This window comes from Dreissena polymorpha, chromosome 15 (genome assembly GCF_020536995.1).
Source record: "Dreissena polymorpha isolate Duluth1 chromosome 15, UMN_Dpol_1.0, whole genome shotgun sequence".
NCBI classification, from domain to species: domain Eukaryota; kingdom Metazoa; phylum Mollusca; class Bivalvia; order Myida; family Dreissenidae; genus Dreissena; species Dreissena polymorpha.
The window spans coordinates 9,491,459-9,563,547 of record NC_068369.1 but is presented as its reverse complement, the minus strand read 5'-3'; the positions used below and the strand labels follow the sequence as shown (position 1 = coordinate 9,563,547).

At 34.6% G+C, this 72,089-nt stretch overlaps 1 protein-coding gene and 1 long non-coding RNA gene across 4 annotated transcripts; both read left to right on the top strand.

Annotated features, from left to right (window-relative positions):
• Nucleotides 1–20,853: 20,853 nt before the first annotated feature.
• On the top strand, nt 20,854–33,684 carry LOC127860680 (uncharacterized). 3 transcript variants are annotated; one of them, XR_008039888.1, is made up of 7 exons: nt 20,854–20,922; nt 23,460–23,635; nt 24,386–24,508; nt 25,004–25,126; nt 25,472–25,738; nt 28,424–28,545; nt 31,904–33,684. It is a non-coding gene; the product is annotated as an uncharacterized LOC127860680 (long non-coding RNA). The 3 variants fall into 3 exon arrangements; XR_008039887.1 differs by having other exon boundaries at nt 20,854–20,969; XR_008039889.1 differs by lacking the exon at nt 23,460–23,635 and having other exon boundaries at nt 20,855–20,969.
• A 27,747-nt stretch (nt 33,685–61,431) lies between these two features.
• Nucleotides 61,432–68,452, top strand: LOC127860547 (homeobox protein XHOX-3-like). Its single transcript, XM_052398657.1, has 3 exons — nt 61,432–61,899; nt 66,783–66,943; nt 67,456–68,452. Exons 1-3 carry the CDS (start codon nt 61,632–61,634, stop codon nt 68,056–68,058), a joined length of 1,032 nt encoding a protein of 343 aa, XP_052254617.1. The 5' UTR covers nt 61,432–61,631; the 3' UTR covers nt 68,059–68,452.
• The last annotated feature ends 3,637 nt before the right edge of the window (nt 68,453–72,089 follow it).

Below are 72,089 nucleotides of genomic sequence, written 5' to 3'. Positions count from 1 at the left end.
TGTTCGTGTTCGCGAACAATTGTGTACTTTTACAACTAGGCATGGGTTAGAAAAAAAAGTGTCTATGACTGCTGGTACAAGATCACATAAGCTTTTACCATGGCATCAAAACAAATTTAAATTTCAATATATACATGAATACATTTCAGTTAAATTTCATCTCCATTGGTGGTTCAATCTATAAAAAAAACAGGCTAGATGGATGTAACATGCACGTGTTTGAATATGTTCGCTTTATGGAGCACATACAGTTTATATTACATTTTTGTGATAATAACATAATCAACTTTATTTTCATGCGTGTTAGCTACGTAGTTTTCTTCATTGACGCTGTGTTATAAATTAACATTGGCACTATACTAAAAATAAATTACAACTACACTAGAAATGAAACTTGTGTTATATGTGAGAGATTATAAATCGAAATTCAAATATTAGAGAACACAAAACACGAATATAATTTAGCATGATCAACGGAATTTAAAGTAATGTTCAACCCATGGATTTTGAATTGCTTGGGTTGGAACCTGCTTTATAACGAAAAGTCTGCAGTTGTCGAATAAAACGTTTGTTTAAAACCGAACACAAGAGAAGACTTAGGCCTTGCAAACCGTTAAATGCAACGTGGATGAACCAAAACCAGTCAGCCCTGATTAGAGTTCCAAGAGGACCAAGGGCCCATGGTAAACCAAGGATAAAACACATTTTAAGGTATACGACAATGTACAGTCTCTCACCAGACTTTGTAACACGCATAGATGATCCTTTTTGACGTTGTATGTGCCATATGGACAAAAATGCAGTGATTAAACTTACGGATAAAGCTGATAATACTGGAACTTTCACAAACAATATAAAACTTAACTGGGTCGTAAACCAACAGATGCCATGATGGCCATAAGTAGGCTTGACAGTGGCTGGAACAGGGGTGTACTCGAAACATACAGGAACAACAACAAATAATATTGTAACAAGCGCATAAATACACACACGTTTAACAAAACTTCTCAATGGATTTCGTCCTTGAGAAACTTTGATTGTCATAAAAGTGCGGTACATATCAATGCCAATGATATTCATCCACATGAGTATAGAAAGCATTAAGAAGTGAACAATAACAGCTAGACATTTGCAACGGATATTAGTATAGAATAGATTTTGCAAAGCCATTATAAGGTGAAAAAGAAATACAAAAATAGATAACATCGTCATGGACATCATTTGTCTGCTACTGACGCCCCGAACGAAAATGTTTATTACTATGACACCCATTGCAGAGACACTCGATACAGATGAAGTCACGTACGTCACAATCATAAACGAATTGTTTGTCTCTGTGTTTTTCGAATTTGATTCGTTGAGAACTAGATAAGCGCAAACAAAAACGCTTCCCGAATATAAAGTATATTCATCTCGACTGAAAACACTACCTGACTTCTTAACGACCAAAGACGAGTCATTACGGACAAAAAAATCAGACCTGGCATAAATAACTAAAGAACAATTCATTTGTGGGGGGAGTTTTCGTCGATAACATGTATACAGTTTTGCTTTTATTGTTGTTCCGAAGAGAGTCCATATTATCTTTGTGGCATTTAAATGGACGATGTCTTGAACATCGTCAAAATACACCGCTTCCACATTTGATGTTGAGTTCCATAGGTAGTTTTGTACTTTTAGAAATGGATATTGTTTAGGACAGTCCAATAGTAATTCACTTTCAAAAGTTTGGAATGTAAGTTGCAAAAGGTCTATGGGACCATTTATTTTACATGAGTTTTTCGCGTTGTTAACTCCGTCCGCAGTGCTGATTCTGTCATAGATCACTGAAGACAGTGCAATGGTATATAAGACGGGTTTGTTAGTTCGAAAAATAACGGTCGTATCATTTAACATATTGACATTAAAATCCAGGTCAGTCAAGATTGAATATACAGACGATCTGGTTGGCATGCACAATGTACTATTACTAATATTATAATGCAATACAAAATATTGCTCTTTCTTTCCTAACCATGACCTGTCAGATGGCAAAGTGATCGTGGTATTCCATTTAGATGTTTCTGCACCTTGGAGATTTTCAGCAATACATAGGTTGTCTTGATAAACACGATCATATTCGCAAAACGGTTTGCACAAACTTGAGACAGAGTCATACAGTTCATTTTGGCGGCACGTCGCATTTATTTCACTTGTTTTTTGAAGATCTTTCTTACCCGAATATGGGTACATAATGAACATATGCTTCATATCCAGTCCATAATAGTCTTCGCAGTCGGAATCACTATGCTTTGTACAATTTGATGTTTCGTTTTTGGCACTGGTCATATTGCCGTGGTCGACGTCCGCCATTGAAGGTAAGGATAATGAATCCTGTTTTGAAGAAGACATTCCAATAAACGAAGAAATTCCAATAATGCCATTACTGGATGAAAGGTCAGTGTCGTTCGTTATGCGCCAGTCGACCGTAGAAGTAGTGTTATGATCATCAATTATCAGACCAAATAATCTACTAGTCGCTTTTGTGTATTGGAATACAACAACGGTCCACAAGACGATGCCTGAAATTCATAACGATTTATATGTTACTTGTTTTTCCTTCTATAAATGGACTTAATGACAATAATTTTATTTTTTATTTTTGGTTAATTATAGTAGATTAGTACATCATTATTTCGTATACGTCTATATGGATAATTATAAGTTAGTTATTCAACTATATATCGTGCATTTGGAAAAGAAACTTAAAGAGAAACTTAAAGATAGGAAGAGATTAAAATTGTCATATACACAGTATTTCAATTCGTGCAGTATTTTCTATGATATAACAACAAAATTAATTCTTATTTAGATACATGATCAATCCTGTTTCTATTTAAGAAATAGAAAACCTCACTTAGGGCCCTTTGGCAGAATAGTGACCACCAGCCAGACAGCCCCAAATAGTAAAAAATATACTATTTGGGGCTGCCTGGCTGGTCACTATTCTGCCATTAGGCCTGAAGTGAGGTTTTCTATTTCTTATATTATACCGAACATTTTTGTGCAGATAAATGTCCATAGAAATAAAAATACATAACACAATATAAATTCCATCAATATTTATCAGTTACTATTAATAATATGTACCGGTGTAAAACAAGAATACATTTTTGTAAACAAAGGAAACAGTACTCGAAAAATCTTTGCGTTGTAAAACTTCCAAAATGTTTCAAATAACTAACATTCTAGTGGGCACTATTAGATGCGCGCGCATCTTTACCGGGCACTATTCAAAATAACGGACCTGTGTAGTTTATATACGCAAAGAAGAAACACATTTATGTGAGGTATTGTCAACGGGTTTTGTGCATAACTTTTCTTCCGTATACACGTTTTTCATGAACTTTGAGTAGAAAGTAATTATTAGCATGTTAGTTTTTATATTGTTACGATCAAGTGGGAATTAAACTCGATATTATATTGAGATAATAATTAGATGATTATTAGGGATTTTTTAGATAATTAAATTTAAAAGAATGTATTTCTCGGCTATTTTGACAATACATGTGGTTCCGTTCGTTACCAAACTGTAAAGGTAGATAGCACTGGTTGGGAAAACATGTTTAGAAACAAGCGGATATGCATAAGAGGCACTTTCTAAACAGTCACTCGTATTATTTTAGTAAACGTAAGCTTACAATCAGGTTTTCAGAAAAATAATAATGCTAAAGTATTCACAATTACACGGCAAACCCAGAGTTTGCACAGAATAAATGTATGAATAGTTATTTTTTTACAATTTAGTTTACATTTGAAATAAATAATATTACAACATTTGTTAAATAAGTAATAAGTGCCCGTATGTATTATATTGTGCATTAATTGTTTAATATCTTCAAACATTTCGGCGGGATGATATGTGTAGGTATCTTCATTACATACTATAAATATCTTCCTTTTTACAACCATTACCGAATATAGGTCACTTATTTAAGACATGTCTTAAAATTGCATTTGACATATATTCGTATACGAGGTCATGCAAATGGTCAACTTTTAGGAAATTTGGTTTTGGTAAATGCAAACCATATTTATTTAACTGGCCCAAACGATTCGTAAGTAGAGCGATGGGACATACTAACAGTGACTTTGCAAGTCTTTTGAAAAATACAAAAAAACAACACATGCAACATTCTTCAACTAAAAATTATAAGTTCAAGAATTAAGATTGCGTTTATAAACGTTTTTTGTTACTTACAAGACAACTTTCCCAATGATTTCTTCAAATTTAGCATTTAAAAGTGTATTGGAAATTTGTTTAAACTGGAAATCTTTAATCTATACATAACACATTTGAAATGATGATTTTTGTTTACAATAATTTTCCTTTTGTTTTGAACTTTGAATAAAAGTGTACCGCATCCAATAGCACATTAGCTCACAGGGGGTCATTTTCGATTGCTTACCTTGTGGTATGTTAAAAGATAAGATGTAAAATATATATACACTCTACTGTATATCGTATAGCCAAACTGGTATTTTAGAAATGATTAACTTACCTCCAACGCGTAAACCCATTTTCAGGAGCAGTCGTTTATTGAAAGCCTAGTAATAACAATGTAAAAATGTGTATGTTTAAACTTGATTTATTTGCGAATGTATTCACAAAGGTCATGACCGTGTTTCAATGACACATACGGACGTATAATTTATTTCAGCCACACAAATAATCTTACTATACGGTTCATAATAATTATGCATGTACTTAAAAAAACGTTTCAAATATTGCAATGCAGCAATTATGTAGATTATAATTAAGTTATCTGCAGTTTTTAACTAATGAAAACTCTTTAAAATGAATCACATCTAGAATATTACGTCGTTTGTTAAACAGTTTCCAGTTTGTATTAGTTTATAACAATGATAACAGTAATGATTTTGTTTCAAAACAATTATTATGTGTTGTTCTATATTATTTTGATTACTAGTTAAAATGACTACAGTTTACTAAGTAATAAATACAAACATCGCTACTTACCTTATATTTTGGTGTGTACCCTATAAAGATAATTGATAATTAAATCCAGTCAAAAGTTTGCATACTGGCCTCCGATGATTGAAAACTAGTTTTAAAATTAAATTCACAAATATTTTTTATAAATATAAGACAAAAATACTGTGATGGAAGCGCTGTATTTGAATTGTTAAAATTAGTTAATAGTGAACCGCTGTGTTTTGTTTTAACATGATAAGTAAGCGTACTTTGTTGTTGTAATTGCTTTCCATTAAATTTTGCTTATATAAAATTGTATTTAACCCCATGCGAGTTAATTGTTAATTATGTTATATAAAGTGGAGCTCAACATGAGTGCTTCTAGGCTGCTAGCAGTTTGCCATCAAACCTAAGCGTTCATTAATATATTAATTGGACATAAAGCAATATGACGCCATTATCATTATAGAAATATGATCTCCCATCATTTTTGGCCTCCTAATCGTTTAGATAATATAATGTTAATAATTAAGTGATCACGATTACTTGCGTATAATACGATACATTATACATTAAGCTCCCTGTTTTACTGGGAGGATACTTTTTTATGGACAATATTATTTTGTTATCAGAAAGAGGTTTTTGCGAGGCGATTAAAAAAAATGGTTGACAGACGATAAGTGATGAGAAGTGTGATAAAAAGAAGTAAAAATAAACGTTCGATCCATAATGATATTTTAAGTGAATATATAAATGTTACATAAGGAAATTAAAACAGTTACATAGTTGATAAATAAATATAAGTAATATAAACATAAATATTCCAACAAAATTGAAAACGTATACATGTGTTCATTTCGATTACTTCATGTTCTTAACTTTTCGTCCAGTTTTTTATTCATCAACGTTTAAAAAATAATCAAATCGTTTATACTCGTTCAACCATGACGTGTGTCGTTCAAAAATGAACTTGAACTTATCTATTAACAACTGCTGTTGTGCATTTCAATGACAGGGCATTGTAGTAAACGTATTTGTAAGAAAATATGTGTCTTGATTTATTGATATAAAGAAGTGAAACTCCAGATGCTCGAGCAATATTGCATTCTCATTATATACAATTTGTTGGTCCTTTATTTAAGACAAATGACCAATTGCCAACACAGTAAGAAACAGCATAATACGAAACAACATAACCACATAGAATAAATCTGGGAACAACGCCTTGGAACGGTCAATGCAAAGCATTGGTGGTTTAAATCTGTTTTAGAGCGCTCAACCTCACGCTTTGCCCCATCAATATACATGATACATATAAGTGTCACTCAGTCGTCCGCACAACAATAAATTATGTAAGGTTTTGATTTAACTTATTTTTGATCAGCGTATTATTGAGTAGAATCTCTCCCTCGCACTGTTAGCTTAGTCTTATTACCAATACGTTTGCCGTTCATAGAATATCCATTGAGTCAAAACATATTCAGCTCAATTGCCAATTTCTCCTATTTATTTTCTAAATGACATTTACCAATTGTTTATTTCAATTTGATAGTTGCTTATTCGTATTATAAATCCGGCCGCAAGTGTTATATGAAGTCTTATCCCATATGTTTATTTTATTTCGTGTAAATAAATTAAATTCACAGACAGGTATACACAAACAGAGTGACTCTATTGTTCTTATGTCTAATCCTGATAACCAAATTTATACATGAAAATGTATGACTTCCTACATGTTGCTAATGATTGTTCTTAACAGGGCGAAAAAAACACTAACATAAATTTTAGAGATTAGATACTAGCAAGCCAAGAGGTAATGTCTTTATATGTAATTGCAGCATTTATGCAAATTGACAGCTGACTGTATATGAGCAAAGCATATTAATGTATATAAAGTTTGATCAATAGATGTCACGTACAGTTTGATCAAGAGATGCCACGTACAGTTTGAACAAGAGATGTCACGTACTGTTTGATCAAGAGATGTCACGTACAACACTCACCAGATTATAGATTATATAGAACTGAAACACTCACCAGATGTTATTCACTTTGAGCAGACCTGGAACAATTTGTTAAGTATGTGTCTTGACCTTCTCCTGATAGCTATATGCCAGTCTTGGATCTAAGGTTCGATTAACACTACACTGAACGTACTGAGTCTACCCAGAAAAATCATATAGCTACTAAATTAACTAAATCTATGGTAGTGTCTTAAGTAACTCATTCAAATCTATATCTTCTACTTAAGTCATCTACATTCCTTCAAATGCATCAATCTAAATTATTTAATGGTAATATAAAAGTAATGCATTATTACACTACATCGAACAACATCGTTTTGGATTTTAATTTGTATCAGAAATTTATTATGAATAGATAACGGTATAAATGATTAGAATCAAATATAACAATTAAAAACGAAACATTGCAAACATCAAAGGTGCTAACCTGCAATAATCATTTTAAACGATAACAGTTTGTTTTTATAATACAAACTCTCCGGTAAACTCCTTTACAAGATCTCCACGTTTCAACAAAAAGAAATGTAATTGTTTTTTCAAATACGCTAGATCAATTTACCTGTGAATGTATTATAACTATAATTGGTTAAACATGCTTTTTTTTTTTTATTTTTTTTTTATTCAATATCATACATACAATGTAAACATGTATATGAGCATACAACACAGTGATTGTACAAAGCAATAAAGTTCAGACATGTTATACAAGATATGCTAATATATATATATTTTTTAGAGAGAAAAGAAAAGAACAACAGAGACATAGTTATGAACAATGATGAGTTGTATAAAGTCGGAAGAAAGCATACTGGACTTGTGTGTTTTGTTGTATATTCACAATGATCTTGTCCGATTGAGAAAAAAAATAAACAAAACTATTTTAGAGGGATATTCTAACATTAGAGTGAAATGTATATTAGTGGACAAAACATTATGAGAATTTAATCCGATTCCATTTTTGTTCAAAGATTTGTAATGTGTCATTACTGAGGGCTATTTCTTTCTCAATCTGGATTTTTAGTTTAAGACTATGGACAAAACAATTAAAATTTGGTACTTGTTTTTTGTACTTCATGTTTAAGATAAAATATTTCATCAATATAACCATAAAATTCACAATATTATTACAGTCTATTGATTTCAATGAGTTAATTCCGAAACTTACATCTAAGAAAGATAGTTTAATGTTTAGTTGATGTTGTTCAAGAAAAGATATTAATTGATTCCAAATAGGCTGGATGTGTTTGCACTCCCAAAAAAGATGTTCTATAGTTTCAATGTTTTCACTGCAGAAGTCACACAGATTTGAGTTAGATAATTTGCATTTATAGAGATATTTATTTGTAGCTATAATTCTATGGATGTATTTATATTGAAAATTTCTCAGTGTGCTTTCAATTGTTGCTTTATATGGCATGGTAAATATGTGTTTCCAATTTAGTTCATTTTCTCCAAAAAGGACTTGCCATTTATTTTTGATTTTGGAGTTTTCTGTAGGGTTTTTAATTTGTAGTGTGTAAAATATTTTATTTGTTTTGTTTTTTCTTCCAAGTATGTTTTCTACAAATGTTGTTTGAGTACATGGTGTATTATTTGTATTGATTTCAGATTTAATATGTATGGGTATGCTTTTGATTAGTGTGTAGTACTTCAGAAAATTATTTGAAGGTATTCCGTATATGTAGCATATATTATCAAAAGAGTAGAAATCCTTAATTCTGTAGTCATATAATTGGTCGACATATTTAATGCTTCGTTCAAACCAGTCTTTATAGAAAAACGTCTTATTGTTTGACGTTATGTCTTTATTATTCCATATTATTGTTTTACTGCTGGTTTGGGTTTCTAAATTATGAGTGACATCACTCCACGCTGATAGAACATCAGACAGAAATATGTTTTCGTTTGCAATTTCATGTAAGATAGTTTTGCTGATGTTACATTCAAAGAGTAAGGAGTCACCATATTTTTTTAGGATTTTCTGGTAGAATAATTTCCATTTACTCGTATTGGTACTATCTAGGTATCTTTTAACCCAGCTGCATTTGATTGCATTCAAGAATGAGTCAATGTTCGTTAATTCGATACCTCCATTTTCTACAGATTGATTTAGCTGAGTTCTTTTTATTTTATCAGGCTTACCGTCCCATATGAAATTAAATATTGCTGATTTTATATCGTTAATAACATCAATTGGTGGATTGGGGAGAACTGTAAATACATATATTAACTTAGGAAGTGCAAACGTTTTCAATACTGTGTTTTTTCCAATAAGTGTAAGTTTACGATGATGCCATGATTTTAAGCAGTTTTTAAAATTCTGTAGTTTAGGTAGTATGTTTTTTAGAACTGTATCCTTTTCATTATTTGTGAAAGTAATTCCTAACGTTGTGGCTTCATCGGATGTCCAATTAAATTTCATTTCTTTATTATATTGAACATTACTTTGTTTTAATTTACCTACTCGTAGCACAGTACATTTACTTTTGTTTAGTTTAAGACCCGATGTCATTCCGTAAAGGGTTAGCGACTCTATAAGGTTATGGAAAGAATCGTAATTGTCATTTAAAAAATAAGTTGCATCGTCAGCAAATAGGGATTGTTTGATTTCTTCGTCAGGTTCTAGTGATATGCCTTTTATGTGTTTATTTGATTGGATGTGATGTGATAGATACTCGATGCAAATAATAAATAGGGATGATGAGAGTGGACATCCTTGTCGAACCCCTCGTTCGATGTTAAAACTGTTTGAAAAGAAGCCATTGTTAATGATTATACTGTTAATATCGGTATAGAATAGTTTGACCCATTGAATGAGACTTTCACCAAAGTTCATATTTTCTAAGCAAGAGAACATAAATGAATGATCAAGCGAATCGAATGCCTTTTCAAAGTCTGCAAAGAATATTAGACCAGGATTATTTGAATTGTTGAAATAGTTTATGCATTCTTGGATAAGACGACGTTTTCACCAATGTAACGTCCTTTTATGAAACCAGATTGAGATTTTGAAATGATTGATGGTAATATTTTTTTTATTCTGTTTGCTATACTTTTAGTTGCAATTTTATAATCATTGTTAAGTAAACTTATCGGGCGCCAGTTTGATAATGATTCTAAGTTTTTTCCAGGTTTTGGAATAAGTGATATAATACCTTGTTTTTGTAGCGTAGTTAAGTTGTCGTTGCTAAATGAATAGTTAAGTGAATTAAACTATTTTGGTTAAACATGCTTGGTAAAAAGTGTGAAACATGGTTTAAACTTGGTTGTTTATGTATCTGAGCACCTTTATTATATACAAAAAGTTTAAAAAGATATAAATAATTTCTATCAGTGGTATATCAACAAATGTCACACTTGTTCAACTTTTGAGATGTTGTAGCCACTTTTACTGATGCATACTGATGCAAACGATACTTTTACTGATTAAGTACACGCTCCCTCAGATTCAACGGACACTTCTAATTAAAAAGATTCCTCTAATAATTCAATTCCCTCCGTTACAAAGTATCGTGTTGCGTAAAATTGCATATAGTGTACCATTTTATCTCGAAATAGCATTCATTATCACAAAAACCTACTTAAAGCGGGTATATACGATTTTTATATGTGCTGAATTGTTAAATATTGATACAAATATGTTATAATAACACACAATATGCAAGAAAAATGATACATTTAAGACGAATTTCATAAAATACAGCAAATACAAATTAGGGCCCTGAGCCGATTGTGACGAAGATAATTCGTAATTATTTTCCTACAATAACCGATGCATTCGTCTTTTTAGTAAGTGTTTGTGTGTCGTATGAATCGATATCGCTGCAGGAATTTCAAATGAACCGTTAAACTAAATTTAGATTCACATCGTACATGCATGATATACATGCTGGCGAATTCGGCTGTACAGCCTTTTTCGATTTCAGAATTAAAAATCTGGCTTATTTAGCATTTTTCGACACATGTTCTTCTTAACTTTTATTTTAGTTCATATTGAAATATATGTAAAATAAATTTTTACACATTTTATATTAATAAATAAATATTTGACAAGATCATATATACCCGCTTTAATCAAACAGCGTTTATGTAAACATCTTAAAAGGTAAGAACTAGAAATACATACTGAGTGCACTACACGCGCAATACTATCAATTTGAGCAAACAAATTACATAACACCAATTGACCATGTGTTAATGATTATATGTCGGTCAAGTTTAAACGTAATCGGCTGAAAATCCTATATACATATTTGAGCGATTTTAAAAAGGTTGATAGATTAAACCGTTTTAAAGATATATGTTGCCTGTCAAAGTATCTTACAAACTGTGAGATAGGATTATCAAATTTCTCGACAGCACGTCGTTAATGTTATGATCGATCTTTTAGAGAATGTGATTTTAAACAACGAATTAAATAGTATGCGTAAAGTGACTTTAAAATCACATACCGGTTAAGGAAGAGGACAAAATGAAGAAAAAGTATACATTAACTTACCTCTAGGATGACGTTGGTTTCTACTGATTTGCTCACAATTTAGCTTAAAAAATCGCAAAATGTGTTTGTCTCCATCCGGCGGTAACGTCTCCTTCGAACATTCGATTCAGTTGTCGACGACGTAACTGTTTGGACAAAAGTTCATTAACTTCAATAACAAACAACGTTGTTAAGATATCGAAATTAGGGCTAAGTGAGATTTAGGTAATTAGAAAAAGGTTTTAAATTTTCTGAAAATCCAAAACGCTGCTTGAACCTCGTTCATAATGATAAATAATATGCATTATAAGTAATTCTTTCGCAGCTTATTTTATGCTTTATTAAGAACCAGTACAGTAAACATTTTATTTTGCCGATTTTTTACAAAAAACAACAACACCAAATGTATGACGCTATCTCACAAATAAAAGTAATTACTAGAACCTAGATAGTGTAGGGTTTTGTATTATATTCACACATACGTTTGTATTGTTTGTTTTAAAAGTGTTATACATTGACTAGTGTGTCATTTCATATTATTTAAGAATTACTTCGACTCGGTCAATGTTTTTTCTAAAAGTTAATACAAGATCATAAATGGACATCTAGTTAATACATGTTTTATTTATGGCTTACTCTTTTATTGATATCAACGCATTTTCCGTTACACCATTGACACGTGCGCCAAATGTTCTTATTGTATTTGCCGGAATTAGCTATATCAAGGCTTTTTTTGCACAAACGTTATTCGTGGCAACGAAATTCGGGTACCTACACCTGCTATTTGAAGTTTCATCAACATTACTTAAAGTCCGATGCATGGCATAGCTGTTTTGGTATGAATCATCGCTGAAGAATCATCGGGACTGAACATCGTCCCTTCAGAGCGGATTAGGCATGGAAGAGAGGCAACGACTGAAGCATAACGGCACTATGCTAGATAATATGGAAGGAAAATAAGTGGTCAAATGAGTGGATCCAGTCTCTGGTCATCCACACTCTGAAAAGAGAAACCTCAAGCTGTGCGAGAATTAGCGCACTATAAGTCATACGTCATTCTATGTCTCATCCTCAACCGATTGAAAAGTAAGGAAAATAAATTGATGGCGGAAATGCTGGCTGGATTCAGAGCTGGGCGGAGCATACTGGAACAGATCTCCAGCTCCTGAGAAACAACAGCAACACCAATGTGAGCTGTTCTACAGCTACAAGGACCTCTGACCTCGCCTAGCTTGATGGCCTATGGCAGGTTCTAAGAGGATTCAAAACTAACGAAAGCTGGTGCAAGTCGTCCAAAAACACAACGGAAACGCAAGCAGCGCAGTACTTCCCAATGAACATAATGTTGACTCCTCCAGAACATTATTGGGCGTTGCGTCAGGGATGTCTGTACCCCTCTGTCTTTTTTAACCTTGTCCTAAAGAAGATAATCCAGGCGACGCCCCAAGACTACCACACCTCAATCGCCATCGGTTAAAGACCCACAACTGACTTTTGACCCGCTGATGACATTGACCCATTGGATGTCACAAACAATGAACTCTAAGATCCCCAAATCATTCTCCACGAACGATTAGGAGCATACGAGATTGATGTAAGCACGGAAAAGTCAAAGATCATGGTGCACAGCACGAACCAAAAGCATTTCATGCATCACCATGACCATCAAACGACGAAAGCTTGCTTGGTTGGACACGTCATAAGGCACGACTTTCTGTGCTGGGCCGTGCTCTAGGAAGGGATGTCACCGTCAAGGCCGTCAGAAGAAAGCTGAATCGACAAGAATACTGTGTTATCACACTAGAGGCCATATGTATGACTACATGACGATGACAAATGATCAAAATGTTTACATTTACAATGTCCAGACTATGTTTGTCTTCGGACGTGTAGCATATAACTAGGTCATCAGATCAATGTAATGAATCCCTATTTTAACTCAGGTTTCATCCACTCATTGGGTCAAAATATACTGACTGGCATTTACTCCGATTTAAACTAGCGTTTAAATCAATCATAAGTTTAAACTACTACATGTATTGAGTTATGACATCTATACTTCCTGGACATCTGAACCAGGCTTCCTGCCAAACCGGATGGTCATATTAATACTTCATGTTATTATTTAATAGCAGCATATAAGACTACATTCCTAACTTTTGAAATACGTAGTCATCAAAAAGGTGGATAAGTAATAATAAAATAACGAGGTATTGTATTATGGTGTCTGAAAAGTGTTTGAAATTATAAATTTGCCCGCTAACATGACCATTCAACACAGTCAAGGTAGTGTTGTTGTTTTATAAACATTAAATTGAACTATCCAGCTAATGGTTTAATTGACTTTTGAGTGTGTTTATCTAACAAGAGCTTGCAAGCCTTAAGTTTTGAAAGAAACACACTGAGAAAGATCTCGTTTTCACTTTCGTTCAGTTTCCGTAAAAAAACATTCCATACTTAAACCAAAAGCTATGATTGATGAATGTTAAAAAACAACAATCAACAATTTGATATGGAAAAATCAATCACATTTTGTTTACATAATGGGACATTAAAACAAGCAAGTGAAGGTCGATACTTTAACTAGTCTTTTATTTTAGAACCAACATGATGTCGTATGAAAGAATCTTCATGGGGCAGTGGGGCTTTCCTAATAGAGCACATGTCTTTAGTATCTGAAGAACATTTTTGCTGCAGCAAATATTTTTTTCCAGTTCAATAACGCTTTTTTCTTAAAATTTATGGTAAAACTGGTACAACTCCTTCAGAACTTGTTTTTTTAATTTGTCAACGTTTAATCTGTATGAAAAAGATCTCTTTTTAAGCAATGAAATTGATGACCGATTCATATATTCTGTTTTATATACCTACCAATTATATCAATAACCGCTAAACAAATGTCACTGTTAATGGTACGACGGCGCTTTCCACCCAGCATAATATCCCAGTGTTTTAAGAAATGTGGCTTACATGGAGTGTCTCAAGTTTACATTCTTAGCTCACATCAGCACCAAAGTTCATTGTGGTGAGGCTATATCCGACGTATGTCAAAGTGCCTAATGGTACGTCGTTATATTTTATTTTATTTTCCCTATGCGATTTTGAATATGGGTCGCATGCTTCAAGAAACTTGGTCGTTAGGACAACTATTAGAAAATCCGTGTGAACACTCTAGAGGTTATATCATTAACGAAATCGCGATAAACGTGTAACAATACAATATTTAGACCGCATTAACATGTTTGTCAAGTATGTCAATAAATGAGAACAACACAAATCTTTGAAAACGCATGTTTCTATTGTATAAGCCACATTTATGACTCAATCTTGATGAAACTTAATCAAAATAGTGATCTTGACAATATCTAGTCCGAGTTCAACTTTGTGTCACTCGTTTCTGACAACTATTATATATGACAAATCTTTAAAACTATTATTCAAGCTTAATGAAACTTGTTCAAAATGTTTATCATCGTAACACTATCGAAGCTAAGTTTTAATCTGGGCTACATGTCTCCTAAAATAAGATTACCAGGTCAAAATTAAGAAAATCGTTATCATTTTTGAGACACATGTCCACCTCAACAGTGAGTGTTCAACAATTGTGTAACATGAACTCATTTGCGCTCAGCGGCATCAAGGTCGTTTTGTGTAGCTTAATTTAAACATATTTTATTTCCAAATAATCACATGTACAGTTGACACAATTACAAAATAATATACAGAAAATGTTTCGTAATAGTCTGGACATAAGCCAGTGTGTATTTTGTACATATGTATTATAATGTTTGAGATACTTCCTACGCTCCGCTAAACTATGCCTGTGGATTTCTGAATACAAGTTAGACAAAGAAACGGATTTTGTGAGACCCGTGACTATTCTTACCGCTTCATTTTGTATTTTATTTAACTTTTCATTTTCGCAAAGCGCACAGCCAACCCAAACGACACATGCATACTCAAGTAGTGGTCGTAGGTGGGCAATATAAAGATTTTTGAGGATACTTTTCATGGATAATACTGAGCACGCAAAATGCCCATGAATATACATAAAACTTAGAATATACACAAAACATTGTCGTATGTTATGCGTTAATATCAATTCAGTTTCACTCTAATAACACTAAAAACATAAATCTAACAACATACATTTGTATAATGTTAATTTAATAAAGCAATATGGAGTAAAGCAAAAATCCAAAACATGTCAAAAAAGTCCAACAAAACCAAACAAAACAAGGCTATTGTCAAGTAATATGGTCCCCTACCGGCTCCACTATTGTCAGAAATTCCAACATTTTCAGATTTTTTTTTTTTGGTTGCCATAGCAACCACAATTTTTGACGTAGGAACAAAATAAAATGACGTGCATAATGTCCATATTGCCATCTATCCATGTTGCAAGTTTCATGAAAAAATATTAAGAACTTTCAAAGTTATCGCAGGATCCAGAAAACCACCATGTTCAGCAGTATTTCTGGTCTATGTGTTGCCATAGCAACCAGAATTTTTGACGTTGGAACAAAATGAAATGCCGTGCATAATGTCCATATTGCCATCTATCCATGTTTGAAGTTTCATGAACAAATATGAAGAACTTTTAAAGTTATCGCAGGATCCAGAAAAGTGTGACATACAGACAGACAGACACACTCACAGACTCACAGAGCGCAAACCATAGGTCCCCTACGGTGAAACCGGTAGGGGACAATAATCGTATAATATATATAGTACGAATTGCTTATTTTCCACGCTTTTTAAACGAACATCAACAGCGTAGCTTATGTTTCCTTTACTATCCCTCTGTGAGAGCTACAAAATTATATACATTTAATGATATTTAGTCTCAAGAAATCACATGTTAATCTTTTTAAGAATAGGATTCAGTTCACATAAAATTCCATTTAATTTCATTACCAGTAAATGCTATTGGCTTATGCCATTTACCGATGTAAACTCAGAGTACATGTGCACTGTCTTTTAGTCAGGACAGACCAATTTGTCTAAAGTATAAGTTATATCACTAAAATATTATTAACATTTTTTATTTAACACCAGTCCATCTTTTCTGCCTACAAGTTCATCGTGATACACTTCGTTTGTAATTCCATCTTTGAATAAATAAATATGAAACTCTGATTTTAAAACTACTCATAAATATATTAACATCTCCTTCTTTTTGGTTTTATCACGCATCATTTAAACCGCACTTGGCAATGTAGTGTAATCAAACGCACCAATTTTTATGATCTCCGACAAATAAGTATTTAGTTCACAACATAACCACAGCAAAAAAAGTCAATTATACAATGTGTGTGCAAGCAAGTATTGACACCATGTTGATATTGTAAGCATCAAGGTGATCAAACAAGAATAAAAAATTCAAATGTTTGAATTCGATCTTTTGAAAGTACAAGTCGAATATCAATATATAGCTAACAAATACCCGAATAAATTAGTTTACAGATATTTGATTTGATTATCCATAACAATACTGCCATATGTTTTTAAATTTTGTAAAAAATATTATAACCGGTCCATTCAAATAATCGGTAAAATACACAGCCGTGTGCGCTGTATTTCCACAGGTTGTTTACGGATAAAATATACATTTTATTTTCCAAACATAAATATGTTATTACATCTATTTTAAGACCAAGTCCGACGAGTTATATTTTGTTCCGTTACATCTTGAACATTTGTTTACATGTTTTAATATTTAGAAGAATAATTTTAAAAATAGAGGGAAGGACATCTCATTTCTGTATCTGTGTATGCAAACATGTGTGAAAGTGCATGCATGGGTCTAAGGGTGAGGTATTTTTACTAGAAACCAAGTGAATCATCACACATTATTGCATAAACTCTATCTATAATGTCCTCTATCGGGGTGCAGACACTTGGCAAAAGGAGGGCTTGAACGGGAGAAATCGTGTATCAACAAGGCGATTAACGTGCCGTTCAAGCTCTGTGTTTTTATATCCATAAACTGGTCCACGCGCAGTTACTTCCCTTCTCCAGGCTTCGACGACTTTCCAAGCATAAATGGGGAACTGAATAAACACTAGTTTCATCATGCATGCAGGGATAAAGGCAGTGATTATTTCAATCCACTTTTCAAATTATACCATCTTCACTCTCTTGACAACAGCTTTATTTTATTGGCAACGTCAATGAAGTTAAGGTTATTTACTCAACACTTTTAAAAGACTATGCTGTAAATGTAAGTGTTTATGTATCTTCAACGTTCCTGCTGTATGCTTGAGATACTTCAGTGACAATATGTTGGCAGTAAAAAAAATGAAAATTTGGAACGAAATAAGATAGACCTGTACGAAAGAAACATCTATGAAAACAATGATTTATTCTAACGATATATTTATCCGTCACGACCAATAAATTCCAAAGTAATTCCGCATTTCTTACTTTGCGCGGCTGCATTTCAAATTTGCATTAATCCACTGTTTAAACACATTTTAAATGGAAAACTGCCTATCCGAAGGTAAAGCCTCGTCATTTCTGATGATGACCGAGTGAGCCATATGTAAAACACAACATTGAACTGTATGACGTCATATGAAATAATCGAATTATTTTGTCGATGTCGAATGAACAAGACATATTGTTTTCAATGTTATTTTAATTTATTTTGGTATGTGTGATTTGTTTATGCAATAATAGCAAAAATACACATTTTCTCGGACATGATCACCTGCGGGCGCTCGAAAAATCCCATCCTGCCCGAGTGTTGCTGCGCACTCTAGCATGTGTTTATACAGGTTTTTTTACATTGGCGTTGAAAAATGCGTACCAAATCGCCCGACGATATTTTATCACGAGACTGCCGATTACATTAAGATGACAAATGAGCCGGTGATTGCATCTTAACTGCTTTTTAATGACACTTGCATCCATTCTAAAATACTCGGCAACAGGATTCTGTGTTTATCCGAAGTTGTATTGCGTATAGACGTTCTTCATTTACTAACAACGCTATCTCAGGTCTTTCATCGCTTTCGGATCTAATGAACAACAAATTTATGTTTTGTGTTGATTTCACGATTTCTTTGGATAGCCACAAATCGTTTTCTTTAAAACTTGAACTTGAAACAAGCAGCAGAAAATCATAATCCTTGAAATTGACCATTTCAAAATATGTGTCGCGCGTGAAATTCGGTGTTCCAACACCAGGGAGATCCCAAACAACCAGGAACGGGTATTCTGGTTGTTGATAACATGTCACCTTAGTTGTTGTTTCTGTACACCCTGTCGTAGGCGCTCCATCATCGTAAGCTTTCATACCTCGAAATTTATATAAGAATTTATTGACGTTGATTTTACAGTTCCTGTTTAGCCGGTTAAAATATTAATAGTCGGTTGTTTCCATTTACTATTTGATTTATCAAGTGTCTTGATTACTTCGTTGTATCCAGATTGTTCCTAAAAAAATAATTCAGCAATCACTTCATCTGTTATCTAAAAATACACTAAAAGTTATGTTTTCTTTCTTGACTAAAAAGATCATACACTCATAAAAACAACAAATGAACAGTTCCGTGATAAAGTTCTGTGAGTTCTGAAAATTCAATTCAAATTAAGCTGACTGTTTGAGAATGACGCAGGAACAGGAATTTCAGAGTGAAGAGCATAACGCCTTTTCCTAGTCAAGTATCGGGCAGCCTTTCCGGAAATGCGCATGTCTTAGTAAGCATGTTATTGTCTGTGCTTTAAATAAGACAGGCAATAACCATGGAACCTTTGACCAAATAAGCACCTGCACATGCAGATTTCATTATTGCAGTGTCAGTCAAATCATGATTGAGCTTAAGTATTGTGCTGTGGATGCGGCCTGTGCAGTTCCGGGAGAAAGTCACTGTCTTGGGCATTGCGGTCTGATAAGCGCTATTGACAGCCTCACACTTTTGGGTGGAGGTCTGAAGTCTTGTGCTGGCAATGCTTTCTGGTCCAGGTACAAATTGAATGCTTGCTTAAAGCAGTGCTTCATCAGTTCTCTGGCAGATGTAATTTCGATTTGTTCTTGCCAGCAAACCCCGACAGGCTAAACTATGCTTAAAGCAGTATTTTCCACAGTAACCATTGTAGCATAAAATTATTTTTGACAATTAATTTATAATTTCCTTTATAATTAATGTGTATGTTTTGTTCGCTCTTTTTAACTCTGACATGCAATCTTGCTCGGATTGAAAGAGCAAACCTGTTTTGTTTAGAGCCAAGTCCCCAGTTCCTCGAGTTCCGGGTCAATCATAAGAAAGCCACAGTATGATGTCTCCTCTTTGTGTTTCATTATCTCAGTGTTGAACATAATGTCAAGTTTCAGGGGCCTATAACTTTTGTATTAATAGGTCTAGATGATCCTTGCCTGACTCCGGGTCTGTGTACTCACAGCTGGTAAATGTGATCCTGATAGTCACCCCAGGTAGTGGAATGAATGTACACTGAACTATAGAGGAATCACACCCAATTGACTTTCCTATCACGACATAAGCGTGACATTTCGCGTTGGAATTCCTTAGCAAACATGTTTTTGCTTGGGGACTCTGGGCATTTTTGCTACGACTTAAGCTTCTAACACTGGGTTTCAAAGAGATTTCTTAATAACATGTGGCTAACAGGACTTATGTTTAGGAGAGAGACTATCTGGATGTGCAACAAATGTCACCTTTCATTCTAAGCTGTTGAAGGAGCAATTAGCGCCTTTTTAAGTGTTACTTTTTGGTAGCAGGATTGTATCGGCTTGAAAGCTGCAAACTATGCCTCTCATCATCATTCCATGCATTCCTTTAATTGCAGTTTGTATGTTTAGATTGTCAGTGAAGCTATTAATAATAATTTTCTTGAAAAACATGATGTGTTATACTGTGAGTTTTTCATTGAAAAAAGGGCTTGAAATTAAAAACAATCTCCTTTTTCATCAAGAAAAGTACACGGAATCACAATTAATACATTCATTTGGGCCTTTTACTGATTGTGAATTTCGCATGCACTGAAGAAAGTTTCATGTAGATAGCACAAAGTTGTGTACCCTTACAGGTAACATTACATTAAATCATTATGTATCCCTCCGTGGTCGAAAGTAGTGCCTACATTGTATTTCTAAAGAGGTCCTTTTCTCTTCTTAAATAAAAGCCATTTAACAACATGAGACATGTTTTTGTGGTTATTTCTAATAATCTGTACGTGTCTGGAGGACTGTGATGCCTTGGATAGGAAGCTTATTTGAAAGAAGAACTTGGGGGAGGGTATATTGTAGAAAAAGCACGAAGAATGGTTTTAAACTTTTCAGTTTTATAATGGGACCCTACGGGTAACGGAATTAGTGTAATATAACCTAAATGAGGATAAGTTGAACTAAGGGAGGTAACTTGTAAATAAATCGATTTCGGATTGTGAGAAGGGTCTATTAATTGAGAGCTCGCTTACGAAGTGTATGTGTTTCTTGTATAAACTGTTAAATCACATGGATTAGTAAAATGTAAGTTGATTTAAATAAAGAAATACTTCTTAACATTTTCTTTAACTCCAAAATGAGGATAAATTTCTTAACAGTTTCACATATGAGGTCAAACGATTTAATTTCAATCTGTACATCAAGGTTTCCAGTTTAAGAAAAGTAAAAAATAATCAACCATTTACAAAGTGTACTGCTTATGCACATATCATTTATTATGGGCTACTCAATAATGATAATAATGATTCAAGTGACATACTTCGTACATAAAGAATGAACTCCTTTAAACGAATAAAAACTTCGTACTTTCGTTTTCATCATAAAAAAATGCAGAACAACATTAATGACTCAAGGGTATTTTGTAGTATTACCGGTATATGCTGTAGTAACATGATATTACATACGTTAACATCAACATGATGTTACAAGATACATTTTCTTTACATTCGCATAAATATCCTTCTTTCGTATAGTTTCATCGGGTGCCGGTCAACTTGTAAGTAAGTCAACTCGTACCTTGGTCAACACAAACTAATTTGGTCAACTAGTACGTGTTTGTCTGTAAACTCGTAGTTGTCGATGTAAAATCGTACCCGAAAAATAAATATACATAAAAAGGTGTAGTTTTGAATAGGATAATCAGTAAAATTCTTCTGTTCTCTAAATGTTTCCACTTGAATTATCTCAACGTACGCTTGTCACAATTAACATCTCTTTCACACTTGTGGTTGGTGTATTTCATGGTAATATATTTAGGTAAAAGGCGTAAAAGGTGCTATAAACCGCGAACGTTAAAGAATTGCCTATCATACTTTAATAAAAGTTCATTGGTATTTAAAATTTTATGTTTTACTTTCATGTTTGTCAGAAAACGGAAAATGGTGTGAAAGGTTTTGTATACAACGCACGTTAATTAATTGTGTTGCAAGATTTAATTAAGGTTGATTGGTCTTGTAATTAATCAGTTTTACTTAAATAATCAGGTATGACACGGAAGATCATCTTTCATATGAAATAATATCCGTTGTGTCAAGGAATTTTATATGATTTGAAATAAAGTGTTGTTTGTTACATGTGGTTATTTCATGATAGATGAAAGTTACTTAGCTATGTATATCAAGCGAGTGAATTTAAGGATCCTTTTCACGTTTTGGTAAATTGATAACTTTAAAAGAAGTTGTTTCAAATTCGCAAATTTTCGTTTTAGTTAAGATATTTGTGAGGAAACAGTAATACTGAACATTTACCATGCTTTAAAATAGCCATTATATGCATCTTTTGACGATTTAAAAACCTGAAAATCATAAAGCGTTGCAACGCAAAACGATTAGTTCTGTTGTTGACGTTATATTTTGAGAAACTACGATGATTTCTTATGTAAGGTATGAAATATGTATGAGCACGGATGGCCGAGTGGTCTAAATGGGTAGACGTTTACTCCAGGACTCCAGGGGTCAGTGGTACGAGCCCTGTGAGAGATACTTTTTTCTTTCTTAAATTGTATTCTTGATTTTTTACTGTAGCTTTTTAGATCCAATGTTTACATTTATAAAGCATTTTAAGACAAACTTCAATACATGCCAAAATCTGTGAAAAGGCCATTTTAAGTATAGGTCACATTCATGATCATAGATCATAATCCACATATATGTGCAAGTAACTACATGCGTAAACCTGAATACATGTGTGATTGTTGCTGTAATGGAATATCCGCGTATTTTGTGTTCCGCGATTGTAGGTCCAAGGCAACAAGCCATAGAATGTGACAGTTGCCAATAATGGCAACAAATAACATGCGACTCCGTATGTACTATGCATTGACTATATACTTAAGATTCTATTGAAGATGACTAAAAAATTAGTGATTGTCTTTCATAATCGTTTTTTAGTAAAATACTTTTCAAATAAATATATCCAGTTCAATAATTAAGTGGCGTACAATGTTGCAAGGATTTCGTGGTCGTCTTAAAGACAGCGATGTGGAAGGCAATACGCTACGTTTTGGGGGAAGATGCCAAGATACAATGCTGTGCATTCAATTTACCTAAAATGGATATTATCTTAAATGATCTTAAATAATCAGAAATGTGCCATACTTTCCAAATTAAGGAATGGCCGAATCTATTGGAAATGACATCAGCCAAATATTAAAATTGCAAATAAGTAAACTTGTATTAACTTTGTTATTGGTTATATGGTATTCACGTTTAAAAATGAAATAATTCTTACAACTACTGATAACTTAGCAGATGCATTGCACTAATACTATTTTTAATAAACTAAGTACAGATGTAATGAAAAAAAGCAAGTATATATGTCCCCGATGTATTATGACTCTAGCGGGAAAAGGGTTGGACATTTTAGTGACGATTTCCAATGTTTCATTAAGGACACCTCCATAACTCGAGAACTTTGATAACTCAAGCATTTCTGTCATCACGGTGCAATCTTAACTAAAATAATGTTAACTGTATCTTGTATCGTTCTATGATTTTACTTCATAATTTATTTCAGAAAATCGATAAAGAGCACAACACGTACACTGAAAATGCCGAAGGATTACAAATGCGAGGGTTTGGAAGACGTTCGAACAAATGAAAGTAACATAAACATGGTTGTTCAGTTGGTGTTTGACATTCTATCTGGGCGACTTTGGACATCACAATTCATAACAAATTCGCACTACATTGGTAATCATTTTATGTGGTGTTTTAAACGTCTTTTGATTTACCTAAACGGATATTATCTCTTATTATGTATTAAAACAGTCTCACTGCTGTAACCGTATCAAATATCCATAGTGACCTGCTTTACGTTCAATCACTGTAAAAGTTTCAAAACATGCACGAAGAAATGCTAATATTCTTAAACTGAAAACCTCCTTATGTGAATAAAAGCAGCGTTGCCACCAATTTGGAAATAGGGCAGGGTCCCTTTGGTTTGGACACAATCGCGTCGTTTTGACTAAATTGGGAAAGCTTACCAATACTTAAAAACATTTGCGAATAAAAGGGATTTCAATATTATAACTACTTATGATCAACTTTCAGATCTGGATGGGAGATTAACTAATTGTTGAGACCTATTTTTGCAAAGCTTTTATTAGGAATTTTAAAGGTTACATTTACGGAAAAATATGTACCCGAACACAATTTGAACGAAAAAAACACACACACTGATACGGACAATGTTATCACAAATTGTAATTGTGTGTATGTATGCTTCAATACTTATGTGTTATAACTCATGATAAAGAGCTTCATCATGTTTAGCTTCCCTGAGCCTGAAGTGCTCACTGTTAGCTATTTGTTCAAATTGTACCCATAGGATGGAGTCTGGAGACTGGTCATAAACCACAGAGGTAAGCGCCCTAGAATCATCATGATCCACTTATTGCGAATAGATGTTAAAAATATTATGTATCACTTCAACCCTATCAGGACAAAAAGTCATTACGCCGATGGAAGATGTATCTTCTAATCAACACTATGTTTCGATCAATAATACCTGTACCGTCGAAACTACCATTGCTGAACAGCCAACTATCAGCATAAATGACGAAGGTATGTCTTGATTTAACATAATATGTTTGAGCTATGGAAATCGACAAAATAAGTTATTATTACCAAATATTTGGTTAAATTGATAGTCACAAATGCAGAACGAACATTTTTATATGTGTTGTAATCATGCCCTGCGATGTAAAAATCTTAAGAAAACCTACCTGTCCATTTGTGGCCACAAAGTTAAATCTTTTTGCGGCGAAGATGGGAAGCCAGCATGGGTCATCTAGGTGACGAGCAGCCAAAGACGGCGCTTGATCATATCATTGGGGTCAAAATAGGCCTTGCCTGGGGTGTGGGGGATGAAATGGCTTAAATTCAATTTATATTTGGTTTGTGACATCATATTGTGGTTATTTACAAAAAAATGCTCAAATTGTACTCCTGTGTTCGAAAATGGTCATGACACACAACGGTGAGCGACATAGGGCTATCTTGACCGACCTATTTCGAATTGATGTTAACATATATTATCTATCACTTCTATCCTATCAGGACAAAGAATCATTACGACGATGGAAGATGTATCTACAAATCAACACTCTATTGTGATAAATAATACCTATACAGACAAAAACACCATTGCTGAATAGCCTACTATCCGCATAAACGACGAAGGTATGTTTGATTAAATATACTATTTTTGAGTTACGGAAATCAACAAAAGTTCATATTGCCAATTATTGTATTAAATATTGTTCATCACGATTTGATGCAGAACGAAAATTATCAAATATGTGTTGTGGTCATGTGCTACGCTGCGACATCGGTAGAAAACTTACCTGTCCGTTTGTTCCCACTGAGCTTACTCATTTTTGCGGCGGATGTGGGAAGCGAGCATTGGTCACCTCGGTGAGGAGCAATGCACCATACACGGCGCTAGTCCGGAAAGCTTGACAATAAGCTATTCTACAAATAATATTAATGTATGCTGCGTTAGTTGTTTGATTTCGTCCTTGACAGAAGAAGACACAATACCATCCGGTCAAGATTATTCTGATAGTACTGCACAGAAAAGAGATCTAGAACTTCATGAAGAAACAGTCCTTCGGCCAAATATCAACAATCATTCGGAAACAATTTATGAAAGACGTATTCAATACAAATTGGAAAAGGCTGTTGATGTTATGGACCAGAGATAAGATGATTCACTCTTAACCATTTCACAAGAAGGAAGGGCCATTATTCAAGATTTGAACAAACACAAGAGTGTTAAGTTAAAGAACAAAGGTGAGTATATTTATATAAAAAGCAAGTTTAATTGGTACAGCCATCATCATATACAGTTCGTTCCTAATGTTTAGTTTTAGTCATGTATACAGTCTGTTTTGTACGTTTTTAAGATAACAATAACTACCTTTGACAAAGAACTCTACATATTTGTTTTTAATCACATGCTTGGGAGAGAATATGTGCATTCTGGACTCAGCTAGACGGTCTGTCCGTCCGGCTGATTGTCTGTCAGAGTTTTGTCCGATTGTGGCAACTAAAAGAAAGATATTCAATGTATTTGCGAAAACATACATTGTTTACCTCGCTCGGGCTTTTATGAGACAGAACGATGCACATAAGATGCACACATTGTTTTTCTGGTCAACAACGTTATCAAGACATTCGCATAAAAGTTAGCATTAAAAAAGTCATAACATTGATTCAATGCGTCAGTATTTGTATAATATTTAAACTAATAAAGTGTCATTGTTACTGTATTCGGTAAACGAATTGCTTTATAGAAGAGGCTTTAAAAATATTATTCATAATGCCAGAGCTCTAGATAAGAGGCGTATCTGCGTATTTACGCATTGAAAAAAATTAAAAAACGCATTAAAAATCGGCCCAGTACGTAACAAAACGCTTTACAAATCTTGGTACGTATTTTAAATCGATTAAAGTGCAATAACAATAATCCAGTTAAGTTTTTAGTGTAAGGTAACCTTTGAATCAAAAGTAAGTCAATCAAAATAAGCTTGTAATAAAAATGGCGGCCCATTAAGCTTGTGGATCGAAAAGGGACGTTTTAAGCAACTTGCGGGAATATTTTTAAAAGAAAGTCTGTTCATATCGTCTTTTTAAATATATTCTGTTTGCAGTTAAAAATATAAATAACAAATAATAATACTATTTCTAGATTAAACACGCCTTTTACTTTTTCCGTTTTCTATGGAAATAGAAAATTCCCCTAAATATTCCTAACCCTTTATGGCTGAAACAAAGGAGTAAAATACGCATTGACAATAATATCAGGGGGTGAAATACCCTTTAGACGAAATCCTTATCTGCCGCTCTGCATAATGCATATAACCTCTACAGGCCACAATCATCGCCTATGAAGCTTGGTCAGAAAATTTGTCCCTATGATATCTCAACTGAATTTAAAACTGGATCTTGTTGGGTTAAAAACAAGGTTAAATGGTCAAATTAAATAAAGCTTGTTAATTCTCTGGAAGTCATATAGTCTTAACACTTGCCTGGACATTTTTCTTATTATATTTTGGCTGAATTGGAAGTCAAAGTAATATTAATGTGTGTTTTCAAGATACGATTTTGGAGTGCTGAAGATTACTGATAAACTAATAAGAGCAACATGATGTAGGACAAATCCTTGGCTTTATAGTCATTCTTAAAGAAGCACGATTCTGCTTCAATTGAAAACCCATGGTTTAAATGGCATAAATCTATTCTCGAGCTAACCATCTGGAATTTGTTCTACTTCAGCACGATAAGATGATAGATGAAACGTACATTGTTTTTCCTTATCATAACCCACTAACACGAAACTAACACAGTTTAGACGTAATATTTGTGTTGTATTGCTTATCAGTATTTCTGATAACTTTAACTGATTAGTGTTCATCATGTTTAATATAAAGGGTACACACTGAATAGGTTTTTTTTAACAGCAAAGAAGTATTCCGTGTTGTAGAATGAGTCATGTGGAGACATAGATCAAGACACTTAATTGAATAATGTTTAAGATTACTGACAATTATGTCACACAGTCAAAACAAATACTTATCAAGTTTAAGTTACTAACCCACACTTAGTGGACCCCTGAAATGTTGGTGTACAGTACAGCACAAACATAATGGTTGAGGCTAACCCGAATTATTTAAGGAACTTGTTTACAATTTGGCAAAGTGACACATTTTCTCTAATATTATTCATTCATAGATTCAATAAAAAGTATGCATTTTATCAAAATAAGCTAAATAACACAACTGTTTCAAAAAAAGTATTTGAAATATATGTTTGCCTCTGATGATCTTCAATCAAAATCAGACAATTAATAACAATGTGTAATGGTGTTCATCTACAATTGAGCAAAAACGTGTACTACTACTACTACCAACATTAATACCACCACCATGTTCAAAGCATGCGTATTGTAGTTTTTGCCTCCAGAGGTGTCCGTTTGGAACCCCAACGTAGGCTTATTTTTGTTCCATATCGTTCAATGTTGTTATAGTTATTTAAAGCTATTATAAATATAAAAGTTTTGTTAGCTAATTAAGTTTATTAATTTCTTCAATAATTATGTCAATTAAGTTCATTCAACATATTCAAGCACTTAAGTATTATAGAAGGCATGTTACCTTTACCGTTTATACAAGCTGCAGAAACATGACGAAGTCTCTGATAATAACTCGATTAGTATTACAAGTTTGGTCTAAGCAAGATTATTATTGGCATCTTCCTCTCACGTAAATAAGAGAAATCACAAACATATATAAATGCAATTAGTCTATGCACTAAATGTGTTTGTTGCAAATTCTTAGGTGATATCAATTCACAATCGTTACAAAATAAGAAGGCTAATAATAAACGTTTTGCACAATATTTAACTGTCTGAAATAATTTAATTTGTTGTTGTTGTTGCTTTATACAATGCACACAATGGTTTTCGTTTGTAATCAGGTGTCAGTGAATACGGGGAAACTTTATATGCGGATGACCGGACTACGAGGTTTATGTTGGAGCAAGACGACGTAATAAGTGGGAGTCCGGAACTAAGTAGTGACTGGTATGACGATGTAACGGTAAGAAAGTCGTGAATATTACAATTATCAGACACCGAGCTTTCAACAATTTTTGTGTAGATAAATAACATACATACGTCAAAACTGTTCTCGCAATGATATTAAGGCCGTGTTTAAAACTTGGTCGCATGAGGTAACAAGGCCACTAGGTGAATTGTGCGTCATCAACATTTACCATGGGAACACCAAAAGCAACATTTATTGTGATATCTTCATGAAAATTGGTCAGAACAATTCTCGCAATGATATTGTTGCCGTGTTCAAAACTGGGTCACATGAGGTGAAACAAACCTAAAATCTTGATCAGAACATTTTTCTTAAATGATAGCTCGGCTGAGTTCATTGAAAAACATAGCCGCAAGTGGGCGGGACAGTTGTCTCTATCAGTACTGAATCCTATTGAAAACTCAAGAAGTCACATTTTTAGTCAAATCTTAATGAAACTTTGAGTTTTTCTAATGATATTTCATTAGAATTTGAATATGCTTTCAGTTCGTTGAAAAATGTTTCCACGTTTAATGTTGTTTATTTGAACATGTGTTGTAATGATAACAGATGTCTAAAATAGCCGTCGGAGGATTGGGCAGTTTTGCTTATTAGTCTATAGTGAAATCTTGTAATTACTCTGCAAGTTATATTGTTATTCCAATCTCTGTTGAACTTGGTCAGAACTTTTGTCCTAACGCTATCTTGGCTGTTTTCACGTGAGGTAACGCTTGGTAACTAGGAAAACCAAGGGAATTCGGATGTGAACACTTGTACTCATGATATATCAATCGAGTTTGAAACTGGGTCATCTTAGGTAATACACTTGTTCAATAGGTCAAATTTAAAAAAGCATGTTAATACTCTAAGTAACCCTTTAAGTCAAATCTTCATGAAATTTCGTCTCACATGCGATCATATGATATCTAGGCTGAGTACGAAAAAGGTTCCAGACCTGTTTGACAAGGGAGACGTTAGTTTAGTTTAGTGTGTAATGTTGACTGAAGTTTTTAATACTTGTTGAAGGGCATCTTTCTGAATGTTATTAAAACCATTAAATGGATACTTTGATAGTGTGATGTTGAAGTTTTTTTCTGTGATGATAATGATGATGACTGCCGTATAACAGAGCTATTTTTGTTATGTGGATAAAACATATTTACGATCTTTCTTACACCTAGTTTTAATGACACATTTCTTGAGAAACGTCACCAAGTTAATTGTGTAATGTCTTTTATAGCTGGACAATAGTTCTTTATAACTTTAAAACATATTCCCTGTTTTTAGCTCGGCTGTTTTCGGAGAAAACCCGAGATATCGTCATAATCAGCTCGTCGTGTCGTGTCTTTCTGCCGTCCGACGTCCGCCGTGCTAAAACCTTAGCTCTAAAATCACCTACAACTGCTTCCACCTACAACTTTGAAACTTCATATGTAGATGCACCTTGATGAGTTCTATCCATTTTTGGGTCACTATGTCAAAGGTCAATGTCACTGTGACCTCAAAAAAGAATCTGACCAGCTTTGATTTACTGTGAAACCGTTATTATTCGTCAGACTTTAATTTTCGTCTTTTTCGTCCTTCGACCGATGGACGAATTCAATATCCTAACGAACAATCATGTCACATATTTGAAACAAATAAGACTGAATTACCGTAGTCATGAGGCATTTAAATCCAGCGTAATCCACGCATATACACAGGGCTCGAAATTAACACTCGCACACTCGCAAAATGCGAGTAAAAAAAAGATTGCAAGGTAAGCTATAAGCCACTAGTATTTTTTGCAAGTAAAGAAATAGTGAAAATTATATTGCTAAATGCGTTCGACGGCATGATCGCTAAACCGTAGGTCAATTTTTTGAACGTCCAAATGCCCATATGCGGAAGCGCGAACCTTGTTTGTAGACTGGTGTATTTATAGTACAGTCGACTATTCACACTCAAGTTAAATCCGGTTTTGACACAAAGGGGTGTACATTATACAGTGTACTGACAACTGACATTTCCTGAAAAATGCGAATGCAATAAGGCTGTATCAAATGCGTCGACTTCGTTTAGGTAGAATAGTGTTGATTAGCGCTAATTGTTAACAACTTTATTACCCATTGTGTGTATTGTGTTTTTCAGGGGTGTTGCAGATTATACAGCCAACACGCGGCGAATCCGGATTAAAGACAATACTATTAAACGCAATTAAAATATGACGATGTGTGATCAACACCTGACTGAAATATATTCTGCGCTTTTATTACAAATTAATAAAGAACATATTGATTTGTATTTGGTTGTTTGGTTTTAACTGCATCTACTATTTTTGTATATATACATAAAACCCCGTACCTTCGTTGATTAAAACACTCGTTAACGGTTATTCAGTCCTACTTATCCGCTAATCATAACATAGAACGTGTCAATGACATAAAACAATAAGGGACAGTAACTATCATCTGAAATAACAGACTTGTTAATTGGTATATGCCAAACAAGGCCCACCTCCTGCAAGTGACTACCAAGTGTCACCCCTCTTTCCCCAGCACGATTTTTTCGCAACCGCGTATTACATGAATTACAAATATTACAAACAAATCGGACGCTTTTTTTCAAAACCAGAAATGGACGAATTTAAGTGCTGACGAAATAGTCATTTTTTTTAAGGGACGAAAATTCGCGCTGACGAAAATAAATGGTTTCACAGTATTCAAAACTGCACCCGCAGCCGAGCGTTGGCACCAGTTATGCGGTGCTCTTGTTAAATATATTACCGATACTGACAAAATAAGAACACTAAACTTAAATGTGTAAAATTCGATTAGCGCATAACGATTTTGGTTTGATGTTTTTATTTTCTGTCTGTATTCGTTTTTTGAAAACGATCATTTTTGAAGTGCGTTTGATTTGTGATTAATAATGGCGTGCATGAAAACTGTTACTGCTGTATTTCTCTGAATTCCTTATTTTTAAAACAGGTAAGTTCCTTCCGGTCTTAGGTGAGCGCTCATTACCTTCTTGTTACTATATTATGTTTGAGTGTTGATGTTTTGTGATTTAGGATTAAAGGTTGTATAAAATAGATGAACACAAATGCTCGTGGACTCCAACGTTAATCGTTTCAAATGTATTTTGATGTATTTCTTGTATTATATAATACTAGTCGACGGTAACAAATATTACTCTTCGGTTGTTTACGAGTATTTTTATTAATAGTTGGTCCCAATGAAATACCATGTTCCTGCGTCATTTACAAACATTCAGCTAAATTTGATTTGAATTTTCAGAACTCGCAGACCTTTATCACGGAACTGTTCATTATGTGTGTTATGCATGTGTGATCTTTTTAGTCAAGAAAAACAACTTTTAAGTGTATTTTCAGATAACAGATGAAGTGATTGCTGAATTTGAGAAATTTAAGGAACAATCTGGATACAACGAAGTAATGAAGAAACTTGATAAATCAAATAGTAAATGGAAACAACCGACTATCAATATTGCAGTTACCGGCGAAACAGGAACTGGAAAATCAACGTTAATAAATTCTTTACGAGGTTTGAAATATAACAATGATGGAGCAGCAAAGACAGGGTGTACAGAAACAACAACTAAGGTGACATGTTATCAACACCCAGAATACCCGTTCCTGAATGTTTGGGATCTCCCTGGTGTTGGAACACCAAATTTCACGCGCGACAAATATTTTTAAATGGTCAATTTCAAGGATTATGATTTTCTGCTGCTTGTTTCGAATTCGCGTTTTAAAGAAAACGATTTGTGGCTGGCCAAAGAAATCGTGAAAACAACACAAAACATAAATTTGTTTTTCATTAGATCAAAATTTGACAACGATTTGTACAATTTCAAACAGGAACTACGGCATGATTTAAAACCAGAAAAAACCTGCTCTAAAATTAGAAAAGACGTTGTGATGGATATTATTTACAATCTTGGAAAAGGGGGAATTAAAGATGCAAGGGTGTTCTTGATAAATAGTCACAGAACGGATACGTTTGATTTTGAGAAGCTTCAAATGTCTTTTATCCAAACTGTGTCCGATTTGAAACGCGATGCAATGATACTTTCATTGACCACACACAGCAAAGAAATACTTGAAAGAAAAGTTGATGTTTTAAGGAAACATATTCCTACGATTGCACATAGTGCAGGGTTAGCAGCATCGCTTTCCAAAACCGAAAGCGACGAAAGACCTGAGATAACGTTGTTACTAAATGAAGCGCGTCTATACGCAATACAACTTGGGATCAACATAGAATCATTGAATACCGTCGCCAAGAATTTTAGAATGGATGTAAGTGTCATTAAAAAAGCAGTGAACATGCAATCACCTGCTCTTTTGTCATCTGAAAGAAGTTTTCTACAATATTACAAGACATTTGACGATTGTTATCGGCAGTCTCCTGATAAAATATCGTCGGGCGATTTAGGACGCAATGTGCAAAGTCAGTGTAAAACTGTATTGAAAAACATCCTAGATATGTGTATATCGGAGAGTAACAAACTGCATTTACAAATTGCAGATTTGTCAGAACTGGAATCGGCTTAATTCAGTTGATTTCAAACAGCCTTGCTATGTGTCATGATTCACTTGGTAGTAAAAATACCTCACTCTTAGACCCATGCATGCACTTTCACACATGTTTGCATACACAGATACGAAATGAGATGACATTTCCTCTATTTCTCAAATTATTCCTCCAAATATTATAACATGTAAACAATTTTTCAACATGTTACGGAAAACGTTTCCATTTATACATGCAGATAAGATTTATATCATGTTTGGTCGATATTGAAGTTCTATATACCCTTAATCGATATTTACGTATTTTAGCATGCACAAATTATTACTCGTCGGACTTGGTCTTAAAATAGATGTGATAAAAATTTTATATTAGAAAAACAAAATGTACATATTATCCATAAATTTTATTAGAAAATATGGCGCATACGGCTGTGTATTTTACCGAATATTTTAATGGCCCGTGTATAATATTTTTACACAATTTGAAAACATATGGTAGTATTGTTATGGACAATCAAATCAAATATCTGTAAACTCATTTATTCGGGTATTTGTTAGATATATATTGATATTCGACTTGTACTTTCAACAGATCGAATTAAAACATTTTAATGTTTGCTTCTTGTTCCATTTCCACGTGTCATGATCAACTTGATGCTTACAATCTCAACATGGTGTCAACACTTGCTGGCACACACATTGTATAATTAACTTTGTTGCTGTTATTGTTGTGAACTAAATACGTGTCTGCCCGTAAGTATAACAATTGGTGCTTTCGATTAAACTATACTTGAAAAGTGTGGTTTAAATGATGTGTGATACAACCAATAAGATGGAGATGTTCATATATTTATGAGTAATTTTAAAATCAGAGTTTCATATTTATTTATTCAAAGATGGAATTATGAACTAACTGTATCATGATGAACGTGTAAGCAGAATTAATGTACTGATGTCAAATAAAATGTTAATAATAATTTAATGATATAATTTATACTATAGAAAAGTTACCATGCCCTGCGTCTGTGCAAATAGACTCTGAGTTTACATCGGTAAATGGCATAAGCCAACAGCAATTACTGACAATGAAATTAAATGGAATCTTGTAAACGATTAACATCATTTCACCATTTCATGTAAACTGAATCATATTCTTACAAAGATTGACAAAAGATCATTAAATCTATATAATTTCGTAGCTATAAAAGTGGTCTTGTAAAGAAAACATAAACTACGTAGTTGTTGTTCGTTTATAAAGTGTGGACAATAAGCAATTCGTACTATACATATTATGCGATTATTTTGTGTGGCTTTGCTGGACATTTTTTATCCTTTTTGGATTTTTGCTTGACGCCATATTCTTTTATTAAATTAACACTATACAGATGTATTTTATTTGATTTATGTTTTTAGGGTTATGAAAGCGACACTTAATTGATATTAACGCATTGCATACGACAATGTGTACATTATAAGTTTTATGTATACTCATGGGCATTTTGCGTACTAAGTATTATCCATGAAACTCTAAGCTAAACAAAACGACCACGATGTCACTGAAGCGCAAATGCGATTAAGGTACACAATTGTCGAACATTCACTGTAGATGTGGATATGTGTCTCAAAACGATGAGGGTTTTCTAAATGTTGACCTGGTGGCCTTATTTTTGGAGACATATGGAAAATAAAATAAAATATGGCGACGTACCATTTCGCACCTTGACATAGGTCGAATATAGACTCACAATAAACACTTCGTGCTGATGTGAGCTAAGAATGTAAACTTGAGACACTTCATGTCACTACTTTAATCACTGGGACATTACACTGGCTGTGTAGTGCCGTGCCATTAACAGTGACATTTGTTTAGCGGTTATTGCTATAATTGGTGGAAATATTAAACAGAATATCTAAATTGGTCCTCAATTTCATTGCTTAAAGAGAGATCTTTTTTCAAACAGATAAAACGTTTGCAAATAAAACAAATAAGTCCTTAAGGAGTTTAACCAGAAAATTAAAGAGAAAAATGGTTATTAAATTAGAAAAATTATTTGCTGAGCAGCAAAAATTTTCTTCATATACTTGAGACAAGTGCTCTATTCGGAAATCCCCACTGGCCCCATCAAGATTCTTTTATACGACATAATGTTGGTTCTAAAACAAAATACTAGTTAATGTATCGACCTGCACTTGCTTGATACAATTTTCAATGATGTAAACAAAATGTAACTGATGTTGCCATATCAATTTGTTGGTTGTTAACATTCCTCGACCATAGGTTTAAGTATGGAATGTTTTTTACGGAAACTGAAGGGTACTCAACTTTCTCCTATCTACTTGAAACTTTCTCCACATAACATTTGAATCAATTCCACAATGAAATATGCAATTTTGAGTTCATTCGGATGGGCGTAAAAGCCTTAAAATGGCGATTGAAAACGGTGACTAAATTGGCCGCAGCCAAGTCGGTATTAATGATGTTTAGTGAAGAGACTACAGCTGATTTTTTGTCCCAAGTTAATGTTACGCGTAAATTAAACGGCAAAACTGGTATCATTGCATGCGAAAATCACAATCAGAAAACAGCCCAAATAAATGTATATATTGTTGATCTGTGTACTTTTCTAGATGAAAAATGAGATTTTTTAATTTCAAGCCCTTTTATCAATGAAAAACTCACTTACTGAATATAAAATCATGTGTTTTAAGCAAATAATTGTTAATAGCTTCTTTGACAATCTAAACATAAAAATCGAAATTTAAAAAATGCATGGAATGATGATGTGAGGCATAGTTTGCAGCTTTCAAGCCGATACAAGCCTGTTACTATAAATGAACACTTAAAAGGCGCTAATTGCTCCTTCAACTGCTTAGGATGAACGGTGACGTTTGTTGCTCATCCAGATAGTCTCTCTCCTAAACATAAGTCCTGTTAGCCACATCCTATTAAGTATTCTCTCTGAAACCCAGTGTTGAAAGCTTAAGTTGTAGCAAAAATGCCCAGAGTCGCCAAAAAAATAGCGCTGCAACACTGCGGCCGCAGTCCAGGGAAACGGAGTCGGATTGAGGAGTACACAAATCCTGAGTCAAGCAAGGATCATTAAGAAATAAAATGTATAGGCCCCTGAAACTTATAATTATGTTCAACACTGAGATAAGCAAACACATAGAGGAGACATCGTGTCATGGCTTTCTTATGATTGAAACTTCAAACTCGAGAAACTGGGTTGTTGGCTCTCAACAAAAACAGCTTTATGCTACAAGGGTTACTGTCGAACATACTGTTTAAGCATAGTTTGGCCTGTCGGGGTTCGTCTGGCAAGAACAAATCGAAGTTACATCTGCCAGAGGACTGTATGCTTACGATAACAATATCTGATGAAGGACTGCTTTAAGCATGCATTAAATGTGCACTTGGACCAGATAGCATTGACAGCTCAAGGCTTCAGACCTCAACCCTAAAGTGTGAGGCTGTCAATAGCGCTTACCAGAGCGCAATGCCCGAGACAGTGACTTTCTCCCGGAACTTGACAAACCGCATCCACATCACAATCCTTAAGCTCAATCATGGTCTGGCTGACTCTGCAATAGTGAAATCAGAATTTGTAAGTGCATATTTGTCTAAAGATTTTAGGGTTATTGCCTATCTTATTAAAAGCAAATACAATGACATGCTAAAGAAGACATGGGAATTTCTGAAAAGACGTAAGGCTGCCCGATACTTAACTAGAAAAAGGCGCTATGGTCTTCACTCTGAAATTCATTACTCTAATGGCTTTACGGATCCAAAGCCAGATTTCAGCTTAATTACCCCCACCTACAGCCAAATGGGCTTTATAAATTTAAAATAAAGTTATGTGTCTGAAGAACTGGTGCTACTTACTCATCAGCTATGTTGCTCCACAGGCCGCAATTCTGTAAATAGTGTACACATGGAAATAACTAGTCTACCACATGCACTGCACCACTACATTCACTGTAAATAGAAAGCTAAGTTAGTACTTTAACCAGCAAACTGAATTCATGTTTAAATTAAACCATCAGTATAATGACTCCCTTTGAAATCATGTCCAATGCACAAATCAGAGCAAGACAGCCGCCGATCGTTCACCATCTGCGGATCAAGGGAAAAATGGTCAGGCTACACACAAAGAGAAAAAATGGCATGAATGGGATTCACGCATGTCGTTTGGCATATGTTTAGCTCACCTGAGCACAACGTGCTCATGGTGAGCTTTTGTGGTCACCTTTTGTCCGTCGTGCGTCGTGCGTGCGTCGTCAACCTTTGCCTTGTGAACACTGTAGAGGCCACATTTATTGTCCGATCTTCATTGAACTTGGTCAGAACATTTGTCCCGATGATACCTCGACTAAGTTTGAAACTCGGTCATGCTGGGTCAAAAACTAGGTCACTAGGTAAAAAAAAGAAAAACCTTGTGAACACTGTAGAAGTCACATTTGATGCCCACTCTTCATGTAAATTTTGCCAAAATGTTTGTCTTAATGATATGTTGGTTGAGTTCAAAAATTGTTCCGGTCCGTTGAAAAACATGGCCAACAGGGGGGGGGGGCAGTATTCCTTATATGGCTATATAGAAACCTTGTGAACACTCTAGAAGTCACAATTTTTACCCAATCATCATGAAACTTGGTCAAATCATTGGTTTTATTTATATCTCGGATGAGTTCGAAAATGGTCCAGATCGGTGAAAAAACATGGCCGTCAGGGGGCGGGGCAGTTTTCTCTATATGTATATAGTGAAAACATTTGAACACTCTAGAAGTCACATTTTTGGTCCAATCTTCATGAAATTAGGTCAGAACATTTATTTCCTGGATACGACGGTTGAGTTTGAAAATGGTTCAGATCGGTAAAAAAAACATGGCTGCCAGGGTGCGGGGTCTTTTTCCTTATATTTATATAGTAAAAAGCTTGTGAACACTAGAAGTCACATTTTTTGCCTAATCATCATGAAATTTGGTCAAAACATTGGTTATGTGGATACCTCGGACGTGTTTGAAAATAGTCGTGAACATTTGAAAACCATGGCCATAATAACAGAGGATCATTATGTTGATGATTGGTTGGGGATGAAGCGCAACAAACGTATTTTTGCCATCTGAAAACCCTTTATTAAATAATCTCACAATTTTAAGTAGTTATATTGATTTCACAGAAAATTACTTAGGGGAGAAACAACTGTTTAAAACAGTTTAGAGTCAGGCCCCAAATTCCTGTGCTGGCCACTTTTCACACATTTTGTTGCATGTAATTTAATGACCGCAGACCAATGAAATAACCATTAGCCACAGCAGGTACCTCATTATCTCTGACAGTTGCTTGACGCCTAACCCCTTGTTTACAGCCCTTTGCAGTGAACAGCATGGAACAGCAATTGCTATACAGTGGTATCAATATAGAGATAAACACATAAATACATCTGTCTGGCATTTATTTTCGTATAAAAATCAGCATGCGGACTGCATAAAAAGAACAGATTACAACATTGAAGCAAGCTCTTGAAATAGCAAAATTATGTACTTATATATTTCCAAGAAAGGTTTATACAATATATATAAATTTTAATGGGCGTGATATTTCATATTTCTTAGCTTTAATTACAGTGATGCCTGATTGAACTTACTCAATATGGCTATTATTTAGCTTATAACTATCACAAAGTCCCAGCGTATATTATGAATATCAAGAAGAAAAAGTAAAGATATGTACGTAAAAATATCCTTTACAGCTTAGGCAACAACTGTTGTCAAAATTCAATTATATTGATCAATAAAAAATAGATTGAAATATTCTCCAACTTTACTTTTGAACATTTATTGACAAAAAACTATCGTTCCTACATGTACACATATCATATCACAGATATACTTTGTTCAAGAATTAAAGAGATAGAGAAAATGTACTTAAAACCAACTATTTGCGATACTAATGATATTAAATGCAGCTTGTATTTGAGAATAAATTTCACAATTAAAATGCATTTTAGTTTTGCATTGGTTGAAAATAAAGAGAAGAAGCGTAGAGGAATTGTTTACAAACCACACTTACATGTGCAAATGTGAATAAATAACAAAAATTAACTCTTAAATGAAGTATGAAATTTCATTTTAAATCATAAATACAGATTGATATACAAAAGTCATGTAGGCCTACATGGATGATATGTGAAATACAGTATTATGTGAAAGTCAGAAATACCATTATTCTAATTAATTTTATATACATACGTCATGTATGATATGTGAAATGCAATATTACTTGAAAATCATTGTTCTAAATAACTTTGAATGGAAAAACAATGAAAACGTATTTTAATAATAGAGCACACTAAGTCTGTTCTACCGCCTGTCTGCTCAGCACTCGTCCTCTTTTGAAGATTTTACACTAAATAATCGAACTATAAAGCGCAAGTTACGTGTGTACGCCCGTCTGTATGAAGTACTTTTATTATTTTGAACTCCACCTTCCCAGAATAGTTTAGTTCATTTGGGTCTCAGGTGAGCGCCTTAGGGCCCATGGCCCTCTTGTTTCATCTTGTTCTCCACCTGAAACTTCATTCAATGGACATAATAATCTTACCTTTCAAGATCTGATGGGAAGTTAACCCTTATTCGTCCATACCGGGTCCCATTCCCATCCGGAACAGTCTCGACCACCGAAAACATCTCTTTGGATCAAAACATTGACATCTCTAATCTATTTTAGCACACAAATCATCAAACAAATTCATTAAAACTCATTTTCTACTTGTCTCGCGTGCAGACGAATCTCTGTGAACTTGACATTGCAGTAAATGCGCTTTTTCAGGTTATATTACACTAATTGCAATGCCCATAGGGTCCCGTTATAAAACTGACAACTTTAAACGCAATTTTCGTGCATCTCCAACGTATCATTGTTTCTGATACTGATATCATTTTTAAGATGTATTCTGTCCTCTTCCAATAAGTGCAATCAAAAACATACCGTCTCGCAACTTCTAAGAAAGTAAATCGCTGTCGAATGCACCCAACGTAGAAAACAGTGTTTCGGAAGCCATATTTCGACAAAAGCCCCATACAATAGACCCCCCCCCCAAAAAAAAAACACCCGAAAGTTCATCTTTCACGTATGCTTGCAATCCAAGGCATCAAAGTACTCCTGACAAATACATGATATTAGAAATAACCACAAACATTGTTAAATGGCTTTTATTTAAAAAGAGAAAAGAAGCTCTTTAGAAATGGGCACTACTTTCGGACCACGGAGGGATACACACTGATTTAGTGCAATGTAACCTTTACATCGTACGTCGCTGCAGTCATGGGGCGACTTCGATCGCAAACCATAGTTTCCATGGTCTGACTAAACTGAGATCGAATTCACTTTGGTTCGACTAATCTGGTCTCATTGGATGAACTAGACAAAAACGGCCATTCCTCTGGTTCAAAGATGGCGGCAAATGGTAAGATGTGTGAACGCTATTTTTATTTTCGTTGAAATTTGTTCATATGTCTTGCATCCAGAGATAATTAAGCTGTTCATATGTCTTTATCGATGTTTTTATGCTATATACATGTAATATATGTAAAATAAATAAATATTTGGTGACAAAATGCCTATTAAAGTGGATTAATATGTTTATGTACAGCACCTATATTGTTTCTGAGCACGAACTCGGAAGCGTTAGAAAGAAGGTTATGAAATAAACTCAAATGTACACTCAAAAGAATTATTGACTTTTCGCTTATGCTTTGACAGCGTTTGCAGAGGCTGGCTATAGCTATCAAAACTTATTAGCCAGGTCACTTAATTATCATGATATGAAATATTATTGTTCAGTATAGTATATTACGGTTACCCCAATTTAAAACCAATTTTGTTGTTTGTTTATTGTACGTAATATATATGTTTGATTTGATATTTTGTCGGTCCATTAAGACAATCTTTTTTTTTAGCTCAAGGCGTGCCATCCCAACAGTTGCAAGTTTGAATGTTTAGCATGTTCGAAAAGCATGCTCTACACATATTCACGGTCATCAGCCCCACCAGATTCTAGTCTGTCTAGTTTGTCGCAAGTGAGTTATTACACACCTGGTCACCTGTCAGGAACTAGAGAAAATACATCCGACTTAGAGTATGCATACTACCCTGTCTTATAAGATTTTAGTTGATCACACAATAAATGTATGTATTTAAAGAAGATACTATGTGCTTCCTTGGTTATATAATTGATTAATATTGTTTATGAAAATCAGAGGATATCCGATGGCGTTTTTTTTCCTGGAGTATTCACATAACTAAAAGTGATTGGTCGTGAACTTATTTCAACACCAATCTCTAGTAGTACAGTTACTGTCAGTTACTGACTTACAGTTACTAATGTGTCAGTTACTACACATGCATCCCATGCTTGCATGTCCAGGATTTGAAATGAGTACATGGAGATCAACAATAAAATTTCCTCCACTCGAAGTTCCTTGTTGATCCAGCTTTTCCAAAGTCTATGGCCTTTACAATCACCCACCATCCATCGTCCGCAACTGTGGAGCTGCTAGTATCCAAGAGGTCAAGGATCAAGGACAAGCAAGCGGGAAACAATTTTTAGATTATCTCATAGAAATTGGTACATTGTGTATGCTGTTTAAACTTACATAACATCATTATGAAATAAAAACTTGTCAAAGCTGAAATTAATGATAACTGACTATGCTTTGTTTTATATTTTATGAATTTGGCAGCCTGGTTTTATAGGATATATTTAACCCTGGCTATTGGTTTTGTACTGTCAGTAGATGACCTTATTATATGAAATAATGCTTGAATTTATTTGTGTCAGTCACTGAGTGTGGAGGCGTGACCAAATGTGTTTCCTTATGGTACTGTTGTCATAATGTAATACTTGTGCTAATACATACTTACTAATTGTATACAATTTATTAAATGTTAATACGTGAACTGCTTATAAACAAAGCGCTGAAATATCAGTGTAAAAATACTCGTGAACTTCGAGTTCAAGTGACATGAGATTCCTTGAAATTGTTTTTTTAGTTTTAAGTGTGTAAGTTATTTTTTTTATTGGAGACATGTGATGAACTATGGCGATTCAATAGTTTTGTCATTACAAAAGAGGATACAAAGTATGTGATTATAGGTCATTCCAAACCAGAATAATTGGTGAAAACAATATCCTTCAAATAACTGCATAAACATTGGGATATGCATTTTCCAGATTTTTCATCACGAGTCAATGAAGGTATTATCTGCCTAAGTAAATGTTGAGTGCGAGCTGCACATCATAATTATGATATTGGTTCTTTTTTCATTAACAATGAAATCATAGCACAATGCTCTATAATCTGTAGATTAGGTAACCTTTTCCATTGTTTATCAGTCTATTAACAACCATTTATTGTAATAGTCTTACATAAAGATGATACAAGTGTTGTTTATTCATAGAGAAATAACTGATGGAACTTGGAAATAATTTGATATGGAAAAATTTGATTATTAGGAACCTTGATTTTGAATTTTATTATAGTTTTGTTCCGTGAATATAGAGTATTATGTTTTGCGTTCATTATGTTATGGATTTTGTTGTTGTTTTGGTTTAAAATATATAAATAAATCACATGAAGAAAAGAGAATCTAGTTGTTAAAATTTTATTTATTATTACATAATTCTATAACACGGCAAAACATAATTGCAAGAATGTTGAGTGAACTTATTTATTCAAATAAAAGTTTCGTTCAACACAATACAATAAAATATGAATTATTTAAAATGGACAAATAATAAATTATTACATATAACTGTATCATGAATCACAAGTTATAGAGCATTTAGACGGCTATACTCTTATAAGTTGAGCCTTGCTCTGTGAAAATAGGGTTTAATGCATCTGCGTAAATTGTTTCACCAGATTGCCTGTTCAGTCCACACTAATCAGGGAGACACTTTCCGCTTTTATCGTATTTTTCTATGAGCGAAAAGTTAGTAAAGGCACCTGATAAGCCTGTGCGGACTACACAGCCTAACACTATGTACATGCATTAAAAACCCCTTTTACAGAGCGATCCTCAAGTATGTATTAAATGATTTATTAAGTCTTCTTTCATTATAATATTTTTTCAAGAAAAACTAAGTCAACACTCAGTAAAACATGTTTATTTGATAGAAAACGCAGGAAAATTAGTTGTACTTGAAGTAAAATTATTCAGGAAATGTACATGAGGTTCCAAGCTTAACTAAATAGCACTGTCATTTCAAGCAATATATCGAATAAATGTCTTGCTACTCGATATTGTGCACGAAAATCGTCGATATGTTTTTCGTATTCCCATGTAATTTGGTACTGTATGATATTCTTGTTTCGAGAGAGTATACCCAAAAGAGTTAGTATACTGTAACCTTTAAAAACCTAATCAAACTAAAGCACATTCGATCATTTACCCTACCAGACATGCGTATAACAACTTCCGTTTCCAGACTAAAGTTCGCGATCGAAGTCGCCCATAGTTGACTATTACCAGGGTACAGAATCACGTGACTTTATGGGGTTCACAAATGGATGTTAATGGATGTAAACACACCGGTAAGCGGAGTTTTTTTTAATATAAACTTTTTTAATCAATTTTTCTGAAGAATTTCAACTAGTGCATAAAAGACAGTTGTTTAATGCGGCTTATGGCAGTGTGAAACACATCAGAATCATGTGTTCCTGGCCGAAGATTCGATGTTTTTCAACTTTTATATACACGGTTATACACAAATTTTGGCACCGCTTTCAGAGGTATTCAATAATGTATTCTTCATTCTTAAAATGTCGACACAAACTGCAAGAAAAACTGTTTTTTATGTACTTAAGATTTTTGCAAACATATTTCAATATCTTCTTAACGGTGTGTTTTCATTTTGTCAAGCCCGTGTGTAAATCATCTGTGAACCCCGTTGATCCTGCACCCTGATTACGCGACGGATGGTGAGAGAATACGTATAGAGAGTGAATAGTATTAAAGTAAGGAGAGTTTGATAGTAAACATACAGAAGGTTAGTAAAATATAAAAAAAAAAGCTAAGTGTCATACCTCACCCTCATGTCTCCCTTGCATAGGGTTGCGCAAAGAGGTTTGAACCTCAGCCGACACAGAAGTAAGTCGTCGTTAGAAGTTACTTTGTAGCATTTTACTTCGCAATCAAGAACGTGTTTGACGATTTGGACGCTTACATTGCCTCTATTGTGGCAATATAACGACATTGCTGAAGTCGTAGCCTCTTCTCTGTGCTTAATCAGCTCGTACATGTTGTATAGTTGTTGACTATGGTCTTTGAATATGATGTGATATTCACCAGTAGTCCTTAATATTGATAGAACCGTTGAATATAAATCATGATTACAATTAAATACTGGGAAAACGAAACTTTAGTACCACGTGTATATTCTCAATTTAAAAATCTTTTGTTGGTAATGAAATAGTTTAAAGTGTGTGCGCTTTTGCAAGTTGTTTCACAAAGAATGTTGATATCCCTATTAATATTGTTTTTCTAATATATCACATAAGCAAACATTTAGTTGATAACGAAAAGTGGTCACTTTATTTGCTAGCTTTATATTCAACAAGTTGAAAGAAGTGTCATTTATTATTTCACGTACTGCACACGAATAAATCAAAGATCGATCAATAAACATTGATTATTGATAGATTTTACCAAATATATATATTGATAGGTCTTTGATCTTACAATAAACATCTACAAGCCGTACATTATGCGGTACTAAACCCGTGCAAACCTGTCTAAATGTGAAATAAAATGTACAACTGGAATGCATCTTGAAACTAATACCAACGCTCCATTGGTCATTGTCGGCTCGGGGACTACGTTAAAGTACACCGGTAAGTCTTAAGTATACTACAAAGTACCCGGAGTACAGAAAATACACTAAAATTACCTCGGAGTGTGGTCGGGTGACTTTTGTCCGTAACCGGGGTACAGTGTATTATACTTAAAGAGTACTCGGGTCCTTTTAAATACTACCTGAGTCGACAACGACCGATTGAGCCGAACTAACTATGAAACCATCGTGATTACAGTATTATACGTATCCACATCCTACGTCTTCAAAGGCCTTTTTAACATACAAATATGTTCATAGATTATATCATCGAAACCTGCGTGCGCCCAAATACTCTAGGTTCTTTATCAACCGTGTATGTGTTGTGGGGGGGGGGGGGGACAAAACTTCGTTCTCATGAAGTAAACACAAATAAACGAAAATAGTAAAGTATGAAAGTTGATGAAATTTAATTTGTATCATACGAACTGATAAAAACGTCGATAATCACTTGCTGCTAGTCTTTCATGTGACCATGAAGTCTCAGGTCTACATCGGTACTCTGCAACATTTAGAAATATTAAGCGTTAAACCCATTTAAAAACAAATAGCACATTAAAAATAGCACACACGCAAATGTGCACACAAAACACTAATATCTAAAAAATACGTGTCGGTCACTTCAATTACGACCAATATAAGTTCGCCAAGATGTCTAAAGCATTTAGTTGATGTATTAATAATTGGTTTAATATGAGTACAAGTTGGCCTCACATGTATAGGATTACTGGTTCTCAGATCGGTCATGAACAAAAGATTAAAAAAAAGATTAAGGGCTAAAATTGCACATCATCAGCATCGAATGAGATGAACTATTTACATTTGAGGGAATTTTTTATTTTTGTCATAATTAATCATAATAACACAAAGCAATTCATTCGATTAAATATTTTCGTGCAGATACGTACTCCAAATGAGCTTGTATGTAGCATTCATCATCACGGTTATGAAGCACGCATTGTATGTAGCATTCATCATCACGGTTATGCAGCACGCATTGTATGTAGCATTCATCGTCACGTTTATGCAGCACGCATTGTATGTAGCATTCATCATCACGGTTATGCAGCACGCATTGTATGTAGCATTCATCATCACGGTTATGCAGCACGCATTGTATGAAGCATTCAGCGTCACGGTTATGCAGCACGCATTGTATGTAGCATTCATCATCACGGTTATGCAGCACGCATTGTATGAAGCATTCAGCGTCACGGTTATGCAGCACGCATTGTATGTAGCATTCATCATCACGGTTATGCAGCACGCATTGTATGTAGCATTTATCATCACGGTTATTCAGCACGCAACGTGAAATTTTGGAAACGATTTGTGACGTGTTAACAGATTTATTATCTTAAGACATTGAAACGAACTGCAATACAAATTGTTTTGTATGCATGAAAGATTTTAGCAAAGGCATTTCAATAATTTGAGATATTTAAAAATAAAATAAGTTGTTAACGGTGTGTTTATATTCTGTTCAGCCCATGTGTTAACCCCTGAATACCCCGTTGATTGTCACCCTTGTGTGTGGCTACGAGAATCGAAATGAGTTATGTGGTTAGCTCATAGTTTAAATGACAAAGATTCGCCCATATCAGGAATTGATGCAGGACCTAGGGTACAAAGGTGAGGAAAGGAGTTTGAAATATCAATATCAGCCAGATTAAATTTCGCTGGTTGTCGTCGACACTCGTCGAAATCCCCACGAAGTCGTCTATTTTCGGGCATATCAGAAAGAGCTTCCACTGCTTTTGAAATCGTGTACCCACATCTAAAAGGCTAAGGCCGGTGTCGGAAATGCGGTATGCATTGTCATGGATGTCAAATTGCTTATACTGTCAATGCATCCACCCTTTCACAGCGCCTCCACTTTGTGTATAAATCAGCAATAACATCGTTTATTGTTTAGGCTTCTTCGAATTGTTTTGCTTTTGGAAACTCTTGAGTTTCAGCCAAGTCGCTTGAAAGAGTAGGCTCTTATCAAAATGTCAAAATTAGAAAGCTGCGAACATACATTCTATTAGGCAGGTTTTCAAAGCATTAATAATTTACCAATAGATACATGACATGTAAAAAGCATTTACCGGGTCTATCTATATAATATTACAAGAAAAAACGGTCCGTGCTCTGTGAAAAGGGGGTTAATGCATGTGCGTAAAATGTCGTCCAATATTAGTCTGTGCAGTATGCACAGGCTAATAGGTGACGACACTTTCCGCCTCTATGGTATTTTTCATTTAAAGAAAGTCTCTTCTTAGCAAAAATCCAGTTTAGGCGGAAAGTGTCGTCCCTGATAAGCCTGTGCGGACTGCACAAGCTAATCTGGGACTACACTTTACGCACATGCATTAAACCCCCTTTTCACAGAGCACGGTCCATAAATAGTTATTCTCTATTTGCATACATTCATACTCTTCAAAGAATAATGAAAAGTTTCAAAAGTAACTCGTGAATAAGTAACTCGTGAATAAAAATAAAAATGATAATGACAATAAAAATAAAGAAAAATACCAAATAAATCCAAATCTTCCGATTTCGAATCCTTATATCATGTTTGGATAACACAATTGGATGTTTCGTTGGAAAGCAAAATTAGATAAATATGGCTAGATCGCAAACTTTACATTTTTACGTGCAATGCACCTTCAATATCACATACTTGTTTATCGGTTGTTGTTTGCTACATTTTGAATACCTGTGAAATAAAGTCATTATTTTAAAATCGTTAAATGGTGAACTGTTAACGTAAATTGTGTTAGACCGACACACGACATAATACGTGACGCACTAAAATGGCCAACGAATAATATCGCTTGTCGTTGAACAATATCGTTTGTCGTGTTGCAATATCTTACATTTTGCGTTATGCTCAAGAGATTTTGGTCAAAAGTCCGCCATGCCATGACATTTGAACGATAGTATGTCCATTGACGTTGTAGATTATCGAACGTCGATGGTAATGGTTGCGTTGAATACCGCGTGTCGTGTTTCAGAGTTTTCAGTCGTCAGTCGAAAAATGCACGATATTTGCGCGATATAATGTCGTGCGCCGTTGGTCATTGTCGACTGTCGAGTTTGCTTTCAAAGACGCATTCTAAGTTAAACGCACGGTTTTCAACGCGGAACAATCGACATAGAACAAATGCATTCGATGTATACCAATGACATTTCGCATATGATCGGCTACATGTTAGTAACAAATATTGGAAATACAAGAAGTAAAATGCTGGGCTTACCGAGACTTGGGCACCGACATTGAACGCGTTTCTAATCAAAACGAACCCTCACGATTCCACACATTGAACAACAGTTTTATTTTTTTATTTTTCAGATTAACCATTAAGAGAGACACGGCCCTAGAAAATTTTGTTTTGTTTAGTTTCTTAGATTTTGTCCTTTCAAATTTGTATGTTTCAATAATCAAAGTTTGATGTTGTTGATGTCTTAAGAAATTATTTTGATATTATGGCACACAGTAAAACACTACTTAATGATTTTAAAGTTGATAATATTATTGTACAACTGATCCCAGTATGGCATGAATAAGTGGAGAATGACTCGATGACGTATATGGAATGCGTTGCAAACTGCAGATAAATTTGATTCGGGATGTTCAAGGACAAGGATTATGGTTCTGTTCTGTTTGTATTCTATTAAGACCTATACGCACGTTAACACGGCACAATAATTTTAAGTCTGAAACTTTTTAATTAAACTGTGTGCATACAATGTTTAAAAATATTTGTAAAAACGATATCAATAATTTCTGTTCATTTTTAATTCAACACAATATTGTGTGCTCCTGTCATGCATAAACTCAAAGCAAATTTTAAAGTGCTCAAATTTTATTATCAAATGCGTATGACCTTTATTCATAGGCGATACGAAAACAATTGGTTGTACCCACTTTTCGACGCAAGCAAGTCAAGGGAGGTTAATGTGTAAAAAAAATTATTCACACTTGCTGCTGACCTCCCTTGATACCGAAAAGCAAGAGGGAAGACTGTGTAATACTGTTCACTATGTATAAATAAGTAGCCTCCCTAACAATGTCTGGGTCTAACAAGTAATACTTTCGCCAAATTAAAAGCCGTGGCCGATGTGAACGTGACAAAATTGATAGCGTAGTATGCACACTCACTAAATGTTTAATTAAGAATTGTATCATGTCTGATTTTTTATTTTATGTTCTCTTATTGTGTTTACAGTAAAGTTCAAATATTTCTGGTGTTACTATACATGTTAAATGTCAATTAACGTTACGAAGACGTATTCATTTGTCACTTATTATAATTAAGGATGTTACCATTTATTGGCGTTTTTTAGAAGAAGGTTGGTAAATTTAACTTCTGGATATTTAAAAAAAAAACGTTAATAAAAGATACGTTTTTAGTAAGTATGCCACTTAAATAAGCACAGCGGACTAATGTGTATAAGTATCAACTGCTCGAACATTACAACAGACATACCCTCGTAGTCTATGCATAATTATTGATAAATCCCACTGGACCTATAAAGCTTCAAGTACGCAGACATGCCATTCCTCTGATAACAATAATCAAATTATAGCATGCAGTTATATGGGAGTTACAGCATGCACTAATATTTTAATGAACCGAAACTGAATTTTATCTTCATGTAATATCACAATAATGTGTGTCTTAATATTAACTTGGTAGACACTTTTTATGTAGTTTTTTTTTTTGCAAAATATAAATGTTTGTCTTAATGGACAACCTTTAATCGAATTCTACACATAAAGATACAATATAACGCTAAATAAATTATCTCAACCCAGCAAGCATGTACTAGGCCCAAGTTTCAGCGCACCTGTCCACTCCAATGTCCTATAACCAAGTTTAGACATGTTTACGCGTTCGTGGAGCATTTCGGGAGAAGTGCGTACTTCTATACATTATATAATCACTAATTTTCTGCCATGTTTTAACATTAATGATCATGTTTTGCGCGAAAAATGGCCGAAATTACCCAAACCACGCAGTGTTTAACACGTTAGGAGCGAAATTTACAAAATATTGTAATAAATAGATAAAAGATCAAACAACCAAGTGGGATGTATGTGTGCTTGATAGCATTTTAATCCTTTGATGTATATAGCTATCGGAAAAACATAATGTCACATTATTTATTAGATTACGGCTGGATAAAAGACTCCACGTGAGGACTTTGATAAGGTAAAACATGTGCAATATTATAGGAAGCGGTTTGCAGTTTGGGTATCCAAACAGGAAGCTAACGGGCTCGCCTCGCATTTATGCGGCCCACAAAGCAGGCAAACCGGAGAGGTTTTTGCTGTTTTGCAAGGTTACAAGGCATTCCATTATTTACGCGTGTGTATCTCTTTGTTCGCAGTATATTTTGTTGATACAGTTGCTCTGGCACTCATAGCATATGTTCACATATTTGCATTTTGCGCACAATTTAAGTAAAAGATACCAGTATATTAAGAACTTCGTCATACTCTGTCCATCTCTGATATAATAATATAACTGCGCTATTTTGCATGATTGGAATTTTAATAAACATTAATTCGCGGTTAGAGGTTTAATAATGCGGTGTGTTTAAACGTTTTAAAACCTCGTTTTATAGATATAAGATACAGATGAATGTTGCCGTTTAATTTTTTATTTGAATATTTGTTTTATTGTCAAAAACGTATTATTCTGTCCACTATATCAAACAATTCTTCATTTGGATCGCTTTAATTTCAACAGAAGAAGTTTTTTTTATAAGTTGAACCTCTTTACAATTACATTCTGTAAAGGAACCCACTTTATTTGACGCCCTTTTTATTTCCTTGGTAACCTGCAGAATAACAACTTTCAATCGTCTTCAAAAATAAACGACGGTAAATCATCTACATGTACAATATATGCACATTATCGGCCTGGAAAAAAATGAAAAAATGCACACAAGTCCACTGTGCTTCTAAAAAAGCGTACTTTCTAGACTCTGGTATGCTCAATCCGGGTTGTCCAGTTTATGCATTAACAGGTGTGTATTAAACCCTCTATCTAACATTTAATAAGGAATAGGTGTTATATTTGCAATGATATTAGTGATTTAGGTAAAATATTGCTTATTTGTCTGGTTTTCTTCATATCGTTTACTACAGATACATATGCAAGTACTTGCTCGGCGATCTTCGGACAATATCAATATGCATTACTGTCGGCTCCGATCCTCGCCGATCAAATGTTCTCATTAAAACAGAAAACCGCATTTCTTTAGAACAACTCCCGGGGGTAAACTTGCATAGCATATTCTCCAAACCCCAACTGGCACCGCCAGTTTAGCACGAAATGTCTGCGGCTCGTAATTACTATTTCATTATATTTATACGGCGCAATTACTAGCTGGTGTTTTATTCATATCACGTAATAATTGGGACGTTATGAGAAATCATTGTATATCATCGAATATTTCTGATAATTAGATTCCATGAATGCACGTGCGCATAATGAGTTTGCATATCGAACGGGGTATTTCCCGTTGGAGTAATCATATTAAAACAAAATGATATGTACAAATGCATAGGACAGCAAGACTTTTAACAATACGATATGATAATTTTTTAAGTTTAACAGTGTCATCATTTTAATTATATCTGTTTTATCATTTACAGGCTTTATGTGCATAAAAAATTATATATGTATGTGATAAAGATAAAGGTGGTTTACTCGAAATATGGTAGATAATTTTCAATTGAATAAAATTGAACCTATCCGACATAGCCATAATTATTACTACACTATACTATAATTTGCATCTACCGGTACACAGAAAATAGTTGTATTGATAGGAAAAGGCGATCTTTTTATTCACAAACTTTAGTGTACAAAACTAAATCTTAAAGCTAATAATTGTATCTCTTTCTTTCAAAATGAGTATAGGTTAATATAAGCTGGTATTGTATAATTTTACTTTTACTTTTTCAAGAATGGTGGTGATTGCCACACTGTTTGTAAAGTAAACCTTAGACAGGATATTTCAAAACTGTTTTAAGACAGTATATTACAATTCATTGGCAAGCACCAACCAATGTTCAGTGCTTTATAAAACAAGCGCTACTCGCGCTATAACATGTTTTATTAAATTCAGTTTAATAAGATGCATTACCGGTATTCGTAATAGCAAACACGAAGTGTGTTATCAAATCCCACGAGTTTAGTTAGCATGAAGTCCCATGCTTGTCTCGAGCTTTGAATGACGTTTTCCATACGTTTTCTACTAAGTGTTTCTATGAACAAAAGTGTATGTACGTAACAGTTTTGTCTTGCATTAGATCATTTTTATAATTATTTGGTGTGTTTAGCCCTGTTCATACTGATGCATTTTATTAGAAACAACGTATTTTTACTAATGGTTGCTGACATGGGTTCAAAAGAAGTTAAAGTAGCAATTCACAATGTTTTTCTGTGTGGCGATTTTTATCGAATGATCCTTGATTCTCTCTTAATATACTCGAGTATAAGTTTCGCGTGATACTGCAGAACATATGAGACGACAATTTCCTTTGAGGGATAAGGTATGAGCCAAGTCATGCGAGATGGGTCGTGTGCAATATGCGGTCAGCGTACCTCAAGACCGGCTCCAGACGAGCGTAGTCTGGTGAGGAGCTAAGCTGTCCAAACAAGATAAGAGTGAATGCACAGTTTTATCGGGAGTTACGCTCGCCACACAAGGCATTATACCAATAACGACTCGAGTCGTATGGTGCCCATCGGACTTAAGTCTCGAAAGTCCGCACAGGCTCATCTGGGACAACACTTTACCCACATGCATCGAACCCCGTTTTCCTAGAGCGGGGCTCATATATTCCCTTCGCAGATAACGCTTTTTAACATATACAGCAATATATATATATATATGGGCCGTGATCTGTGAAAAGGGGGTTAATGCATGTGCGTAAAGTGTCGTCCAAGATGAGCATGTGAAGTCCTTAAGGCTAATCAAGGACGACACTTTACGCTTTTATGATCTTTTTCGTTGAAAGTATCTTCTTGGCAAAAAAAATATAGTTTAAGGGCCCCATACACCAAGCACGTTCTTAGACAGTTCGACCACGTTTTGAAGAAAATGCAGAACGGGATGTGAACTTGCTTGAACGTGTAGTTTTGGTCAGAAAAAAAATCTGCAATATGACTAAATGACGTTCATACACAGTTCGCGCTACGTGCAGCTCGTTCCTATCCCGTCCTATCCCGTTGCCAGTCCGTCTTTATCCAGTTCAAATCGGGTCAATTTCCCCATAGTCCCCGTTGGTATACCGTTTCCAGTCAGACCGAGTCCGTCCTCAGCCAGTTCGAATACGTTCGTACGCAGTTCTTCTTTATTCGTTGTGCAGTGGTAACTCGTTCAAAGGCAGTTCTCACTCCGTCCTACTACGTTCTTAGTACGTTTAGGACGTAGTTGCAGCCATTTTCTGCACGGCGATTATAAAACCGACTACGTTCCTGCCAGTTCTTATTTATGTTTCACGCTTTGAGCCGACCAGACGTACATTTGTAATGCCTCCAAGAAATAATTCTGCCAAATTTCTCACCCAACAAGTTCTGTGTCGTCTTCGCCTTCTTTCTCGGACCAACAAAACAGTATATTGCTGCTCTGCTTCTAGCATAAATTGTACGAAGCCAACATTTACAAAATTAAGAGCTCCAAGATTGTCCATGTTTCAACTTAATACCACAAATGATGAATTTTGAGACAGCGACCTCTATTTATATGCACATTGTCTGAACGTATTGTATTTACGGTTTGAACGTTGTAACAACTGCATTAAACGAGTATAACGTACTTGGAACCTACTGCGAACTCCTTAAAACGTGTACAACGTACTAAGAACGTACCGAGAACTCGTAAAACGTGTTGCAAATGTTGTAAGAACTTATCTTTTAGTTTCTATATTTGAGACGTAGTGCAAACGGGGTCGGTCTGTCTGAGAACGGATTGGAAAAACCAGAAATGGACTCCATCAGTGTGGCATCGTACGGGTAATTTCGGTCCGATCGCACTACGTTCTGGCACGTTCCTAACTCGACCTTAATACGACCTAACCGTTCTTAGTACGTCCATTCCATTTTCAGTACGTTGTTACTACGTTTAATTGTAGAACGGGATGATCGGGAAAAAAATTGAGTAGGCTCAATGTTCTGAAACACCTATCCCGTTCAACCCCGTTCCAGGGCTTCCACAAAGTTCGAAGACAGTTCGTAACACGTTGCTACTACGATCACTCCGTTCTCACACAGTTCGAGCCCGTTTAGTCACATTTTGCAGAACGTACTTCGAACGGAGTCGATGTATTGGGGGTATTAGGCGGAAAGTGTCGTTCTTGATTTGCCTGTGCGGACTGCACAGGTTAATCTGGGTCGACACTTTCCGTACATGCATTACACCCCCTTTCACAGAAAACGACCCATATATATGCGTAAGTATGTGTGCTGTTTCACGTTGTACTTTACCTAAATCTAATTCACGGTGATGAACCTTCTTTGTGCTTTTCGACAGTTTCGTGAGAGGCGAGATGATTCATTAATGGTCAGACGCAGTCAGATTATTCCTCATTATTTCTAAATTACACATGTAAATCACATTGATCATTGATAATAATACCTGCATATACCAATTAACGGTAAATTGACCACTGCTAGAGACGACCCATACCTTCCTTTGAAGTCTGCCGGCATGGGATAAAATTGAATTCTATCACGCACTGGCCATTTTATGGTCATTACGGCCTGGGTCAGTCTACAATTGTTAACAAGAGATCGTTGGTAATTTTATAACCGATAATTTTTTCGTTTATATTGCAAATGCATTTTTATTGCCTTTATTGAACACACATAGTCGGCAGTGTTCAGTCAACAAAAAATATAAATGCATAATAAAGTGTTGCCAGAGTGGCTATATATCTCGACTTTACACGCTGCGAAATTTCTTAACGAGTCACACAATTACAGCTCCAGCTAAGAAAATCGCAGCGAGTAAAGTCGAGATAAGGAGCGAATATTAATACGAAATAAACGCTAACCACTTTCTTGCTGATATGGCTGGAGAGTGAGTGGCATTTAAACAATTAATAAAGTAATACAGGGTAAAAACGGCGAAAAATACCTGTCTTGGCATTGACGTCGCCATCTTGTTGTCACGTGACTACCCACTCTGAGTTTTATAATCAATGAATATTCGAAATAACAAATGCATTGCAAATTCGTAAAACGATAAAAGAATTCATGTTTAATCAGTCGTGTTAAAATGCTACAGAAATGTTCTTTTTTTTAATACAATGCCATTTTGAGTTATTATATATTGATTTTTACCTATGTCGAAGAAAACGTTGTTAATTTGTTGACCTTTTTTTATTTCCGAATACAGTATATAGTTCAAAGCATTAATTTTAAATTAACAAAAAATGCCGTTCAAATCGTAACATTAATTGTAAAAGAATCTACGTAAACTTTATTGAAATATTTAGGAATATACAATATTTAATGTGCAGAATACGCTGCTTGGCGCCATTTTGTATCAGATTATAGGCGATAGCCATATTTACCGGTACGCCTAAAGCGTTTTCGAATGATTATGTTTACAACGTGTAAAAATAATTGGTAACTAGCTCAATTAGTGTGGTTATCGTTTTAAATCTATTCTTTTTCATCTGCGCCAATCTTGTAATATTGAAACATACAATGCAGACATTCATAGGTTGACGGACACCCCGCCCCAGCATATTTTCCTACCCCCGCTCGAAATTCCCTCTGAAATTATCCCCTTCAGAAACTATTCTCTCAGTAAATTTACAGCATAGCATAGTGAAATCTTCTAATAAACATTATGTATATTTTATTTCATCATCAACATATTACAGTTAAGTTTACACCTTATAATCACAGCCTTATTATCGAAGACTCAATCGGGCGGGGTTCGCCGTTTACACCGTTGGGTTTAGTCAATCATTCTGAACCATGAGGATTGTGTCCAGGATGACCAAGGTCCGGTAGGGGCAGGGGGACTATTGTAAGTGGGGGATCATGTCCGAAATTTGAGCCAAAGAAGTCTATTTTGTGCCTAGTATTTGTATTTTAAGTCAATGTCACTGTTTCTGCATAGTCACCATCATCCGGTTTTATCTACTAGCAGTAATGGACGAACAAATAAACTAAATTAATATGGAATATTGGTTGGCTTATGTTCGGTATCAATTATAATTCACGAGTTAAAAGAGAACATAATATTTGTACGACCCGCACTACCAAAAGAGAACATATTTATTTTCTCAGATCACGATTGGATAAAAGTCGATAATCTAAACAAAAAAATTGCCCTTTTCCTTTATGCTGTTTCCGCCTTTTTTCATTGAAAGGATAAAACTTGAAAAATTCGAGGAAATGAGAGTGGTATGACATCAAAATAATTACTTCATTTCACCGTTAAACCGTAACATTATCAAAATATGTTACTGTTATGTTTTACCGTTTGAATTATCAGTTTAAAATCACTTGTACTTCCCTATAAACCACACAAAAACATGGCATTAAAATAAGTATATGTACAGTATGGTTTTAAAAACAAACACAAAAATAATATTTTAGTAAGAAAAAAATACTCGTGTAGATTATATACAAAAAGCCACTATGAACCAAACAATATTGATGTGCGTAATCCGAATTTCTTTTTGTAATGTAAATGCAAAAAGGTGACAGCAAATAATCGACTTAGTGGCCATTGTGTTTCGGTAAGTATATATTTGTCCGCGGAAGCAGTCAAAGGAAGCGATCAAAGTGTTTATGGTGCTTGTGGCAATTCAATTTCACCCTCGGAATTATAGGATTGTTTGTTATATAGGTGTAAAAGAGATTGCTAAACATTCATGTAGATCATAGAATTATAAACGTATATATTACTGTCGGACCGCTAATTTATCTGGCGGGATCACTATATCTCATTATTTGTCCCTAATTACACGTTTGTGTCCTGTAATCGCAGAAAACATTTTGTTATTCAATGGGTGCAATAAAGATTTTATGCGTTCGCCGCCTTACGATAAAGGCAAACAGTCTAAATGCAGCTTAAAGTCCCTCCGGTCATTCCTGGGTCGAACCAACGTGTTAATTGAATTAAATATCCAATATAGATTGAAGCGAATTGATACCTGTAAATGACTTTTTCGGACAGTTTAGCATCTTTCTAGATAATTAAGTATGTTAGTGTGACCCGCATTTGCCGATTGTTGTTGAACATCAAAGAGGCACCTTTCTAACGGCACTCTCATTGTAAGCTGTATAAGAAAGAGGTCTCGAAGTCAAGAGGGGACGCGGGAGCTGAATTACTTACAGCCCAAAAGCCCTCAATGATGGCGACATACTAAAATTCCTTACCTTATTAGTCCTATTGGTCATTTTATGATCACAATGCATCGTTCAGACTGATCAAGCGAGCTTGTTACCATCTTCGTCCGAAAATGACACATCCGAATTCCGCTCCTCTTCAAACGAACAAAACTCGACCACAAGGTGATTGATCTTCAAAGAAGGACACTTGACTTTACAGTTAGACAAACGAAATAAAATGTTCATGCGTTGGATGATTCGTATTGTCTGATATTATGTATATATTGTGTTGTTTAGTTCCACCGCCGTGTTCGTGCGATGATCGTACTAAACAAACGCTATAAAGGTTTATGGCACTCCACTTATTGCGACCTTTACACTATGGTAGTTTATTTGTGTATTGCCTCATAACTAGACAAGGGAACATCTATAGGCGTTGAATACAGTCTTAGCTTATTGCAGCGTTAATGAAGGATAAAGATAATCAATGATACTATCTTAAAAGTAAAAACTAATTCGGATGGGGCATGGCGTTTCCAAATACGTAAAAAAACGGTATTAATTGTGTACAGACCAGACAGGCTAATCACCACGACACTTTCCGATTGAATTGCATTTTTCGTTTGAATGAAAATCAAGATTTTGCGGAAAGTGTCGTCCCTAATCAGACTGTGCGGGTTGTACAGTCTTATCTGGGACGACACTTTACGCACATTCTTTAAACCCCGCAATGCTCAAGTATTAGTTATTGTGAAATCGTGTTTGTTATTATGACGATGAAATTGGAAATCCTTAATCTTTCAAAAGGGGTATATCACCTCTGAAACCTTTTAGTATTGGATTCCATGCATGAATTTCACTGTAAAGATTTATAAATTATTTTAATGTTAATTTTCTGACAAAAGTGTACACATTACACGCGTCCGGTCTAGATACGCTACGGTGTCGAATGGTATGAGATTAGATCACAAAAAATGGTGTGCAATTTGCGGAGTTACCAGCGATACCTTGAAAATAATACACATCCATATTATCAAGTTGAAAATCTAACCTATTTAAGACAAAAAACGTCTGCAGCGAAGTGCGGCAACTGTGTGTTAAAGGTTAAAAACCTAGATAACCGTGTTAGATTTTGTGATTGCGTGGATGCTTTGGTTTTACCAGAAGCCCTTGATTTATTTAATGGAATAAAGACTGAATTTTATATTGTAAAAGACCACCTCAATACTCGTTGGTGGTTTTTGATTAATGATGGAAAAAAACACACAACCATAACAGCGCTGGGCATGAATATGTCATACAGCTGAACATGCAGATGTTATCGTTTTGTAGTAACTACTGATATGTCAGCTGGGATTTCGTCCAAATATTTTGTATTTTGCGTTCATTGTGTTTCGAAGTTCATTTCTTATTTAAATTTAGTAATTCTTTTGCGGTCACATGTTTGATTCATCCCAAAAATGTCTCCGTCGTTTCAACTTAACGCTGGTAAATGAGCAACGCTCTGGGACGAAACTTTCCGCCTTCAAAGAATTTTTCGTGTAAATGAAGTCTCCTTTAAACAAAAATCAAGTCTAGGCCGAAAGTGTCGTCTACGTTTGACCTGTGCAGACTAAACAGGCTAATCATCAGTGACGACACTTGACGCACATGCATTAACCCTTTCCCACTTAGACGCTAAGTGAAAATGGCTATGTGCAAACAGCATAAAACCAGAACAGCCTGCGACTGACTCGCAGTCTGTTCAGGTTTTATGCTCTTTGTTGCTCATCAGTATCTTAGGGTTGAAAATGAAGCCTTTGAAACTTGAATTAAGGAAGAAAGGTATTTAATTAAATTTAACTTTTTAAGGGACTACAAATGCGTCAAACTATGTATCTAAGTGGGTAAAGGGTTAAGTCATGTTTTCCCAGAGCAAGGCTTAATAAGGTGTAAAGTGTGGCCAGGCGATACGAAATTAAAAAAAAAAGGCAACAAAGAGTCCTTTTCCCACACGTGTCCAACCATGATTTTCATTAATCAAGACATTTAAGTACTCAGTGTCGCAGCGTTTACGATGCCAATGACATGCGTACACGTTAGACGTGCGTGGCGTTTGTGTGACGTTGACATCATGAGCAATATAATTTATACAGTGTGATGTCGCTGTGAAGTAACCAGCAGACGACCCGTAAAGGCGGGTTACAAATGAGCCTCGCCCAGTAAAACGGGGCTTAATGCGTTAGCGTATATGGTCGTCCCAGATTAGCCTGTGCAATCCTCACAGGCAAATCAGAGACAATACTTTCCGCTTGTATGGTATTCATCGTTTAAAGGAAGTCTCTTTTTAGTGAAAATCCAGTTAAGGCGGAAAGCGTCGTCCGTGATAAGTCTTTGCAGACTGCACATACTAGTATAGGACGACACTTTACGCACAAAAGTTAAGACCCGCATTCCCAAAGCGAGGCTCATATCTATCCATTCTTAAAATGGCGAAGCAGGAAATATAATTTAATTCTGATGGTCTTAACAAAGTTTTCAATATATTAAACTCAATTTAAAATTATCATTTGTCGGTGTATTATATACACGTTTTTACCTTTGCCGATGGTTCACATATGGCCAAAAATATTTTAATATATGCTAAAGCATTACTAATTTGCTCTACTGAGTGTTGGACAATCTACGTCGGACAAAATAGAAATTTCATTTTACTCATATTCCGATTTCTGATTAAATGACACGCATATTATTCCAGCGAACCAATATGATCTATGCCAATACAAATCTAACGCCAACTTTTCTAGTGTACAGACATATGTATTATTACTTTTATAAAATGACCTTATTTTTTCTTTTAATCATTTCAAATATCCCATATCATGAGTGTTTGCTTGTTTTCACTTGTGTAACAACGAGTAAAATGCCGATTTCTCATTATTTGTTCCGATTAACTGTTTGTTAATACTAAAATATGTCGAACGTTCTTTTGTTCTTATTTTATGTGCATTCTGCCCTGGTGGAACTAAGTTGTGTAGATATGCACTGAGAAGGTGTGGGAGGAACAATATCTCGTTGCCAAACGAGGTTATCATAAACGCATATATAAGAGCCTCGCTCAGTAAAAAGGGGGTTTGATGCTTGTGCGTAAAGTGTCATCCCAGATAAGCCTGTGCAGTCCGCACAGGCTAATCAAGGACGAATCTGTCCGCTTTTATGATAATTTTCGTTTACAGAGAGTCTATCCTTAGCAAGAATCCTAATTAGGCGGAAAGTGTCTTCCCTCATGCATTAACCCCCCTTTTTACAGAGCACGGCTCATATAAATTATACCAGTGTGTTACCACAATGCTTCATCTACTGTTTATTTTCATTTGTATTCTTGTTGTAGGGGTTTTTGTTCATCGTCTACGTATTCTTTTCATTCTCCGCCTTCTTCTTATCTTTTTGTATCTTCTCCTCCCTTTCGTCGCTCTCCTCCTTATCATAATCATCATCAATATCAGTTACAACAACAACTACCACAACAACAACATCTTCATCATCATATTTCAGAGGTCTCGAGGAAATGATGTTGAACAATGATGAAGATTAATAATTGTAGATATGAAAAAAAATCTAATTTCATCTTAGGTTTACGTTTGAATATATTATTATCTATTTTACTGTCTTCAAAATTAAATATATGAGTTGGTAAGTGTACAGAAATATTAGGGCGCATTGTTGTCTCCTAGTTAACGACACCGCCATTCTAATAAAAGTCATAAAAGTTATTAGTACCCCTTTTCTTAGTCAATTTGATAGATAACAAAATTTTCTTAGATCTTACAATCTTTAACGTCTTAATTTTATCAATAAACAAAACAAATGCTGTTATAACACGATGCTAATTAGCTATTTGCAAGTTATCTGTCAATATCAAAGAAATCGCCCCGCCCAGATTTTAATCAGGAGGAGTTATAATGTGGTAGGCGGAGCTACACAGTAATTACTATCTTCATCGCTCCGTCGCCCAATCGGAAAAAAGCGCACCCTATCGTACATTTTCATTGGATGATTATCAAAGGTCATAAAACTTGGTTTGCTTTATTAATGGCGGAAAGCAGTTTTCTCATCAACAGTTAACGTTTTGCATTCTTAAAACAGTTACTAGCCATACAACTTTAACACGTTCTTTATATATCGAAAGTTAAAAGGGCAGATTGAAAGTATTCGTGTATTAACTTTTGAAGAGGATTGCTTTTATAGAAATTGTTTCACCGAAATCAGCGGATATCATTTGAACTGAAATCAAAGTTTTCAAAACCAGTGGCGGACGATACGATAATCACCATGATTTCTCCAGCTATCGCATCGTCAACAGACCTTCCCGTCGTAAACCAGAAGCCGTTTCACCGACCCGGGTTCCCGCCGGAGTACCCGACGATACCGTCGCCGGAAGAACGCGGCCAGAGCTGTCCGACATCGCCGTCATCACCTTGCTCGACGGCGTCGGATCACGATTCGAGCCTCGAGAAGACGTCGCCGACGGACTCCGATCACTCTGACATGGAGAGGGACGCGCAGCAGTATTACCGGAACCCCAACCACCTGGAGCATGGTGAGTAGGCTGCGTTGTCTACACTAACATAGTATTATTATTATTATTATTATTATTATTATTATTATTATTATTATTATTATTACTATTATTATTATAATTATTATTATTATTATTATTATTATTTTCATCATCATCATAAGTAGTATTCATTATTAAGGGGTTATTATTATTTTACATTAATTTTTGGATTGTATAAGTTGTTCATGTCTTTTTCAATGAAACATCAAACACTAATACTTCATCAATGTTGGCACTTTTTATCAATTAGATCAATTGTTGTATTTGTTAGCAACCCATAAAAAGTTTGTGTTTGTCTATCAAGAAAATAGTTATATGATTGAATGTACAATTCCAGACTTTTGGGTTATGAAATGGTGTATTTTATATCTTATCCATAATGGTTAATGATATTTTTTAACCAATATGAACAAGCCATATCTGAACGAAATGATTAATGTACTTCTTCCACTTGATTTTTGTTAATTTAGAAGTTTAGATCAATAACAAATAACAAATACAAAAACTCAAATTGCGGTAAGTAGCTGTAAGACTCGAAATAGTCACATTATCAATATTTTTTATCATCAGCTTGAAAACTAATAATTCAAATAATATTAAACGTGATATGTGTATAAAAATTCCATCGAAAAATTGGTTCATATGATACCAAAACTGTTATAACAAAATATGTTAGTAATGCGAATTTCTCTTTATAATAAGTAGTTCACATTAACTACATACTTGATACATTAAGGACTAGATTATATCTGATTGGGAAAAAATATCACACAACTGTATTTTTCACTAAGCATGCAGTACTCAGGATAGGAAAATACATAAAAGGCAATCTAAGGGATAAATAAATGCTTTTGGATTAGCGTTTATCTTTTTCACACGTGTGTGTGACCAGATTGCAATGTGTCGGTCTCGTATCAGACAAAGTAAATAAATAAAGTACTTGAAACTCGCATATAGCTGTTAATTTTCAAAATACAGGATGTCAACAGCCGCTTTCTAGATTTGTTTACTGTTAGTGCCTACCAAAACGTTGAATCTTGTGTAGTATGTATTAGACGTAGTTTCGCTATTTAATCTGATTAGCTTTTAGGTAAGAGTAATTGTTGGAATTATTTTATATAACGTGATACAATTTAATGGCTTAAACAAATAATTGTGATAGCGGGTCCATTTCTTGTTAATGAGATTATACATAATGTAAAATAAATGAAAAAAAATAAACACATTTTTTTAATGAAATATTAAATAAAAAGAAACAAAGCAAACATAAATTAGCAACATTTTGCGATACTTTCCTTTAATTTTGAATCTAAGACCAACATTAATAATTTTCAAATTACACTAAATGTTCAAAAAGACACAAATGCTTCAACTTCTTTAAAATGCTATAAATTTACACATGTTTTCCTCCAAATTATGTCTCATGACACTTCTCATTTTGTGAAATGCAGATTTACAGCGTCACATAATAGGACTCAGAGGTCGTGGGTCTGTCTAGGTACATTGCGTGAGTTAAGACATAAATTAGGACCTAATTACGTCGCTATGTTGCTTTAAATGGCGCTTTTCTGCATCGTTATGTAATCCAGGTATAATGTATGCATATTTTAATGTATTCTGTCACGGGTTCAGGGATATGTTTTTGAATGCATTGCTTCCTAATAATTGCGAGTTATGGCTTCTGTAACTTCAGAATGACCACACGCTTTCATTAAACATGTGTTCTTGTTCAAACTTGAATTTGTTCTTGACATTCAAGTCTTTTAAAAAGAACACACATATCGTAAGAATAATTGTTATATAAATTTAATCGTGCTACACGTATTACTATAAAAACATCAATACATACTAATAATGATAACAAAGATAACAATAATAATAATGATAATAAAACAATAATCAGAAATGACAATAAAATAATAATAATAATAATAATGATAATAATAATAATAATAATAATAATAATAATAATATAAGTAATGCTATAATAATACTAATATAATAATAAGAAGAAGAAAAATACAATTGTTATAATATTATTATAATACTAGCATTAATAATTTTGAATTCTCGTCTTGTCGGATTAGTCACACACATTTTATGAAAGATAATTAGCCACACCGATGCATCACTCGTTTATTATTTTGTTTAAGATTTGTGTGTCAATTTAATTCACAATGCTTAAATGTCATGTATAGCATAATATATGCCGGGTCCATATTTTTCTAATTACATCTTTGTAATGGCTGAAAAGTCATGATTTGAATATTAAATTAATTTGCTCTATTTCGAACGCTATATAAGTCAGTATATATCGGGCAAGCAATTATAGTGGCTATTAAATGGGAAATATTGGCTAAACCTTGAACGAAAGCAAAAGTGCTCTGTTTTGTTTCTGTCACGAGCGCAGGTGATTTAAAATACAGAATTGATGATAAATTACTGAGAGTCAAACTCGACGGTATGTTCGGCAAATATGTCTTATTTGGTGACAGATATGTGCCTCGGGAAGTTTACAAATTGTTATAATCGCACGCTGTACACCATTTTTGGTGTTTTGATTTTTAATTAATGAAGATGTCAATGAAAATGCGCTAGCCGTGTTCGCCAAGCTTTTGTTGCGTCAAATCAGTCGATACTTAATAGGCAGCTCTCGACGGGAAACTGGTTCATCAAAGATGCGAAATGTTTTCCCAAACACATTACAGGCACATTATAGTTTGTAATGTTGATTTGAAACAAAGTGTCGGCCCCTTTTAAGATGATGATAGGTAAGAATTGGCGGTCTATCGAATAATTTGTCGGACTCAATAAACGTCAGACATAAGCACCAACACCCAACAAAAGTAAAAATTGTAGGCATAAATCGTTCACAACGACATGTTGAGTCTATTGATTATTAAATAATCTATTTAAAGACGTCAGGATTTGTTTCATGTAACTAGCCTTAATGTTTTCCGCCACATTTACTTCACTTAAATATTACTGCTTACTGATTTAAATACGGTTGTTGGGAATATGTTTTATTTTCTTTTATTCTTAAACTTTCCTAATATTGTTTCACCTTGACATACACAGTCGGATACCAGTATAATGAACGTAACGAAATAAAACACATCACGACTGACGTTGCAATTCTGGATGTACTTATATAAAATTGATCAAACATGAGCAATACTACTAATCAGATCTTGTAAGATGACCCACATTTTGCGGACCGCCATTTAAAGTTTTAACAAAAATGTACACGAAAACCGACATGCCCTCCGCACAGGCGACTGAACAATCGCATTAGACGCGCTAAGTAATCACGAATAGAGGGGGTTAAAGATTAGATATTACACCGATCAGCATAATGTAAAGTGTGCAGAAATATTCATTTAGACTAATTATGCTTTGGGTAATATACTGGTATCATGCACGTCGTATATCAATCAAGTTTTAAACAAGAACGGCCGATCGGAAGGGTCTCTACAAAAGTACCAAAAAGGAGATGTACAGGTACATTTGTTTCACACTCATTTCTGTCCTATAATATAAAGAAATGTCCTATATTATAAAGAAGTGTCCTATAAGACATGACTGCAACTTGTTTCCGATAAAAGAGAAAATGGTGTAACTATTAGAAAATATATATTATGGGCCAAAGTGCTAGTTAAAGATATATAATGTATCACGTAGCAAATTTAACAACAATGTAGAACATATGAAACTTAACTTGGCTTTGAAGAAATGAATCATTGAAGTGTTTGTACCGGCCCTTGGCAAAAACTCCTCGCGATTATCATGCCTCATTACGTTCTAACGCGAGATTGTAAGACATACCGACAGGTTTACAAAATAATAATTAAAATGACCTTAGATTATGAGCAAGTTAGGTGCAGATATTGTGAAAAAAAACTCGTTTGTCTTCGAATTGTATCAAAAGCGTTTTGTAAGTCGATGAATACCGGTATTTGAGGAGTATTTGAGGAGAGTTGTCAATAAAATGAATTGTCAAATATCATAGGTCAACACAGGCAGTTGGTTCTGTAATTGTTGTAGATGAAGATGAATCAGAAACATCAAATAGTTTAACAGATAATTCGTTGAAAATGAGATTAATTTTTATCGCTAAATATTGTCATGGTTATGAGAGCATGTCAGTTTGTTGCGACATGAATAGCAGCAGTATATAACTGTCTAATTATTCCACGAGGATGCACACAACATGCACAAGCGACACGTTAAACGAGTTTTGACATTTTCAATTAAAGTAATGATTACAAATATGCATTCGCACAAGGTGCATTGTAACCGCGTATCAGTAAGTAACGTGCCGTATCGTACTTAACATTAAAATGGGGTCATTTGTATTAAAGTTCACTGCGCGCGACACTATTTAGCTTCTGTATGAAGAAAGCTATTTTATTTGAATGCAAAAATGTGCCATATTATGAGAAGATGCAGATAATGAATGTTTTTTTTCTGAATAAACAATTCTACGTACACAATTGCACAATATATGATAACCAAAAATGAAATAAAATAAAATCCGGCTTCAGTAAATACATAATATATTGTATAAAATGATTTACACATTTATTTATTCATCCAGTATCATAAAAAAACACACGTAAATAAACGCATTTTATTGTTCAAACACAAAGTAAATAAATAAATACCATTTAAATACATTTCTAATGAATAGGAAATAAATGAATACGTCAATAAGTCAACAATAAATAAAACATACCTTAATCCATTACCATGTTGTTTTCCAACAACTTGTATATGTAACAATATGTCTTAAAGCAAAATTTTTTGTCTCACCTATTAGCTTTCCTTTTTCCGAATTAACGTTCTTTTTTCTCTGTTTTCAGACCTGTCCGGTCTAGACAACGGCGTACGTCGCTACCGCACGGCGTTCTCAAAGGAGCAGATCAACACGCTGGAGAGGGAGTTCAACAAGGAGAACTACGTGTCAAGGCCGAAGCGATGCGAGCTCGCCAAACAGCTCAGCCTGCCCGAGAGCACCATCAAGGTGTGTACAGCTCTGTTGAATAATCTTTTATGCGTTAATAGTGAGCCGCGTTTTAGACACCTGTGCTAAATGAATGCACGTAAAGTGTCGTCTCAGATTAGCCTTTGCAGTCCGCACAGGCTTATTAGGGAAGACCCTATCCGCCTTATTTGGATTTTCTTTTAGATGGGACTTTCTTAAAACAAAAAATGCCGTAAAAGCGATAAGAGTCCTGTCCGATTAGCCTGTGTTGACTGCACAAGCCAATCTTGATGACGCTGTGCGCGCATGCATTAAGCCATGTTTTCCCGAAACGAGGCTCGACTTCAATAACGGCCCTTTTGCTAACATTCCCCTCAATTAAAATGTATTTTTATTGGATTATTGTATTTTATATTATGCTATTTTATTCGTGTTTTCGTGTTTGCCTGCAATGAAACTCGATCAAAATTCTTCAAAAATATTCCCGAAACATTTTTTTTTTGGCTAGACCTACGAATAAAATGTGTACGTTTGATTTCCTTTTTCATTAGGTTTGGTTCCAAAACCGACGAATGAAGGACAAACGCCAACGCATGGCCGTCACATGGCCTTACGGAATCCCCCCGGATCCCCAGATCTACGCCTACCTCGCCGCTGCCGCTGCCTCTTACCCTTACGGGCTCCCCAACCCTGCGGCGCCCTACCCATCACTTCCGCTGGCAGGCTTGTATCAGACGTCCAACTCGTCGGCTTTCTCGCCTCTGACGCACTCCGCGCCGCTGAAGCCAATGTTCGACACTCTACCATCGTTTCCGGTTTCCATTGGAGCCTCCTCCGCATTGGACAGACTGACAACATCGCTACCTCCGTCATCAGAGGCCAGTCACATGGACTCGCTTTCTCACCGGTTCAAGGCCGACTCTGCGACTTTAAGCGGCCTCCCGGCGATGTCCTCGCTCAAGTCGTCGTGTCCGTGCGGTTTGCCATCATGCTCTCTTAGCAGCGGGCTGCATCCGAGCTTCCCGACCTCACTACCGTCGTCCATATCGAGTAATTTACATCCGGGTCTTCACCATCCGATGACGTCACTGCCGGGGTACATGCCTCACGGTTTAAATCCTCTGTTTCAGAAAGGAGAACTGTCAAAGCAGTAGAAAAACAGTTTACTAGTATCAGAAATCATAGACATCAATTTCTTGATCTCAGAAACATTTTTGATAATTAATATTCTGGTATATTTATCATAACTACTGCTAAATTTCCTCAAATGTACCGCTGAAATATTTCTTTGACAACTATACGAGTATGTACATGTGCCATGTAGCAAACATGGTCTTGTGATTTGAGAAAGTTGATGTCCACATTCCAATGTAAATATTCAACTAGATTGATTATGTGTATTTCCAGTCTTTTATATGCACTGTAATTAAATTTACAAATATTTGCAGCATGACACAAATTTGTACATACGTTGTTTTATATTTTATATAAAGATATATTGTTTTATATGATATTGAGCCGCCGTGAATAAACTTGTTATGTAATTTATATTAATAGTATTTTATTGTATGATGTGGGAAAAACAAGTTCGTATAATTATGAACAAGTGTTGAATATAGATCTCACTTGACGTTTCTCTCAAAAGTAAATGCTTAGAAGCATGGTCAATTGTACATTTCAAATACATAGAGGATAAAAAACAAAACTAAGGGTCGCTTTCTATTGTAAAACTGATGTTCGCACATGCACATAAATACATGTAAGTGACGGAACAGTCTGCACATGCTGATCTTGGACGACACTTTTCGCCCATGCTATAAGCCCCATTTTCCCAGAGCGCATCTCATATTCAATGTCGCGTAATATGACCATCTACAAGACAAAGCAACGTAAACAAGTGTTAGCCTAACATTTGAAAGAACCACTATTAAACCTTATTTATTCTTACTCATGAATTTAATTGAAGTAAACATAATCTGATAAACTTTGTCATTATTAGACCACAGGGAATTTTAAGAAAAAAACTTTATATACTATAACAGTATACAAGGGATACAACTGTCAAATTTCCGGCACAACGCTATAGTCTTAACAAAGCGAAAAAATCGCTTCCAAACGCATTAATTAACTAATTAATTAACGAAACCTTTTATTCAAAAATCCTTGCTTGGACAAAGGTGTGCACAACTGAAAACCGATAATTCTAGTTGTAATTTCCATTTTCGTTTGAAATAATCCTCTTTTGAAGGTACATATTGATTGTATAGTTTCATTTCCAACCGCTTCAATAATAATAGTTTACTTTCATTTTGAATAAAACACTACATTTGAAACATGCGATTTGATTGGTTAATTCTCCATTGCAGTAAACAGCTAGTCAATCACGCTCCATGTTACATTACTTAACAAATTGCTTTCACATGCATGAAGATGGTATATAATATAAACAATTTAATATTTACGGTGTTTTTACACATATGCAGTTACATGGCATCATAAAAAAATTCTACTTTGATTCATATATTGTCCGTGTATTATAAAACAAGGTAAAAATTGCTAAACTTCTCAGTATTTTTATTTATGGAACAAAATGTGTCAAATTGGTTGTGCACACCTTTGTCCAAGTTCGAAAAGTTTACAGTTGTTCATGAAACTTCCATTTCAAACATAACTATTTACACATTTACTGCTATAAAGTTAGTTATATTCGGAAAGATAAATGTCTTGGCTGTTATTATACAGTTTACTTCGTGCAATTATTGCCTTTGGAAGCGAATATTTTGCTTTTGTTCAGACCCTGGTGTTGTGCAGGAAATTTGACAGTTGTATCCCTTGTATATATTTGTAGTATGTAGAGTATTTCTATTAAATATCCCTGTGTATTAGACAGTCTATTTATAACATGCCTCGTTCAAATACATGTATAAGATTAATATTGATAAAATGTAAGGTGTTTATTAAATTTTATATATTCGCTTAACACTCTTTATAAGGACCGTCAACCACAAATGACGAAAAAAGAAAAGTTTTAAAATACTATATTTTTTACAATTAGTAGTTTATATTGATTAAAATATCACGACTGGTATATAACATTACTTTGTTACTAAAGATAAGATTATTGTCCAATCTTCATGAAACTCGTTCATAGCATTTGTTCTAATTATATCTTTTCCCAGTTTGAAATGGTTTCCGCCAGTTTAAAAAACAACAACATGGAAGCCGGGGCGGAGCAGTTTTCTCAATGTTGCTATAATGAACCTTTTTCAACACTCTAGAAGTGAACACTTTGGAGGTGTTCTTTAGATTTGCCCCATAGACACCAAGTACTGGTTCTAGTCCCAGGAAACGGAATCGAGAGCGTTTCAAATAAGCTTCAGGCTTTCTATGCAATCGAGCTAAAATAAATAGGTTTAACCAAACGTTTTCAGTGAGAAATAGGTCACACTCTAAAACTACTGTATATTACCAAAAAATAATGAACATTGCTAAAAAAATCAAATAACACCTCGGCGGATATCTAAAATAAATCGAAACACTTTGCAAAAATACCTCAGAACAGCTCAGTTCGTTCGGTTCTCCGGTGATCAAACTTGGGCTTTTGTCCTCTTGGTTCTGATAGAATGATAAATGTTCAGGTTATTATAACCCATTTATGACAGACAGACAGACAGACAGTTTATTCAGACTTATACACACGTACATCGTCTTAATATTCAAATATACACATTATTTCTGTCACGAAATTAAGCAAATGAACATAAAATTACATAGCATAACATGGTCGCTAAAAAAACACAAATATGAATAAACAATTGTAATAATACGAAATTCCCATCGGAGCGGTAATGGAATCTTTATACATCATTATTTAGAATCGTATTTCTTATAACAAAGGCTTCTTTCATATATTTACATTCATTTGAAAGTACATACATACATTTATGCCTAGCGTCTAGAAAAAAGGCCTTGGCAAACAGCGTAGACCCAGATGAGACGCCGCATGATGCGGCGTCTCATCAGGGTCTGCGCTGTTTGCTTAAAGGAATTTCTGTAAGAAATATTCTAAATACAGAAATAAATATACTAGGCATCCCTAATTTTGGAAATAAATTGATCCAATTTAATAGGATGAGAGAGTATACTAGGCATAAATGGTTAAGTAAACTTACTCATTTAACTCGGTGAATAACAGTCAAAATATTACGATTACAACACCTGTTAATTCGTACACCGTGTATTAATCAACACTTTAAGAGGAATAATAAGTGGTTTTTTAGAGTGTCAAAAATGCAGGAAATTTATTGTAGTTCTTAAAAGCGTTATCACTTAAGCTGAGATGTTATATGATTAGTGGCGATGTTTACACCAATGACATAGACATTATATTTCAACCTCATCAACGCATTATATTTGTGTGCGTTGCATCGTTTTAAAGGAAGGTTAAAAACGGTATATAACAGGAATAAGGTATACATTTGCATTAACACTCAAATGCGTAAATATTGTGTGATAGATAAAAAAAAATAACAAAAGGATTCATGTTGAGAGCGGATAATACGTGTATGTGCGATCTCTGATACTTGTTTTATGATACTGTGTACAAATAGGTTACAGGACTGTGGGAATCTATCTTAAGCTCGATTGCAAGTGCCTTGTTTTCCCCCAATCTTTTTGTAATTCACTGATAAAATTTTTCCTCAAATTTGCATTTTGTTCAAAAGTTTAAGATATTTTGGTCAATATGTTTTTTGAGATATATAAAGCAAAGTGCAAGTGGCATTTCCGCACTGAATTTAAGGAGTAGGAAATTCAATCAGTCAGACTTTAATAAATACGATAATGGTTATTTATATCTCAACTTTATTACATAACTTGTTTTGAAAAGGTCGCATTGTTACGAACGTAATTCGTTCCGGAAATAACATTGAACATGTTGCATCTGCGCAGACGCAAAGCTGTTTTGCAAGCAGACGTTATCGGCGTCTGCAGTGGAAATCAAAAGAGAATGTGGACACCGTGAAAAATCAATCTCCATGGAAATTCGGTCATAACCAATAATTAAACAGCGATATGAAAATGGTTGATTAAAAAAGTCCCCAAATGAGTTATTTCTCAATGCTATAAAAGATTTAATTAAAACATAATCGTGCCTGATACAGCAATCCCCTCCAAAGTTTTGATT

Coding starts and splice junctions, on each gene's coding strand:
- LOC127860547 (XM_052398657.1), top strand. CDS start 61,632: ATGATTTCTCCAGCTATCGCATCGTCAACAGACCTTCCCGTCGTAAAC. Junction 61,900..66,782: donor CCCCAACCACCTGGAGCATG/GTGAGTAGGCTG, acceptor CTCTGTTTTCAG/ACCTGTCCGGTCTAGACAAC. Junction 66,944..67,455: donor TGCCCGAGAGCACCATCAAG/GTGTGTACAGCT, acceptor CTTTTTCATTAG/GTTTGGTTCCAAAACCGACG.